The 71,575-nt window shown below is 40.1% G+C and overlaps 4 protein-coding genes across 9 annotated transcripts; 1 reads left to right on the forward strand and 3 right to left on the reverse strand.

Moving 5' to 3' along the window:
• Positions 1 to 13,027: 13,027 nt before the first annotated feature.
• LOC130997877 (uncharacterized) lies at positions 13,028 to 19,295 on the reverse strand. Of its 3 annotated transcripts, XR_009093238.1 has the most exons (3): positions 16,413 to 17,969; positions 15,498 to 15,552; positions 13,028 to 14,213 (listed from the first exon to the last, which is right to left on the reverse strand). XR_009093238.1 is itself a non-coding variant. In XM_057923306.1 (2 exons), exon 2 carries the CDS (start codon positions 14,210 to 14,212, stop codon positions 13,508 to 13,510), a length of 705 nt encoding a protein of 234 aa, XP_057779289.1. In that variant the 5' UTR covers position 14,213; positions 19,166 to 19,295; the 3' UTR covers positions 13,028 to 13,507. The 3 variants fall into 3 exon arrangements, 2 of the variants coding, with proteins under 2 accessions (XP_057779289.1, XP_057779290.1); XM_057923306.1 differs by lacking the exons at positions 15,498 to 15,552; positions 16,413 to 17,969 and adding an exon at positions 19,166 to 19,295; XM_057923307.1 differs by lacking the exon at positions 15,498 to 15,552 and having other exon boundaries at positions 16,413 to 17,962.
• A 976-nt stretch (positions 19,296 to 20,271) lies between these two features.
• Positions 20,272 to 24,791, forward strand: LOC130997878 (vacuolar protein-sorting-associated protein 37 homolog 1-like). 3 transcript variants are annotated; one of them, XM_057923308.1, is made up of 7 exons: positions 20,272 to 20,563; positions 21,224 to 21,448; positions 21,880 to 21,967; positions 23,727 to 23,766; positions 23,846 to 23,892; positions 24,006 to 24,126; positions 24,415 to 24,791. In XM_057923308.1, exons 1-7 carry the CDS (start codon positions 20,547 to 20,549, stop codon positions 24,576 to 24,578), a joined length of 702 nt encoding a protein of 233 aa, XP_057779291.1. In that variant the 5' UTR covers positions 20,272 to 20,546; the 3' UTR covers positions 24,579 to 24,791. The 3 variants fall into 3 exon arrangements, with proteins under 3 accessions (XP_057779291.1, XP_057779292.1, XP_057779293.1); XM_057923309.1 differs by lacking the exon at positions 20,272 to 20,563 and adding an exon at positions 20,605 to 20,760; XM_057923310.1 differs by lacking the exon at positions 20,272 to 20,563 and adding an exon at positions 20,616 to 20,738.
• A 497-nt stretch (positions 24,792 to 25,288) lies between these two features.
• LOC130997879 (pistil-specific extensin-like protein) lies at positions 25,289 to 26,212 on the reverse strand. The gene is made up of 2 exons (XM_057923311.1): positions 25,919 to 26,212; positions 25,289 to 25,851 (listed from the first exon to the last, which is right to left on the reverse strand). Exons 1-2 carry the CDS (start codon positions 26,067 to 26,069, stop codon positions 25,496 to 25,498), a joined length of 507 nt encoding a protein of 168 aa, XP_057779294.1. The 5' UTR covers positions 26,070 to 26,212; the 3' UTR covers positions 25,289 to 25,495.
• An 18,506-nt stretch (positions 26,213 to 44,718) lies between these two features.
• LOC130997880 (DEAD-box ATP-dependent RNA helicase 38) lies at positions 44,719 to 49,237 on the reverse strand. 2 transcript variants are annotated; one of them, XM_057923312.1, is made up of 8 exons: positions 48,859 to 49,237; positions 48,206 to 48,499; positions 47,579 to 47,806; positions 47,021 to 47,086; positions 45,945 to 46,361; positions 45,725 to 45,836; positions 45,146 to 45,231; positions 44,719 to 45,047 (listed from the first exon to the last, which is right to left on the reverse strand). In XM_057923312.1, the coding sequence occupies exons 1-8, from the start codon at positions 49,081 to 49,083 to the stop codon at positions 44,985 to 44,987; spliced, it is 1,491 nt and encodes a 496-aa protein (XP_057779295.1). In that variant the 5' UTR covers positions 49,084 to 49,237; the 3' UTR covers positions 44,719 to 44,984. The 2 variants fall into 2 exon arrangements, with proteins under 2 accessions (XP_057779295.1, XP_057779296.1); XM_057923313.1 differs by lacking the exons at positions 44,719 to 45,047; positions 45,146 to 45,231 and having other exon boundaries at positions 45,725 to 45,851; positions 48,859 to 49,162.
• Between the last annotated feature and the right edge of the window lie 22,338 nt (positions 49,238 to 71,575).

The following is a 71,575-nucleotide window of genomic DNA, read 5'->3' on the forward strand; positions in this document are numbered from 1 at the left end:
TCGTTTGGGGACAAACAACACTTTAAGTTTGGGGGTTCCCTCCACAGCCTTTAGATTTGGAGTTGGGTTGGGGTACAGTCTTCCCCCTCTATTACCTCGTTGCTTATTTGGGCATTGGTTCGAGAAATGCCCCGCTTGTCCACATGTATAGCAGCTATTACTACCAGCCTTACAAATTCTAGTATGCATTTTATTGCATTTGGAACACAGTGGAATTCCCTGTTGTCCCAAAGGTAGTTTGACATTTCCAGAGAATTGTTGCTGACCTGGTCCTTGCCACGTCCTCTTGTTGGGCTGATTTTGATATTCCCACTTTCTTTTTCCTTTTGGAGTTGAGTTTTGATTAGCAAAAGGTGGATTCATAGGTGCTCGCGGCTTCGCCTGGTACTGAGGTGGCTCTGGTGCTTGAGGTGTCTTCTCGGGCTGCATAGCTAGTTCCATGTCAAGTGCCCTATTCAGATCTTCAGCATAAGTTAAAGTATCTTGACTGACTCAACTAGAAACACCTCTAGTTTGACTTGCAATAGAACAAGGACATCCTAGTGATGGTAAGCTAACCCAATGTCATCTCTCAAGGAAGATCTTTAAGGGCTTTTAATTGTGTCACACGAAAACTGTAAACTATGATTATTAAACTAAAGCTTGGAAAGTAAATTTACGTGAAATTAAACTTAACTAGGCGAAAAGGAATTATTAACTAACGCATGTGAATTAAACTTAACTAAAAACTTAATCTTAAAATTATCTAGGCGAATTAAACTATTAAACCCTAGGCAAGAATTAAACCAACTTAAAGTAAAGAATTAACTAGGCAATTTAAATTTAAATAAATTTAATTAAAACTTCTAATCAAATCTAACTAGGCAGAAACTAAATTGCATAATTTAAAGTGCATAATTTAAATTGCAGAATTTAAAGGAAACAGAGGTAAAAGCAAATAAATAAACTTAATAAAAGAAATACTGTAAATCGTCTCGGGAAGTAATCTGTCACGTAATTACAACTCTAAACGGGAACTAATCTAAAACATGAATTAAAAGAACTATATTAAACTAACTAAGAACAGAAATCGAAACTAGCACTAGAAAAGCAATAAACCTAAGCTTTAGCTAACATGGCGGAAATTAGAGATTAAGGCAAAAGGGTTTTATCTAACTACACGCCTGGAGGCAGAAGGATTATTTTACAATGAATAACTAAGCCCTATTTATAGACTTCAAATCCCTCTTGATCACCATGGAAATTGCCATGCAAAGTAGAACTCTAAAGGCAATAAAATCGTGCAAGATAAGGCAACTCCAGCTGGATGCGCGCCATGGAAAACACTCCTTCTTTGGCCAACAATCGCAGCTCTGGCGGGAATAACTCTGCTCTGGAAAGGTCGGCTCTGGTCCGCTACAGCGCTATCTTCGCAGCTCTGCTCTGACGAGCGTCTCTGCTCTGGCGCACTTCTCTGCTCTGGTGCGCTTCTCTGCTCTGGCAGAGGACTTCTCTGCTCTGGCATAGGACTTCTCTGCTCTGGCAGCGGACTTCTCTTGGGAAGTTCAGCTCTTGTTGATTTCGGTTTTGACTCTGCAATTCAGCTCTGCCCTGCTCTGCAAAGTGTGCCTAAAAACGCCATTCTTAACCCCAAAATCTCCAAAATTGCACTCTTCCATCTATAAAACCTAAATCTCCTGCAAAGCATAAAACAACACATAAAATGCACCAATTTCCAGAAGATTATCTTTAAAATAAGCTCACTCGAACCCCAAAATTTAGAACAATTAAGCATCAATCAACCCCCCCACACTAAGCCTTTTGCTTGTCCTCAAGCAAAATCCATATGAATCCTAGGAAGAGATTGATTTCAACGATGCTTATTTCCAATCCAAACTTTCACAAAGTCAATTCAAGATTTTACAATCAACACACATCTCTCGATCATGCAAGTAACTCAAAGTTTAAGAAGCAACAGAACAGTAATGTAAGCAATTCGATCAGACCCAATTCTCCGCTAGAAGTGAATTCCCTAATGTGATCGCCTTTATAATCAATATCACCATTTTTCACACTTTGTGTGCTTGAGATTTCGACAGTTGAGCCATAATTCGTGAAATAAAAAACATTTGGATGTACTCCAAAGTCTTTTCACGTGGTTTCTCATGCTCATAGTTAGACTAGAGGAGCAGAGACCCAGAGCTGTCACGTTTTCAGAACAGGCCAGATGTTTCAGAGCTGGCAAAATTAGAGCTGATTTTCAGCATTTTTCACAGATAAGATACGATCGTAGGCAATCACAATGACAACACTCCTTCTAGCATCTACCGGACAAATCACATTTTACTAACTTACAAAAGTGTTGCAACAAAACTCATAATTCTTTGCACAATCAAGAAACATATATCAAAAGTAAAATAAGAATAACCACCAAACAAACACAAACCCGAAATTCACATCGAAAACCATCTCTTCTTCCACAAATTCATAAAAATTCGCACGATTCAAAGACCAAAAACTAAGCACAGAAAGACTAATCTCGCCCAATTGAAAATATAAGCACAACAAAACACCCCCCACACTTAAAGCATGCCATGTCCTCAGGGCAGAAAAGAAATACGAAGAGTGTAGAAAACGTCCCTGATTAGCGGCAATGAAAAATTGAAGCATCGTGAGAGGCGGTGAAGAGTGGAGTTTGTGGTCGATGCAGAAATTGCAGCGCTGAAAAAAAATTATTAGCACCCAAAAATCAAAGTATCCGCACAAGCAACCAAAACTTAGGAAAACACACAACAAAAACGGAAAAGAAAGAACAAGAAAAACAAAACCAAAAACAAAACCAAACCACGGTGGGTTGCCTCCCACCAAGCGCTAGTTTTAGAGTTGCCAGCCCGACGTAGAGGATCCCTTAACCAAAATCGCTATGAAACGTCAGCTGAATTAGTCCTCGTGAAAGCACATCATCCTCCAGTTCAGCTGCGGGTCCTCTTAATGAGCAAGCAGAGCTCATTGCTTCCATCATTCTCTCGAACCAAGAGCTATGTCGAGATCTTTCCTCTTTCTTCTCTTCCAAAGGTGGTACACTCTGCACTCTTAGCACGGTACCATCCTTGCATGGCAGCACATCAGCCCGTTCTTCATTAACGGTGTCATCCTCTTTCACGGTAGTTGGCACCTCATGAACGGCATTAACGTCGATTGGAAGCTTGGCCAAAAATTGATCTTCAATGGCTTCCTCATCCTGCAAATTATCAAGAAAATTTTGTATAATTTTGTCCTCTTCCGGGCTGGTGCACATCAGTTTCTCCTCAGCACAATTCTGGTACGTGCTGTTCTGAGCTGGGGCGCTGTTCAGAGCTGTTCGAAGAATTTCTGCTCTGTCCTCCAGCGGCAGGGCTGGAATAGTCAGCGCTAGCGGAATAGGCATAGCTGAAGTAGTCAGCACTGGCGGAATCGGCATAGATGGAGTAATCAACGCTGGCGGAATAGGCATAGATGGAGTAATCAGCGCTGGCGGAATAGGCATAGATGGAGTAATCAGCGCTGGCGGAATAGGCAGAGCTGGTGAAAGACAGTTAGCTCTGAAAATTTCTACTTCTTTCTCCTGGTCAGCAATCTCCACAAGAGAACAGATATGCATTGAAGAGTTAGAAATAATAGGCTTTTTATTAAAAACGGAGAATGTTACCGATCTACCAGACCCGACCATGCTCAAAGTTCCAGAACCCACATCAATACGCGTTTGGGTAGTAGCCATAAAAGGCCGACCAAGTAGAACAAGTTGCCCATTCTTTCCTATAATGCCATGCCCTGCCTCGAGCACCACAAAATCGGCTAGCACCGTGATTCCTCTCACCATGACTTCAACATCTTTTAAAATACCACGAGTGCTACAATTTGCCCCATCAGCTAGTTGAAGTCTTGTTTTCGTGCTTTTAAGCTCCTCTTCCTTCCTGCCCAATTTCTGAAAAATGGCATACGGCATCAAATTGACTGCCGCACCCAAGTCTAAGATGCCTGTGAATTCTCCAGCTCGACCCAAACCAATACCAATAATGAAACTCCCTGGATCTTCTTTCTTTGGCAATGGTTGGGTTGGATCAACAATTGATGGTGGCAGAGGCGGGCTGGGCTTCGGTGGTTGATATGGCGTACTTGATTTGTGAAGTTTCTGCTCTGGCCTTATCAACTCTGGTGCTCTCTTCTGCTCCGTCATCCTTCTCCTCTGCTCTGGCTGCCATTCCAGAGCTGGCTGCCTAGTCTGCTTTGGCATCCTTGCCAGAGCTAGCACTTGATGAGTTTGGCTCTGCTGCTGCTGTAGCTGGTCCAGCGCGCCTGACAGTTGCCCCACAGTTATCTCGAGGATTTTGATAGTGGCAGCTTGAGACTCCATACTTTGCTTGGTCATCTCAAAGTTTTGCTTACTAACCTCCATAAAAGCCTGCATAGTCTCCTCCAGGGACTGTTTTTGCAGAGGCATTGGCTGTTGTAGAGAATTCTGGAATTGTTGAGCAGGCTGAAAATTCCCTTAGTGCTGACCTCTCCATCCACCATTGCTTTGATTATAATTTATGCTCTTCGCAGGGACAGGTGCAGCTTCCGTATGGCTCATCTTGAGCTGTTGTACTTCGCGCATGATTGAGGCCAATTGTTTCTGCATCTCAAACTGGTTCGTCTCAGCGCTGGCCTCAACTTTCTTTGCATGGACCAACTTTTGTTGAGAGCTCTCCGCCAATGTTTTAAATATTTCCTTAAGCTCTGCCACAGTCTTCCGAGCTATGTTCCCTCCTGCAGTGCTGTCCACCATAAATTGGGCAGTTTGCACTAACCCGTCGTAGAAAAATTGCATCAACATCACGTTGAGAAATTGATGTTGCGGGCACTGGCAGAGAAGTTCTTGGAATCTTTCCCAAGCTTCATGAAAGGGCTCGTCCATTCCTTGGGTGAATTCCATGATTTGCGACCTTAGCTCCTGAGTCTTGTGGCTGGGATAGTATTTTAGCATGAATTTCTCACAAGCTTCTCCCCAAGTGGTGATAGAGTTGGGTGGCAGAGTTAGCATCCATGTTCTCGCCCGATCTTTAAGTGCATAGGGGAAGCACTTGAGCTTAAGTTGGTCCTCCGTGAGATTCAGCAATGGAATGGTTTGAACTTGTGTGCAAAAATCACGGATGAATTGTAGGGCATCTTCACTCGGCATCCCATGGAACAGAGGTAAAAGACTTGAATCATTCGGCTTTAGATTGTAATTTCTGACGGCGGTGGGAAGCACAATAGCCGATGTGTTGGTGTCTCCGATGACGGGCCGGGTGAAATCTCCCATGTACTCCATATTCTGCGCCATCTCTTCTTTGTTTGTGTCCTGCTCTACACGGTCAGAGCTGGCTTCAGAGTGCGCCTCAGAATCCGAGTCAGAGTATAACACGTCTGCTCTTATATGTGTGCGAGTGTTATCCAGCGGGGGAGTTAGTTTTCTTTTCAGACTACGGCGTCCCTGCATACACAACACTTAACACACGTATAAAACGCACCGGGTGGGGGGAAAAGAAAAGTAAAAACAAAAACGTAAAGTAAAGAAAACAAGAAAAACAGAAAGAAAAGTGACACAACTAAAACGCCTAAAACCTTCCCCGGCAACGGCGCCAAAATTTGACTCAACTATAAACACCTCTAGTTTGACTTGCAATAGAACAAGGACATCCTAGTGATGGTAAGCTAACCCAATGTCGTCTCTCAAGGAAGATCTTTAAGGGCTTTTAATTGTGTCACACGAACACTGTAAACTATGATTATTAAACTAAAGCTTGGAAAGTAAATTTACGTGAAATTAAACTTAACTAGGCGAAAAGGAATTATTAACTAACGCTTGTGAATTAAACTTAACTAAAAACTTAATCTTAAAATTATCTAGGCGAATTAAACTATTAAACCCTAGGCAAGAATTAAACCAACTTAAAGTAAAGAATTAACTAGGCAATTTAAGATGGTATAAAAAATAGGCTGAGAAAGCAGAAGACGGGTACTAGAAAATCTGATCACAAACAGCTGTCGCCTTCGGAGGATTATATTAATAAGAGGCTTGCTTCGGCAATGGAAGCGGGACAACAACCGCGTGCTTATATGGTCGATAATGGAGTTTCCTCTAGTACTCGGACTATGACTAACATTGTGAATAAGAGTTGGGATTCTGAAGTGGTTTCGGGGTTTCCCCCAACCACGAACCTCTAACTGTTTTTATGAATATGTTAGTTTGGAACGCCCGAGGGCTCTCGGACGAATTTAAACTCACTCTTAAGGAACATTGCCGTTCCTTTTCTCCTATGGTGGTTGGTATTCTAGGAACCGAAAGTCAGATTTCACAAGATTTTGGATGGTTTTTGGCGTTCCATTAATATGGTTCCTTGTCATCAAAATTCCCGGCTTCCTAAACGTTCGAACATTTGGGTTTTTACTCATCCAGATGTTGCTGCGGTGGTTGTTTTCTCTTCTGATCAAGCTGTTATTATTGATTGTGTCTGGAATTGTCAAAGATTTAAAGTTGCCATTATCCATGGTTCGAACTCGCATGTATTACGTCGTCAGCTTTGGATTGATCTTCTCAGTTTTGTCGGTGGTTCTACTATCTTTGCCGGGGATTTCAATGCTGTGAAAGGCGCCAATGAGCGTAGTAGTGACTGCATGCCTAGTGCTACTTCTTGTCGTGATTTTTGCGATTTTATTGATGCGACGGGATTAATTGAGTCTCCTACTGTGGGCCTTCAATTTACTTGGTCGGGTAGACGGTTTATGCCTACTCATGTTGAATCCAAATTGGACAGAGTGCTTTTTTCTTCGGAGTTTGCTGCTAATTGGAGTAATGTTTACACTCAGGTTCTTCCCCGGTTAACCTCTGATCATTCTCCTATCATTTTGCGCTGTTGTCCTGCTCTTCCTCCAGGGCCGCGGTTTTTTAAATTTCTTAGCATGTGGACTCTTCATGATTCGTTTTTGGATGTTGTGAAAAACTCTTGGTTTGAGGATGTCCAAAGTTACTGCCCGATCTTCACTGTAATGACAAAGATCAAGCGTTTGCGTGGTGTGCTCAAACAGTGGAACAAATCGGAGTTTGGGAATGTTGACGCAATGATTGCGGCTTCACAGGATCATTTGCTTCAGGTTCAATCGCAGATTGGGGTGCAAGGCTATACTTCGGTTTTGTTTGACGAGGAGGTGTCTGCTCAAGCTAAAATCAATAGTGCGTTGACTAGAAAAAACAATCTTCTTCAGCAAAAGAGCAGAGTGTCGTGGCTCACTGATGGCGACCGTAACACGGCCTTCTTCCATAATATGCTCAAATACAAAAAGAAACCGCATCTTATTTCTCATTTGACTATTGAGGGGGAAATTGTTTATAATCAAGATACTATTGGCGAACATATCATTGATCATTTTTCTTCTCTTTTCAAGGAGGACAACCAGGAGGCCTTGGATATCGTTAATATTGAGGGTGTGATTGATGAGGTGGTGGAAGATCAGTACAATGCGTTGCTTGTTAAGACCCCTGATGAGGATTAGATTAAAGCTGCGGTGTTCAGCATGGAGTCTAATAGCTCGCCTGGTCCGGATGGATTTTCAGGCAAATTCTTTCAAGTTTGCTGGGACATTATTAAGCACGACATTTGGAAAGCAGTTACTGCTTTTTTCGAGAGGTCTTACCTGCCGGTTGGCTGCAACTCTAGCGTTATGATTCTCTTGCCTAAGAAGGACATTGTGAACACGGTCGGTGATCTTCGGCCCATTGTTCTCTCTAACTTCTTTTTCAAGATTATTTCTAAAATCCTTGCTTCTCGTCTTGGAGTTGTCGCTGCTAAGTATGTGAGTAAGAACCAATTTGGCTTCATTAGTGGTAGATCGATACATGATTGTATCATGCTGGGTTCGGAAGGTATTAATTGCATGAGGAGGTCAGGTGGTGGTCTTAATATGGCTTGTAAAATTGACATTAGAAAAGCCTTCGACACGATTCGTTGGGATTTTCTTCTGGCGGTCCTTAGAGTTGGTGGGTATGACGCTAAATTCATTAATTGGATCAAGATCATTCTGGAGTATGCTCGTCTCTCCATTCTCTACAATGGTCGGCTGCATGGTTACTTTGCTTGCTCTCGTGGCGTCAGACAAGGAGATCCTCTTTCTCCCATTCTTTTTGGGATAGCTGAAGATGTCCTTAGTATGCTCTTCAATAACTGTGTTTCCTCTGGTCACATTACTCCGATGAATATGTGTAGAGCACGTCCTTTTCCTACACATCTCCTTTATGCTGATGATATTCTGGTTTTCTGCAAAGCCACGGAGCAGAATGCGCGTACTATTCGGAACATTCTCAGCTTTTATGGTTCTATCTCTGGCCAGTTCTATAGTCCTGAAAAATCTCATGTATATTACTCTGATCGGGTTCCTATTTCTTTGAAGAGAGCTATTGGGAGATGCATTGATTTTACTCATGGCTCTCTACCCTTCACTTATCTCGGGGTTCCTTTATTTGTTGGAAGGGTTAGAGCCTCTTTTCTCAGGCACATACATGATCGTATTGTTCAGAAGTTTGCTCGGTGGCGTGGCAGACTTCTATCTATGGCTGGCCGTGTTTGTTTGGTGAAGTCGGTTATTCAGAGCTCTCTCACTCATTCCATGATGATCTATCGTTGGCCACGCTCTCTTTTGAAGACTCTTGATGCTAAGTGTCGGAATTTTATTTGGTCTGGGAATACTGAAAAACACGCTACTTGTACTGTCGCTTGGGCTAGGGTTTGTGCCACCAAGGATGAAGGTGGTCTTGGCATTCGTTCTTTCTCTTTGATGAATAAGAGTTTTCTTATGAAGAGAGCTTGGAGCGTTATCTGTGGTGATGATTTTGGTATTGATATTATGAGACACAGATACCTTAAAACTTTCGGCCAGGTGAAATCCATTGCGGCGCCTTCTTCTGTCTGGCTTGGTCTTAGAGCGGAAATTGCGCCGTTAGTCAACAATTCTTACTGTTACATTGGCACGGGCGAATACACCAATTTCTGGAATGATGATTGGGTTGGCTATTCTATTGCTAGGAAGTGTGGCGTGCCTCATTATGTTCAGGATTTTCTCAATTTTTCGGTTGCCGACTATTTCTTTGATGGGATATGGTATTTTACTCAGGAGTTTGTGGATGTTTTTCCAGATGTGGTGTGTGACATTCTTCTTATCTCGGTTGGTGATGGCCATGACACTAGATTTTGGAAGCCTTCCTTACATGGGAATGTCACTTCTTCCCTTGCTTTTTCCCATCATTGACATCGGTTTCCGGCGGTTCGTTGGGGCACTTGGATTTGGGAAAAATACATTCCAACGCGTCGTTCTATCACTTGTTGGAGATTACTACATAGGCGTCTTCCTACGTATGACAATCTCATTTGTCATGGCCTTATTATGCCTAACTACTGTCCTTTTTGTTTTAAAGCTGATGAGACTATTGAGCACTTATTTTGGGATTGTAGTAGAGTTCGCTCGGTTTGGTTGGAATTTTTGGGTTGGTTTAATCATAGCATGGATTCTCAAATTTCGGATATTATGAGTATGTTGGTGGCTGCGTGGAACTCCTCTTTCAGTTCGCAACTGGCTTGTTTTTGGAAAGCGGGCATTATCACTTTGATTTGGAGTATTTGGAAACAGCGTAATTGCTGTATTTTTTATGATGGTAAATTCAATGATAAATGTTTGTTGCAATCGGTTAAGATTGCTTTTCGTGAGATGGAGCAGAACTTCAAGCTTGGTTCAATGAATAACACTTGGGAAGATCTCTCAATCCTCAGAAAAATTGGTGTTAAGGGGAGGGCGGCCCTTCCTCCGGATTTCATCAACGTTTATTGGTGGCCTCCTTCCAATCACTGGATTAAGGTAAATACGGATGGTTCAGCTGCGGGCGCGCCGGACGCTATAGCTGCAGGGGGTGTGTTCAGGGACAAATTTAGTTGGGCTTCGCGGCTGCTTTCACGTTAAAGGGGGGGTCGGTTATGCTTTTGAGGCGGAACTTTTGGCTGTCATTACTGCGATTCAGATTGCTAATACGAGACATTGGTTTTCTCTTTGGGTAGAATCTGATTCGACTTACATTGTGCATCTTCTCTCGGAGAGGTCTTTGCTCGTTCCCTGGCGTTTTCGCACCTCTTGGAACCAGATTCTTTCTTTGTTGACGAAGTTCAATTTGCAAGTAACTCATATCTATAGGGAAGGAAACAAGCCTGCTGATATTATGGCGAACAATAGTATGGAGGAAGGGTGGTGGCCGAGTGAAATTGAGGCTATCAAAGCGGTGGTCCGTCGTGATATGTCTTCCCACAGCCATATTCGTGTGGTGTCTTAGCTTGTGTTTTGATGTTGCAGGTGAATGGTGTTTTATCTTTCGGTTTGCTTCCTTTCCTCGCGGGTTTTTTGTCGATCTGTTGGTGGGTGTTAGGGCGGCTTCTGGTTTGGTCTGTTTTTAGAGAGTTGTTTTGGGTGACCTCCTGGCTTTTTTATAACTCTTGGGTGCGCTCAAAGTTAGAGTCAGGTGGGACGGGCCTTTTTGGTAGCTTGGCGATAATTTCTGATTATCGGCCTTGTGTTTCTTGGAGACGACAAGTTCTGGTCATTGATATGTCGTGCTCTGCTCCGGATGGAGTCAATTTTCTCGATCAAAGCTTGACGGAGGAGTGTTTTCTGGCTCTTAACACTATTTCTTCTCATCGGCTTTTTGGTAAGCACTTGGTGGGCAGCCCCTTGTGGGTGCCGTTTCTGGCGTGGTTACGGATTCCAGGTGCTGGGCGTCTGGTGTTAGGTTGGTTTTTGGTTTGGATTGCTTTTAGAGTGTTGTTTTGGGTGACCTCCTGGCGTTTTTATAGCTTTTGGGTGCGCTCAAAGTTAGGGTCAGGGGGGACGGGCCTTTTTGGTAGCTTGGCGATCTTCTTTGATTATCGGCCTTGTGTTTTTTGGAGACGACAAGTTCTGGTCATTGATATGTCGTGCTCCACTCCGGATGGAGTCACTTTTCACGATCATCGCTTCACGACGGCATGTTTTCTGGGTCTTAAAGCTATTTCACCTCTTCGGCTTTTTGGTAAACACTTGGTGGGCAATCCCTTTTGGAATTTTCAGGTGCAGTTTCTAGCGTGGACTATGCCCGCCGATGCGTGGAGCTGTTGGTTGCTCTGGTTTTCGGTTTTTCCTAGTTTTTTTATGCTTGTTCTTGTGTTAGGCAGTGTTGGCATGAGCGATGTGGTTCTGCGTTGTTTTTCAGTTTTTTTCGTTGCTTTCTTTCCGTGTTAGTGAGCCGAGAATATTTAGGGACGATGGTTCGGCTGGAGTTTCTGAAGTATTCTCAACTCAGCTCGCTAACTTTTTCTCTTAGACGGGTACTCTTTTTCCTTGCTATGTTTTTCCCTTTCGGGTTTTCCTAGCAAGGTTTTAATGAGGCTCGGCCCTTAGTCTGCTTTTCTGTGCATTCATGGGTTCTTTAGGTTTTCTTTTTCTAATAAAATTTATTTTTAATTAACTAGGCAATTTAAATTTAATTAAAACTTCTAATCTAATCTAACTACGCAGAAACTAAATTGCATAATTTAAAGTGCATAATTTAAATTGCAGAATTTAAAGGAAACGCAGGTAAAAGCAAATAAATAAACTTAATAAAAGAAATACCGTAAATCGTCTCGGGAAGTAATCTGTCATGTAATTACAACTCTAAACGGGAACTAATCTAAAACATGAATTAAAAGAACTATATTAAACTAACTAAGAACAGAAATCGAAACTAGCACTAGAAAAGCAATAAACCTAAGCTTTAGCTAACTTGGCGGAAACTAGAGATTAAGGCAAAAGGGTTTTATCTAACTACACGCCTGGAGGCAGAAGGATTATTTTACAATGAATAACTAAGCCCTATTTATAGACTTCAAATCCCTCTTGATCACCATGGAAATTGCCATGCAAAGTAGAACTCTAAAGGCAATAAAATCGTGCAAGATAAGGCAACTCCAGCTGGATGCGCGCCATGGAAAACACTCATTCTTTGGCCAACAATCGCAGTTATGGCGGGAATAACTCTGCTCTGGAAAGGTCGGCTCTGGTCCGCTACAGCGCTATCTTCGCAGCTCTGCTCTGACGAGCGTCTCTGCTCTAGCGGACTTCTCTAGGGAAGTTCAGCTCTTGTTGATTTCGGTTTTGACTCTGCAATTCAGCTCTGCTCTGCTCTGCAAAGTGTGCCTAAAAACGCCATTCTTAACCCCAAAATCTCCAAAATTGCACTCTTCCATCTATAAAACCTAAATCTCCTGCAAAGCATAAAACAACACATAAAATGCACCAATTTCCAGAAGATTATCTTTAAAATAAGCTCACTCGAACCCCAAAATTTAGAACAATTAAGCATCAATCATTGACTTGCCAATATCACTCGGATATCTTATCTCAGACCAACACAGAAAAGTTCAGACATCTTTTCATCTGTGTCTACTTTATATGGAGCATAACGAGCTAAGTCGTAGAATTCACAGTCATACTCTGCAACAGTCTGCTTTCCTTGTTTCAAATTAGTAAATTCCATTTCCTTTTGCTTACGATAACTTCGGGGAACATATTTGTCAACAAGAGCATTTTTGAATTGCTCCCAAGTCAAATTCTCAATTTGTTCCGGAGTGTAGGTCCTTTGCCTAGCCTTCCACCAGTAGTCAGCTGAACCTTTTAGCTGAAACGATGTGCATAAAAGACGTTCTTGATCATTACACCTTAGGAAACGAAAGATTCGCTCCATAGATCGGATCCATTCCTCAGCCTCTGTTGGATTTCCAGTCCCACTAAAAGTAGGTGGGTTCTGACGAAGAAAAAGTTCTTCTATTCTCCTTTCAGGTGGTGGAGATGGAGGTGGTGTAGGTTCCTGATCATATATACAAAGTCTATATTAAATATATCATCATTGCAAAGTCTATATTAAATACATCATCATTGCAAAATAACTCATACTTAAGCAATTCACATTTAACTCAACAAATAGTAACTCATGAAATTTGCTAAATGACCGCGTAGGTCATCATCATATATCATCAGGTAAAAGCTGCCTCCTCGGAGGACTTTTACAAAATAGCAGGGATATGTACAGCAAAAATCCCTAGTACTAATCCTGATGTTCTACTATATAAACATCACAACTAGTACTATACCACGGTGCGGTCTGCTAGACTCCGCATTCGTATCATCAAAACATATATATACATCTACACACCACACATAGCTATATACATCTATGTACATACATAAAGTTACTACACCTTCTATCTAACCATCATCAAGGAGTAGCTAACATCTGCTCATGCTGCACTGGACTCACTAGGCTCCGTCTCTATCTCGCCCTCATGTCATGGAACCTCGTGAACTCTCACATCGTTACCTGCAGAATCCCTCCTCAAGAAAACATGCATCATCTGACCGTGTGTCTCTGCCTCGTGTTTATCATCCGAGTCGACTACCACATCCGCTTAATTTAGATCTATCGGCTCTCGACGTATAGTTCCAACAGTCGGCTGCATCCCGGGAGAATCCATATGGTCTCGAGGTACACCAGGCAGTCTGGAAGGTCCAGCTTCAAACTTGTTGCAGGTGCGGGTTTTGAGGATGGTACAGTCGGAAGTGTTTGTTGAGGAGTTGTCTCACTATCAGAGGAAACCACTATGTAAATCGGTGTAGGAGAACGAAGTAGGGCAGCTATCTCGTCATCAGTGTCAGACTCAAGGAGTGGGGCCACCTGAACTGGCTCGGACGGCACATACGGAGCAGGGTCATCTCGTGGTAAGAAATCGGCAATTCCTCCTCCAGCTTGGATGTAGTCTCCTGGTAACGTGTATGGTCCATAAGGAGCTGCCCCATAGCAGAAATACTGATAACTAACCGCGGCTACGAAACCTGGAAAATCTACATACAGGTCGTACTCCTCACCATAATAGTATAAGTAGTCTGTGGCAATGGAGGTCGCCCAACCCTTCCAGTCGGATGGAAGTAGAGTCAGTCGAATAATGCCATCATACGAGGAGATCCCATACATGCTAGCTGCCAACCAGTGCTCGTGGAAGTGGGCAAGAAATTCCCCCAATGTGTCTCTCCAGCACATGCCATAGTGGAGGTACTCCCAACGAATCTCATCCCGTGTCGCTCTAGTACTAACCCTCTTCCTTGCGGTACGTAGGGTACGAGCCATCCTGCCCAATATAACTTTACAACTTAGTTTAACATAATACCCATAAAAACTAACTCCTAATAAATCTCCCAAATCATGAAATAGTTCACTTAAATAACACATACTTGAATAATTAAATATTCATCTAAACCACTTACAAAATCATAACAAGTTTAAAATGAACAATAATCCAAAACAATCTCATAAATAGCATCATCCATCATTTCATTTATCAGAAACTCAAACTCTATAAATCACATCATAATTTTTTTTTATTTTTTTTAGAACAAAAATAATTTAAACTCATACCTGATTAAGCTGGATGAGATGGTGTGCTGAGCATTCATCATTAATATCCTAGTAGTCTAGAGATACAATATAGACTAAACTCAAAATAAATTAGGCTTAGAGCAAAGGGCCTTCTCTGATACCACTTTGTCGCAGCCCGGCCTAGGAGAACGATAGCTAGACCAGGTATCGTACGACTAACGTGGAGAAACGAGAGATGAAAAGTAATTGAAAGGAAACTAAGACAAATAAAAAATTAACAACTCACATATATAATCAATGAATTTCAAGAGGTTCGTCACCATCAAACTTTCACAAAAGAAGTTTAAACGAAATAAACATCATAACCAAGATTTGTCAAGCTCATATACAGGTTAAGGTTTTAAAACATTCTACAACACGCAAAAGTGATAAGAGAAATAAAGTGTTGCAGCGGAGTACATCATTGGACATTATGTATGAAGACACAACATCCTGAGCCTATTACTATTAATTTACAAAAACAAAAAGCTCCAGCTCAGCACACTTCCATCTTCATCCCAACTTAACATGCACATTTAGAAAGATATGCAGGGCTGAGTACCAAAAGCACTCAGTGAACATGTGCCGAAAATATTTGAAACTTTGCATGATAATGCTATATATTGAACTTGCCACTTTAAGCAATACACAAGGGATTTTCTGAAGCAACCTGTGTTTGATGTACTATTTTTACATAGTAATTGAAAGTGTATGCGCAGACTAAGTTCCCATATAAGTAAGTATCATATCTACTAATCTCAATAAACACGTTGAGAAGTAGGCCTCCTTCCCAAACGTAACGACAAGCTAACTCAAGGTTAACCGTCACCTTGTGTACACAAATCCCGACTCGCTCAGGACCCGAATTCGTTCTTCTATGTAGATGGTATCATACAAATGTCAAATATTGGCAAGTCAACAATTTGAAAATAAATGCATACACTTAAACTTTATATAATAAAGTATGCATCTTTGTTTCTTGAGTTAGTAAGCCCACCTGATATGTTTCTCTTACTTCGTACTCTAGTGTCAGGCTCGTTCCTAGCCGGAGCCTTTAGATAGATAAAGATTTTTTTTTGTAAGAAAAATAAGTAAGGAAATATATATATAAATATAATATTACAACAATAACTCATATTTGCTATTCACTTATCATCCTAACATTTCCTCACATCATATCATCAATACAATAACACCGCTCACTCCTCTTAACTCAATAAGAAAAAAGAATAAGCTCAAAGATGTTTGTCAATTCTCAATTAATATATACATATTTAGTTTAATAAACTAATATCTTTAATCATCTCAATCTCCTTAAAAGAAACCTCAATTAATGAGCTAAAATTAAACTCCACCAATGCTACTACTCTCAACTATATGCATAAACATAGCAACTTTATCACTTCTCTGCTCTTTATACAATAGAGCTTTATAAAAGAATTGGGTAGTAGGGTTGTTCTAATCTCAATAATTAATAAAATCACATCATAATATACATATCTCCATCAAACAATAGCATGTGAACCTTCTTAACTCAAAGCCATAATTTTCACTAAACTAACAAAATCAATCTCCCAAACTATGTGGTGTAAACTCATAATAAACTCATATATGACATAGTTCCAGCTCAAGAACACATATATGAACTCAATTACTCAAGAACATAATCAAAATTTTCGAACTCAAACCTAGGGTTTATACTAACTTGAGTAAAATCAAAATTAAGTAACAATTAACACAATTAATCACCACAATCCGGCTTAGGAACATCAAAAACATAATATATCTCAATATTTATACCATACTTCAACTCCAACATTAAATCCCCAAATTTTTCGAAAACCCTAGATTTTAAAACATAAATTTTCTTCATGCTATACTTGTAGGAAAACAGAGAATCGAAGAAATTCACCTTTTCTTTTAAAGTAGTGCAGCTTCTGCTTGAGATTTCTCTACGAATTCAACTTGAAAGAGGAAGATGATGGTTCTGTTTTCTTTTGGGAGAAAAGTCAAGAGTCCAGGAACAAGGGAAAATGAGATTTCTCAATTCTAATACACTTATTTAACTATCCCCTTTTTTGGGGGGGACTTGTGCCCTAAGAATTAAAATATTTGATGCAATGTAATTTAGAATCCAATTTGGTGCCCTCTACTGATCAGCCCACTTAGGAAATAATAATAAATAAAATGTAACTTTAATATCTCATATATTGGAAAGGTAGTTAACACACTAGCTAATTGTTTATTGAAATTAATAAATTAAAAACAAACTTAAAGAAATATTTTCCAACTACTAAATTAATAGAGCTAATCACCCACTATTCTATCAAAACTATTCACATCCATGAAGAAACAAGTAAATAAATATTCACCTATTATTCTCACTATTGATTTAATAATTGATATTGATTACTTAAATTAATAAACTCATTAGTAACTAATACTCAATTAATTAAATAACATCTCAAGCTATTTAATTCCTTTAACAAATATATATACTAATAAAAATATTATAAAATATACGGGGTATTACAGGTTGTACCATCGGGAGTCCTTCTCAGGGCTGTACCATCGGGAGTCCTCATTAGGGTGTGATATGTTCATTCTTAAAGCTATCCCCGTGTGATATGCTTGGGTTCTAAATCACCCAACGGTGAATAAAGCCACCTCTATGGTGTGTTCCTAAATCGTCCAACGATGATATTTCTCGTCTGCTATCTTTACTCTTTGGAACTCAATAAAGGACACTCTCAATCAAGTATCGGTACTCTCACGCACTAGTCTTCTCACGCACCCAATAACAGAGTATGTCGGTCAGATTTGATAATTATCTATGTTGGTCTTTCTCACACTATCAAAATATTATGTCTCTCTGCCTTGACGAGGTTACATATAATATCGGTATCTTCTTGTGACGACCTTCTTATTCGCCCAACACAAAGTATTCATATTGCTCACCTATTCAAGTGTTGGTTTTCTTATGCGCTCAAAGAAATGAAAGTTGATCACCTTTGACGATGTTCAAAAATCAAAAGAGAAATCAAGCCTGCAACGACGACTCTAAAATCAAGGAAAAATTCTTATCTTTGTTGATTTACAGAGCTAAAATTTCTTATGTGATTGACAATTTGCAGGGCTAGAATATTTTGTCTTTGATTGTTTTGCAAAGCTAAAATATTTAATCTTTGATGAGTTACGGGGTTGCAGGGCCGAAGTATTTTGACTTTGCTACTGTGCAAAGTGAAAACATCTCGTCTTAAGTGAGTGGCGGAGCTAAAATATCATGGTTGTTAGGTAGACTTGGGAGAGCAGCACAACATTGGCTCTAGCAATAACTTCACTGGTTGAACACGAAGGAGACACAGTTCAACCAAACTGGGGGAGAAGTAGCTGATGAGGAGTAAAATACGCACCAACGATGTGCTTAACAGGGTTGAAATATTTCTCTTTATTATTATTATTATTATTATTATTATTATTATTATTATTATTATTATTATTATTATTATTATTATTATTATTATTATTATTATTATTTGATGCAGCGCTGACTTGACAAAGCTGACTTTATCAATCGAGAGTTATCGTGGCAGCTTAACCTGGCTCTCGCCTTGGAAAAGCTTAGCTCTGTCTTCCAGCTATGTCTCGTGCCAGCTCAATTCCAGGACGAAGATTAGTGTAATAAGGCTTGGGCCTAATTGTTTGAGTTAATGAACCCAAGTATTAATGAATGGGCTTTAGGGGTCAAGTTTACTTTATAGCTTATAAATAGGGCTCTTATAAGTATTTTTAGGCTATGCTCTATTCATCTCTCAATTATGTAAATGTAATCACACACAAACTATAGTAAAATACTGGGGCAACCTCCGTGAACGTAGATCAATATGATCGAACCATGTATATTCTTATGTCGTCTTATATTTTTATATTTTTATTATTGGAATTATTTCTGAACTCGTCACACATGATACAGTCAGGGGAAGAAGAAAGAATGTAAGACATCATGGAAGACTTGGGCTATGAACATCACGGTCAACTCACTTTAATGAAAGCCTAGATTTAAACTCTTTTGTAATGCATCAAATGTGGCTGACTTAGTCTATAGTTTAGAATCCTTTGGTACATTTTGAAAAATCTTAGTTGTAAAAAACCAAAGGCCTTAGTCACTCCTTTTTGTAAGGACTGAGGCCTATTTTTTGTAACATTACATGCTCAATCAATGTAAAAAATGATGCAACATTTTGTAAAATAACAAGGCAGCAATTCAAAGCCAACAACAAGCAATTCAAAGAGTCAGGGAAAGAACAGTGCAGACAACAACAAGCTCAAAACATAGCAACCCATCACAAAACATCAAGTTGAGAACAAAGCAACTCATCACAGAATACACAAGGCAGAAGCAAAAACACATGAAGGCTTAACGAAACGGGGCTACATAAGATGACAGCCTTAAACACATCTCCTCGTATGGAATCATCGATGTGGTTTTATGGCCAAAATGGCAACACAAATTAGGGTTCACGAATGCAAAATCAGGAGCCAACATAACATCATCATAGCCACAACTAGATTTCAACCTCAAATCCACATCATGCTCTTTCTCATTACACATGCAACAAAAAACAACAATTTCTAGAGGCTTACAAGTAAAAGGAATTTCCTCACCCGTTTGTAGAAGGGAAAATAGATTCCCAACATTAGATCTAGCACCCTCTAGAATCCATACACGAGTTTCCCCGCAATTTTTGCCTCTTCCTCTTTACCAACCACCGCCTTTTCTTCTTTAGCAACCACCGGCTCCGGCAGATCGGTTTCAGGAACCACGGTCTCTGGTACATCGATTTCCGGAACCAGTGTATTTGGCATCAAACCCCTCTCGAACCACCTCCTATCTGCCCTCTCGAAGAGAATGGGAAAGTAGCCACCAAGATCTAGCAAATTTTCAGATCCATCGGAATATTGCAAATCGGAGTCGTAGCCATCGCTTAGAGGATCGATTTCGACGGAATCGATCATTAAATGGTCAGATTCCGTACAAATCGAAGTGGGGTTTGGAGTATACATCACGGCGAGCTTTCACAGAGGTGGGTTGCGGTTGAGGGGTGGAGAGTCGGCGACAGAGGTAGAAGACAATGGGTGGAGAGAAGTTGACTAGGGTTTGCGCCGCTAGAGAGAGAAGAATGAGAGGAATGGCCGATGTGAAATACAATAAGGCATATTAAGATTTATTTAGAGGGTATATCTCTCTTAATTAATTGTCAAAGTTTAATTAATAAACCCCTAAATATTTCTAAAATTAAGATTGGGCATATTCTAGTAGGACGTTTTAAAAAGAAAAACGAGTCTATTTGAATGGAACAAAAAGAGTAATATTCATCATCTTCTTAAAATTCATATCATTAATAAAGTGGAAATTGTATCGTGGACCAAGGAAATAAATTATTTAATTTCAATGCTGATGGTACATAAGTGTGTGGTAATATAAATAATACTCCCTCCGTCCGCCAAAAGTGGACCACTTATACTATATCGGGCGTCCGCAAAGAGTATACCACTTTCCTTTTATAGAAATGGTCCCATCATTCACTTTAATCTTTTATCCTTACACACTCTTTATTTACAAAAAAACCACCCCAAATTCAATCTCAACCATACATCTCATAAAGTGGTGGGACCCTTTCTCCACTACATCAAAATTATCATCAATTTTATTAATTCCTGTGCCTAGCCAAAGTGATCCACTTTTGGCGGACGGAGGGAGTACTTGAGAAGTAGAGAAGAAAGTGGTTAGGGAGAAAACCAACACGCTTAAGTAATTTAGTTTGAACTTGTGTAAACAAAACCACGTATACATTTTATCCCAAAAATACGTTTGTTTATAGAAAACGTAGAAGAAGAAAAGGGGAACCTAATCCAATCAAAATCCAATCTTGATGTAATTGGAATTTCCTGCTGATAAATCGATTGGGTGTTATTGGAAATTTTGATTCCCCTTCTTGTTTTATATTTTGATCAGACCACCGACGACTGAGACCTCTTCAAAGTCATGTTCAAAAATTTCTGGTAATCAGTCTTTTTCCAATCTCTCTCTCTCTCTCTCTCTGTCTTCTTTTGCTGAAATGAATTGGGTGACCTACCAACGAGTGAAGCATGTTAGATACCATGATTGTTGGACAATTCCCAAGTTGTTGAAATTTATCTGCCTCTATCGGTGAAAAGAACGGCTTCGAGTCGAATCGTTAAGGAATTTTTAGTCTCTGGTGTGATAGAATTTTCGATTTTCTAACGCTGAGTTGATTTTGTTTTGTGGTATTGCTTGTATTCGATTTTGTAGATTCTCAAAGCAGAAGTATTAGGGTAGACAATCGATTTTTTTTCAGTTCTGATTTTTTTTCTTTTTTCTTTTTGGGCAGTTACAAACTTACAGTGTTCGTAATGTGTGCAGTATATCAGTTGAATGGTTTTTAATTGTTGCCTAATAGTCGACTTGAATATTTTCAAATAAACGTGTGGAGATCTTTTTGATTTGGCTCTGTTCGGTTAAACATATTTGATATGGATTAATGATGTGAATATTTATCATCGTTTCTGTTAAGCTTTTTCAGTAATGTGTTAAGTAATAATGAAGGAGATGGAGCGATCAAAGCACACTGTTCTCTCTTCTTGCTTGATTCTTATCTATCTAGTAATGTGTTTATTTATGCGGGTTGCATCTCTCCACAGGGGCTCTCAGGAGCCGCAACCTCAGACCCGTCCTCAGGAAATGCCCACAGACTCATGGTACCCACCTTCTGTCATTAGTTCATCCAGCTCCTCTCGCCCTACTACACCTGGATCGAGTACATCTAGCAGCTTTGGCATATCAAGACCAACAGACCGACCAAATTCTTTGTCAAACGTTTCACCTGCAGAGGCTGCGGGCATCATTGCTATGTTGAAAGATAAGAGGTGATCGCCAGTTTATTTTTATTAGATGTTTATGACTGCCCTAGTTTATGAGCTTATCGGTTAGGATGCTACTTTGAAGGAGCACCCAATTGTTTGATCATTATGTTCCTTTTCCAATTTGGCAAGTGTATGAACTACTTGCAAAAGAATAATCTTTTCTGCACTGACTGGTAAATGTGTTTTCACATTTGCAATTAACAGCCTGTTGTCTTTATGTCTTGCACTGAGGTTCCAGCAAATGAATAAGATGATCTTCACTAAATCAATTTCCTTATCTTATGTCCCCAGTAAAAGGATCATAGATAGAAATGTAGAAGAACACACATACAAAATTACAAATGTATCTGTAATATACGGATGTTAATGAATGGTTTAAGTTCATAGCCTGGGACAGTTTCTCATTATCATCTTTGTTGACTAACATTGTTCAGTGTTGATGAGCTGAGGAAGCTTCTATCAGACAAGGATGCTTATCAGAATCTATTGTATTCACTGGAACCTGTCAAAACACAAAATAGGGTGAGTTTCAGTTCAGATTGTTTTCTAATACCAAATTTCATATGTATCATACCATGTTTTACTTTTATCTGCTGCTCAAATTTTCATTTCATTTAAAAGAGTATTAGAAGGTTTAAATTATATAGGCCATCAGAAAGGGTATCCAAGGTAGTATCTGAAGCAGTTGAAGCATCACATCTGGTGCATAGACTTTACTCCTTGTGTATGCTGTTATAACCTTGGAACATAATAAACATAAAAATGATACTGTGTTGCTATATTGCACTTAATCATGTGTATCTTCTCATGATACTTGATAGATTGTGTAGTTGTTTGTAAAATCTCTTTAACTTGTAGTTGGTTTAGAGCCCATTTATTTCTGTTTCCTGATTTCCTTTGATGATTTCAGTTTCCTCCTGATCTTGGAAAGTGGTAGATATTTTTGTCCCCTTTTTTGTATGACTGTATTATATTAATGTAAATGAGAATCTGGATTCTTACGCTCCTCTCTATTGTGTTTATCCATAATTATTCTTGTAAGTTTGTTTTCATAGCATGTACACAGTCTACTTATTTGGATGTATACCATTTTTTTTTAAATCGTACATCTGCCAAATTGATTTGTCCCTTAAGTATTACTCCCTCCGTCCCAATATACATGGCTCAAAACTTTTGGGCACGAGTATTTAGGAGACAAAAATTAGGGGATTAATGTTGATTTGGATTAAGACGCACCGTTCTAATCTTCTCTCCCACCCCCTAATCTCTCCTCTCACAGATCCCTGCTCTCTCTCTCTCTCTCTCTCTCTCTCTCTCTCCCTCGCCTAATCTCTCCTCTCACAGTTCCAAATTTCCCACCTCTGCCTCTCCTGTGGCAAGTTTCATGGCCAAGTCAAAGAGGTTTCCAACTCTTCATCCTCTTCACTGACAGCAACAAAACCACCATTTCTCACCCATGGAGTAACCTCCCAAAATCAGACGATTTTCCCTAAATCCCTGCAAATCCCTAAGTTATTCGAGGAGATCGGCCCGCGGTTTGAGGATTGCGAGGAGATCTTCCCGTGGTTGGAGGCGGACAAAAGAGAGAAATTTAGGGGAGACAGAGGACGGGGCGGAGGCGGTGGACGCGGGGGAGGGTGTAGGGTAGAGGCGGTGGAGGCGGACAAGGGAGAGAAATTTAGGGGAGGCAGAGGACACGGCGGAGGATGGAGGCGGAGGTAGAACACGTGGCGGAGGCGGAGGGCGCGGCGGAGGCGGTGGACGCGGTGGAGGGTGGAGGCGGACAAGAGAGAGAAATTTAGGGGCAGATGAGAGAGGCTGTAGATGGATGAGAACTTTAGAATTTAGAAATTAGGTTACTTTTTGACTTCTATAGTGTAGTTAATTAAGTTATTAATTTACTCCTAAATCCTAATTATAGCTAAAAAAAGAAACGAGCCAAGTAACGTGGGACGGCTCAAAAAGGAATACAAGCCATGAATATTGGGACGGAGGGAGTATTATTTAGAAGAGATGCATCTACACGATTTTTTTTTATTTTTTATTATTATTATTATTATTATTATTATTTTTTAATGTCTTTCTAGTTTCTCCTGAACTTGGAAAGAGGGTACATCTTTCTTTTGCTCACTTTGTGGTTGTGTGTTGCATGTAGTCTTGCAATTGTCAATTCTCACTTTCCGACATTAATATGCGATCCGTGCTTGTTCTGTTAAGATGGTTTTCTAGCACTATTTTGCTAGTAACCATAATGATCTCCATCTTGTATTTTCTCAATCAGGTCAGAGATGAACTCAGGAATGAAACACTGCAGCTAGCAAGTAAGTTAACTGTTCTCCACAATTTTCAGTAGCATTGTTCGAGTTATATACTAAACAAAATTTATTTTCCTGAGTCCAGGAGAGAATCTGGAAAAAGAACCACGCATAATGGAGCTAAGGAACCAGGTAAACTTTATAGCCTTACATTGTGGTCACCATCATTTATTCCTTAACAGTTTAACTCTTAGCTTCCTAGTTGCAAAGGTGACAATTTTTATCTATTTGGTTTGCGACTTTAGTGCAGAATAATCCGAACTACAGAGTTGGCTGCTGCTCAAGAAAAATTGCATGACCTAGAAAGAAAAAAGGACGAAACTCTAAAGTACTATTCTCCGTCATCACTCATCCATCGGCTTCAAGGTACTCTAGGCAATTGAATTTCATCTGCCTTTGTTTTTTGCTTTATGCCTATGACATTGATATTTCGTATATTGGTTGCCGATAGTAGTGTTTGGACATTATCCATGCCGGTGTTATCAATGTTTTGCTTCACATGTCATGACTTCCTGTCAGGTCCTTACTCTTAAGTTTCTTACAACAGGACACTAATTGGCTTTCTAAAGCAGAAGAGTAGATTTTATTCTTTTCTTACCACTTTCAAATAATGATATTAGCTCATTAAATCAAGTTATTGTTGTACTATCCCAGATGCAATGAGTAAAACAGAAGAGGAGTCTGAAGCCCTGCACCAGCAGCTCCTTGATAGAGAAATCGATCTTTCAGCCTTTGTACAGAAATACAAGAAGATGCGACATACTTATCATAAACGTGCTCTTACCCACCTTGCCGCCAAGACTTCTGCAACCAGCTAAGAAAATGCTGTACTTTTGGAAGCTGTCCGCTTCTCGCCCGGCCCTCTTTGTACAATTGTTCTATTAGTGTAATACAATTGTTGTTTTCCTGTTGAACTTCAAACGTGAAATAGTTAAAAGATTTTGGAAATTTCTCTATCGAAGCTGATAGTTTGTGCTGAAGCGTTCTGTCAAATTCTGTCTTCTATAATAATACTATTATGTATTTGGGTATTGAACTTTGTCAGCTGCTTTTTCTGCTTGTATAACACACTATTTCGTGCTGTATTAACACACACACACACACACACACTTGCGTGTATGTTCTCCAAAAGGCCCGCTTGACTCGTTTGTCGTCGTTTATTATGAGCCAAATCATGAATGGAAGCTGTATTATTATCTAGCCTGAACATTATTAAGCTGTTTAACATGTATCAAGAGCTTGTCGTTTCGTATCCTTTAGTGTTGTTTGGACAAGGGTTGCGTTTAAATACACCAATTTTAGGGGTAGTTCGATTTTGCGCATAAATTTTAGAAGTCAAAATTTTTTAATGTAGTAATTTTACCACAAATTAATTTTTTATTCAAATTAAAGTTGACGTAGCAAGTTGGAATGTCAATATGTATTCATCACACATTTTTTAAAAAATAAATTCGTTTAGAAATGTCACTGTTTTTTAAAACATTCAATAAGTACATCAACATTCTAACTTAATAATTTGAGAAAAAAATTAAATCAATAATAAATTTACTGCAATATTAAAGTTCATATAGTATTTTTTTTTTTCCCTAACAAAACGAACATGATTAAGCACATTAGGAACCCGTAATTTTTTTTGGACTTGGGGGAGTTGGGGAGGGGGAAAACATTGTATAGTAATGAATTTCAAATTATATGAATGGGCAATGAACAATGAGGAAATGAAAATGCAAAAAATCTAATAGTTGTTCTGCTTGGAATCATCGGAAGTTTGTTGATCGGTGGTATCAGGTTCATCGCACATGGGAGTGGTGTAGTAGAAGGGGCCCAGCGCGTACTTTATTATGTCTCTGTAGACGACGTTTGGGCGGTGGAGATTGACCCCGCTCTTGCCGCCGGCGAAGTTGGTGGCCACGTTGCAGACGGGGTGCGGCGACGACACCAGCCTCAAGTAGCAGTTGTGCGGATTCAGCTTCTTGCCATTCACGTATTTCTTACAAGCCACCTCGAAGTTTCCGGCCTCGTCGGTCAAGTCGCTGGTGTACTGCACCACTCTGCTCCTCTCGTCCAAGCACGTCACCGACACTTTGCACCCTGCACGCACCAACACCATTTTATTATTAATTCTCGATTTCTCTTAATTAATTAATTAATGTGTTACCTTGGATAGGGTTGGCGCCATTGACCCATTCATTCCAGCCTTCGCCGCATTCCTGGCAGAGCACGCTGCCGGTCACGTGGAAGACGTCGGACTCCGCGGTGGCGCCGCACAGGAGTAGCAGTGCTGCGACTGTGAAGAGAAAAGTTCTCATTTTGTTTACAAATAGAATGTGCAAATGCTGCGTATATATATAGACGACGAAGTAGAAGAAGCGTCGCAGAATGTGGGTGGGAGGCCACTAATCCAACTCCAACCGTGACGTGCTGCGCATCAACTAATTAATTAATCATATGCATCCCATCCAATGGTCAAACCTCCTCTCTATTTACATTAATCGTTCTTCTAACTCCATATTGTAAATAATACTCCCACCAATTCTTTATATATGTCGTTTTGTGCTTATGCACACTTATTAATAAAAAAATATTTTATCTAAATTAACCTTATTAAATGATTATTTATTCTTAATCGCAATCATGATTTTGGTGTAAAATTTTAAAAAAATCTCCTCGTATGAAATAAAATAACCTCATTTAACTGCTGGAATACTGGAGCCATTAATAATCCTCCCCTAAATTAATTTGAACCAAAAAAAAAATCAAATCTATATAATATATAAAAGAGGAGTTTTTCCCTCCATCTTTTCCCTCTCTTTTTCTCTCTCTCTTCTTCCATCAATTTTTTCATTCTTTTTTTCTTTTAGTTTTTCATAATTTAATTCTTTTGTAAATATTGTCAAATTTAATTCATGATTTTTTAATATGCGTCTTAAATTTAATACTATTGTATAAAAACATCAAAAATAAATTTAAAATGAATAAAGTTATGAAAATTTTAAAATATTTTATTTTCTCTCTTTTCATTAAAATTTTATAACTTTTTATTTATGTTTGTATATGAAAATATTTATGATGACGTGTAACTCTATAATAATAATGTGTAAATGCTAATTTTTGTTATTGAATAATTTTTATTACACTTTATACAAAGTTGTTAATATAATTTTTAAATTCAAGATTTTATTGAATAATTGACGTGAATTATTTTATTTTATTTTTAAAATATATTTTATATTTATTTATATTTATTTAAATATATCGTTAATTTTTATTTTCGTCGTGCATCGCACGAATGGACGTTCTAGTATAGAAGAAATGAGAGTCATCAAATATTAATTGAGAATGATCGAAAATGGGAACACACATTTAAGTAAAATAGGGGTATATGTGGAATGAAATGACACAACGTCAAATAAATTGTAAAAAATATAAAATCACATAACGACATATATAAAGAATGGCTCGAGTATTCCAGCAGTTAAATGAGGTTATTAATTTAGGGGAGGATATATATATATATATATAGAGGGAGAGGTTCAAATAAGAACCATTAATAAAATAAGAACGGAGAACCATTTTAAGCCATTCGATCATCAAGACTACGGTGGATGCATCATTTTGGTGGATGGATGTAGATGCTGGGTTCGAATCCTGAAGGGAGCAAAAAATTATTTTTTTCGGATACATTAAATTTAATAGCGGATGCATTAATTTGTATAGGAGATGCAGTAATTTTATTGGTTCTTATGTTCTCACGATAATTGTGGTTCTCACTATAACCGCACCCTATATATATATATATATATATATATATATATATAGGAATGGGATCATATAGATCCCAATGCTTATAATAGATCCCTAGATCCAAATCTTGACCACACATTTATGACATGTGGCGCATCAAGATGGTGACACGTGGCAAGGATTCCAAGGCAAAATCTGGAGGGGTAAAATTGGAATGTAATTTTCGGATTTAATAATTAAAAAAATATATATTTTTTTTTTAGATTTTCTCAAAATAGATATATTTTAGATGCATATAGTTTCACACAAAGATGCATAAAGTTTTCACATGAAATGCATAAGTTTGAACAGAAAAATGCATTTAATTTTTCCAATTTTGGTATTTTCACCACCCCACCCCATACCACCCCCCAATCCAGCCCACACCACCCCCAACTCTCCCCATTACCACCCCCCAAAAATAGGCATGTTTCATATGCATATAAAATCAAACAAAAATGCATAAAGTTTTCACATAAAAATGCATTAAATTATACAAAAAATGCATTTCATTTTAATAAATCTGGTAGTTTTGCCACCCCACCCCTGCCCATGCGCCCCCCCCCCACCCCACGCACCCCCCACCCCCCCCAAAATTTTTTTTTTTTCAAAAACTGATTTTCTGATTGCTGGCCGACCCCCACCCCCACCCCCCACCCACCCCCCACCCCCCCAATTTTTTTTTTTATTTTTTTCAAAACTGATTTTCAAAAAAAAAATGGGGGGTTGGGTGGGGGGTGGGTGGGGGGGTCAGTGGTCAGAAAATCAGTTTTTGAGAAAATAAAAAATAAAAAAAAATTGTTGGGGGGTGGGTGGGGGGGGTGGGGGTAGGGGTGGGTCAGTGGTCAGAAAATCAGTTTTTAAAAAAGTAAAAAAAAAAATTTTTTTTGGGGGGGTGGTTGGGGGGTAGGGGGTGGGTGGGGTGGGGTTCTGGGGTGGGGTGGGGTGGGGTTCAGGGGTGTGGGGGTGGGGTTGGGGTGGGGTGAAATCTTATGCATTTTTATATGAAACTTTATGCATTTTTATATGAAAGTTCATGCATTCTCGTATGAAACTTTATGCATCTAAAATATACCTATTTTGAGAAAATCTAATTTTTTTTTATTTTTTTTTTTCGAAAATTAAATTCCAATTTTACCCCTCTCCAGATTTTGCCTTGAAATGCCTTGCCACGTGTCACCAACCCTCTAGATTTGGATCTACGGATCTATTATAAGCATAGGGATCCACCGGAACCCAACCCTATATATATATATATAGGGAGAGGTTCAGGAAAGAACCATAAATAAAAGAAGACCGGAGAACCATTTTCAGCCATTCGATCATCAAGATCTACGGTGGATGCATCATCTTGTTGGATGAATGCAGATCCTGGGTTCGAATCCTGAAGGGAGCATTTTTTTTTTATTTTTTTGAGTGCATTAATTTTAACCGCGGATGCATTAATTTTTACAGTGAATGCATTAGATTTAATGGTTCTTCCGTTCTCACAAATAATGTAGTTCTCTCTAGAACCACACCCTATATATATATATATATATATATATATATATATATATATATATATATATATATGATGGAACAGAGATTCTACGGTTATAAAAATACATAATATTGTTCTCTCTTCTCTTTCTCTCCTTCTCTTATCTTCTCTCTGAATCTTTTGTACTTTAAGGATTATTTGAAGAAGGAGATATTACAACACGTTATTAGCATGAGTTTCTAGCCAATTGAGTGAATACGGAGATAGATCATAAGAAAAAATCGTATTTTTCTTGCAAGGTAATTTCTTTCGATTCCCAAATTATATAAATCGAAACATCTGAAATCTTTATGGGTAATTTTTCATTGATCAATGGAAATTGTAATTATTACTTTAAAGAAAGTATGTTTTTAAAGAGATTGCTTCCGTGAGTTTCGAAAAATTTTGACGGCGGTAACATGTGGTAACTCATATGATTTTGTTGTTACTGAATTCGTGTGTTAATTCGTTTTTGCTATGATATCTTAGATGGGTTTTGTTAATTGTTAATTTAGTACTGATATTCTGTGTGGTGTGTTTCCGAAATTTTATTTGAATCGACATTGTGAAATTTGCTTAATCTTTTTATTTAGGGTTTTAAAATACTGGTTACTTATTTTGATGGACTCTGCCGTCATTCTCGAATGAATAACAATAATGTAAAGTTTCAGATTCTAAAGAATCCATGGTGATATTATGTCAAAACTTCTAGAACACTTATTTCATTTACATTTATCTTTTCAAAATTCAAAGTTCTTAGGAAACGCATCTCATAAAAAATAAATAAAGAATGAAAAGTAAAATTAGATCAAATATATCTTATATATTTTCAGCGACTTGGTAATTTCTTGCGAGTTTGAATATGTCTGATATCAACAAAAGAGAATTCACCGAATTTGCTTTTAATGATGGTAACTATTTGACTTGAACTTTGGATGTTGAAATATATCTTGTCTCCTATGATCTGAGCGATACTATAGTTCAAATTCCTCATGTAGCTCCGCCCAGAAGGCGAAAGCTTTGATTTTCCTACGTCATCATCTGAATAAGGACTTAAAAAATGAGTACCTATGGCAATCCCTGAAGGATCGCTTTGATATAAAAAAAAAGGCCATTGTTCTCCCTCAGGCACAATATGATTGGCTTAATTTACGCTTTCAGGATTTCAAGTCCGTAATTGAGTATAATTCTACCTTGCACCGTATTGTGTCACAGCTTAAACTTTGTAAGTAGGAAGTTACAGAGATTGATTTGATAGAGAAGACTCTGTCTACTTTTCATGCCAGTAACTTTGTACTTCAGCAGCAGTACATGGCCAAAAATTATACTAGGCATAGCTCATTTCTGCTTTATTTGTAGCAGAAAAACATAATCAGCTTTTGATCAGAAACCACGATTGGTTCACAAGCAGTGCCTGAAGCACATGCTACCACTTATAGAGGTGGTCGAGGGAAAGGCCGAGGAAAAGCAAATTGGTCCCGACGTGGTGGACGAGGTTGGTCCCATAGAGGAGGTCGAGGACGTGGATACAAGCATGTTGCTAGATTCTAAAGTCGTGAAAAAGGATTTCATAAGACATCTCATCCACCAAAAGCCAGTACATCTCAACAAACTACCGAAACGCTATAAACTTGTCATAGGTGTGGGTGCGAGGGTCATTGGACTCGTACATGTCGCACTGCAAAGCACCTCGTTGAAACATATCAAATGTTGCAAAAGGACAAGAAAGGCAATAAAATTCGATAAGTGAAATACCCCATGCCAGTTTGCCTGAAGCAAATTTGGAGTTTAATGCTGATGATGATGATTTAATGCAACTTGATCTTGAAGATTATGGAGATCAAAAGTAATTTGATTTGTTGGACTATTTAGACATTTTAGGATTTAGGATTTTATTTATGGTTTCATGTTTTTATTTCCAAACTCTTAGTACTTTAGTTTATTATTGTGTGTTTTGTTAGACTTTTGGATATTTTTAGTATTTGCAGTACTTAAAATTTTAAAATAACACCTTGAAGGTGTATACATTAAAAAAATAACAAATATAAATAGCAAATAGTTTACGGTAATAATAAAAATTTAAGTACTGCAAATACTAAAAATATCCAAAAGAAGTCCAACAAAATACACAATAAACTAAAGTACTAAGAGTTTGGAAATAAAACATGAAACCATAAATAAAATCCTAAAATGTCTGAATAGTCTAACAATTCAAATTATTTTGATCTACATAATCTTCAAGATCAAGTTGCATTAAATCATCATCATCAGCATTAAACTCCAAATTTGCTTCAGGCAAACTGGCATGGTGTATTTCACTTTGAATTTTATTGTCTTTCTTGTCCTTTTGCAACATTTGATATGTTTCAACGAGGTGCTTTGCAGTGCGACATGTACGAGTCCAATGACCCTCGCACCCACACCTATGACAAGTTTATAGCGTTTCGGTAGTTTGTTGAGATGTACTGACTTTTTGTGGATGAGATGTCTTATGAAATCCTTTTTCACGACTTTAGAATCTAGCAACATGCTTGTATCCATGTCCTCGACCTCCTCTATGGGACCAACCTCGTCCACCACGTCGGGACCAATTTGCTTTTCCTCGGCCTCTCCCTCGACCACCTCTATAAGTGGTAGCATGTGCTTCAGGCACTGCTTGTGAACCAATCGGCCTTGCATTGTGGTTTCTGATCAAAAGCTGATTATGTTTTTCTGCTACAAATAAAGCAGAAATGAGCTATGCCTAGTATAATTTTTGGCCATGTACTGCTGCTGGAGTACAAAGTTACTGGCATGAAAAGTAGATAGAGTCTTCTCTATCAAATCAATCTCTGTAACTTCCTGCTTACAAAGTTTCAGTTGTGACACAATACGGTGCAAGGTAGAATTATACTCAATCACGAACTTGAAATCCTGAAAGCGTAAATTAAGACAATCATATTGTGCCTGAAGGAGAACAATGTCCTTTTTTTTTTTTATCAAAGCGATCCTTCAGAGATTTTCATATGACAACAGGGTCCTTTTCAGTATGGTACTCATATTTTAAGTCCTTATTCAGATGATGAGGCAAGAAAATCAAAGCTTTCGCCTTCTGGGCAGAGCTACATGAGGAATCTGAAACTATAGAATCGCTCAAATCACATGAGGCAAGATATATTTCAACATTCAAAGCCCAAGTCAAATAGTTACCACCATCAAGAGCAAGCTCGATGAATTCTCTTTTGTTGATATATGACATATTCAAACTATAACTAGCAATGAGAAAAAAAATTCAATTATCAAGATGAAAATAGAGAATTATACACAATTTTTTTGACACGCAGTATTTGAATTTTTTTGAGGAGGAGATGGACGTTTTTCTCTCTAGGGTTTCTCTAAAACCCTAGCTCTGCCGCCTACGTTCCCGGCGCCGGATCCCGCTCCGGCGATGGCGGGCCTCTCAGATCGATTAGCTCTCAACCTTCCTCCAATCTCCAACAACTTTCGACGTCCACTGCTGCTGGATCTCCACTTTTGCAAGATAAAAACCCTACTGGTATTCCTTCATCTACATCTTCTGCTGGTATTGCTGATATCCCACAGAAACTTGCTGCTTCTGCTTCGACTTCTGCTGCTGTTAACGAGCAGTGGAAAAGTATTTCTTCTCTGACTAATACTACTGCCAACGCTAGGCATTCCTATGCTAATATTGCTAACCCGTGCACAACACGCAAACCTGATGTTTTGGCTAATAAATTCGTCTCTCTACAATCTGAAAAGATTGGTGATTCTTATAACCTAGATATTCCTGTGGATTTCTACATGAAACAGGTCGACGACTTCAGCCATGCCCTTATTGGGAGGCTCCTGCTTCATAAGGGTGATAAACCTCGAACTACTGGTGATCTTAAAGCGGAATTACAACATACATGGCAGATTAAGGAGAACTGGACTCTCACGCCTATGGCCAAAGGTTTCTACATTCTTAATTTTACTTGTGCCGAGGATAAAGCTTTGGTGAAATAGCGAACAGGATGGGAGCTGTCAAAAGGATCTCTCAGAATCAGAGAGTGGGTCAATTTCTTCGACCCTTATAAAGAGATCTCTTCCCTATGCCATGTTTGGGTCCGGATATATTATCTACCAATTGAACTCTGGCACTCGGAAGTTTTTGCTGCTATTGGACGCACCATTGGTCTGCCGATTCGATTTGACAGCCCCTCGGTGCATAGAGAAGTTGGGCATTTTGCCCGGATTTTGGTGGAAGTTGATCTAGCACAGCCGCTGCAAGAATCCATGACTCTTGGATGTGGTAACCACTCTTTCTATATTGAATTTTATTATGAACAGTTACCGCTCTATTGTTCACACTGTAGGCTTACGGGACACAGTAGAGATAAATGCAATAAAAATAAAAGGGCAACGAACGAAAAGAAGACTGATCCGAAGCCGCCTTTGATGGACGCCACGAAAGGGCCTGACGTCGAATAGCTGGTGGGGGATGGGTTTGTGGTTCTGAGAGCTAAAGGAAAAAACTGGCAGCCTATTGCCCATGCTACTAAGGTAACAAATCCTCTCGTTATTTTGGCAAACCAGCCAACTGAATTTCCCGTCAAGGGGTCTGTTCGTAAAGAGCTGACTGCCCTGGTTGCACAGCAGGTGCCTGTAGTTTTGGATTCTGATTTTGATCATAACAAAGTTCTTGAGGTCACGGAGGAGGGACAGATTGAGGGCACTCCTCCGGCAGGTGCGCAGGCCAACAAGAAACAGGGTGCTCACGAGAGAGGCAACCCCTCTGTGGACTCTCAAGCAGTTGGCGGGCAAAGCTCTCAACGGCTCTCGCATTCTCCTAGGCATGCCCATGATGGCAGGGTTTTAGCTGGGCCTGATTTGTTGGAGACATTGATTTCGGGGGGGATAAGGAAGTGATTATCAAGGAAAGGGTTCTTGACGAGGAGGTCTCGGATGTGGATGAAACCTTGGAGATGGAGGCTCCGGATGGAGCGGGATTGAGCACGAGCGATATGGCTTTGGCTCATGAGAATTATGCATTTCAATCGGGATTGGGTTTGGGGGAGGCTGTGGTCTCTACCGATAACAGGGGGTGGGGATTTATCCACTACGGTCCCGGAGGATATTGTTAAACGTATTAGTCGGTTAGAGGAGCAAGTTAATCAGGGAATGTAAATGCTCACAGAAGTGCCGGCCAAGAGAGGACGGGGCCGTCCAAAGGGCACGGGAAAAGGTATGGAAAGGGAGCATATGCAAGAAGCTCCGGAAGGTAGCATAAAAAATCGCCTCAGGAATGCAGTGGATATAGGTTACAAACCGAGGGATTTTGTGGTGGATGATAGCAATAGCGCTAGTATGCGTGCAATGAACAATGTAGTCCATGGACGCTGGTCGGAAATGGATGACTATCCTATCTTGTAGAGCTTGCAAATGTTTCTGGTTTAGGTTTCTTTGTTTAACGATCTCTTTTTGAGTTTCGTGCCCTTAGTCTGCGTCCTTGTGCCTTCAAGGGTTATTATTTTTTCCTTTTCTTTTCCAATAAACCTTAATTTCATCATACACAATTATTTTTCAACCAATTCACTTAATAAAAAACAAACAATAAACATTATAATTGGGAGACGATCCTTAAAATGTAATAATTTATATTCCGTAGGGAGAAGATCTTTAAGAAATTAATACATCTATTCCAATATATTAAATATATTTTTTTATTAAAAATTATATAAGAAGAATTTATCGAAATAAACTCAAATAATTAAAAAATATATAAATGAAAACAGAAGCTAAAATTTTTATGTTCTCGTATCAAGGTCCAAAAGCAAACATTAATTCGCACATATCTGAAGATTTCGTACATTGATAAAAGCATCAAATTCCCTCTTAAAAATGTAAATCGATATATACATATTCTATTGTTAATTAAAATCTGAATTCAATTTAACAATTAAAATCGAATTCCAATACTCAATTTAGTACCAGAAGTCAATCCATTAATTAAGAGACTACCCATTCTGACTATTACTCATGGGATTAACTTCAAAACTCCATTCACTATATTTTACTAATTGATTACTACAAAAGAATGGATATATAGATATGAAGATATCATTGACAAAAACGAGGCAGCGCACATTTTTTTTTAATAAGAATAATCCCAAATCAAACTTTTTTAAATTTGCAGATGAATAGAAAAGAGTCAAAAGACTTCATCCTACTAATACAGATACCTTATGGTCTATCTCCATGTTCACTCAATTGACTAGAAACTTGTGCTGACATAAATAGAAGCAAGTATATATTTATAGTGGGTATATAAAAATCAAAATTTGACCTTTTGTAGTTATTACTTATTAGTAATTGATTGTTTAAATATTTGTTAACAAATTAAATTATTTTATTTTTATAAGATATATGCTTCAATACCTACAAAGCATGAAGTACTCTGTTTTTCAAGAGCACTTATTTAAATAGAATATGAATATATAGGCATATAAGATAAATGATTTTAGTTAGAAACATTTTCTTTAGTATCAAAGTTCTTAACAAATCTTGAGAGTGGATTGTAACTAAAACATCTATAATCTAACATAGTTGTTAATAAAACTATTATACAAAATTTTAACAATATAAATAAATAAAAGAGAAACATTATGAGATGATTGTGTTTAAAAATTATTTTTTTAAAATATTTTGATACAAATGGTATTACATCTATATTGATTTTTATTTTTTAAACTTTATTGTTGATTCTTTAAATTTATGTTGACCCTGAACATAACTTCTGGCTCACCGTTGATCTCATTAAGGGCTTTAGCATTGGTTGAGCTTTTAGTTGGCTCATCAATGCTCTGTGCCCTCTAATAAGTTTACTGTTGTATTGACTTAGCTCATTGTGCCGATTCATATGAATTAGTTTTAATTTTTTTAAATTCAACTTAAATAAGAAAATTACATTAAAGCAATTACATAAATTTAGAAAAGGAAATTACATTATTGAATATGATTATGGAACTCAAATAAAGTTATACAACTTATAATAATAATGTAGGGGTGAGCAAAACTGAACCGGATCCAAATAACCAAACTAAACCATTGATGTTTGGTCGGTTTGGTTTGGTTTTGAATTGCTTTGGTTTCGGATAGGTTCTAATTTAAAAAAAAAAAAAAAAATTTGACCGGATCGGTTTTATATTAAAAAAATTCGGATGGAACCGAACCGATCAAAGTTTTTTAATTTAATAATTTATTATATATATATATATATATATATTATACATACAATTTGATCATAATTGAACTTGGTCAATGGATTGGTAAATTTTATATTTATGGTAATATTTGAGTTGAGATTATACAAAAGGAACTAGACACAGACAAGCTTAATGAATTGCTCATCACCAAGGAGAGAGAGCTGTTGAAAGAGCTTGAAAAGTGGAGCAATATTGAGGAAATGGTATGGCAACAGAAAGCTAGAGTTGATTGGATCAAGCTGGGAGACAAAAATACTTTTTCTTTCATGCATATGTCAAGGCCAGACAAAATGCTAATACAATTAAGATGTTGATCCGAGCTTATCTAGATGCACCACACAAAAGCACATTCAGAATGAGATTAGGGAGTTTTATATGAAGTTGATAGGAAGTGCTGCAGAAAGATTACAAATGATTAATAAAAATATAGTGGCAAGGGGGCCTATATTAAATCATAGTCATCAAATGCTACTATGTGCACTTTTTACAGGACAAGAGATCAAGGATGCCATTTTCAGTATGAACCCAACTAAAGCACCAGGATTGGATGGATATAATGTCTATTTCTTTCAACATACATGGTAGTGGATTGGACAAGATATCATTGAAGCTGTTCAAGAGTTCTTCAATACAGGCTTTCTACCTAAAGCTCTCAACAATACTTTGATAACTCTGTTACCTAAAGTCAGTTCAGCTTCTTCAGTTAAAGAGTTCAGGCCTATTGCGTGTTGTAGTGTAATCTATAAGATAATCTCTAAGGCACTAACTACTAGAATGCAGAGTGTATTGAGTTATCTTATTAGTGCCAATCAGTCTGCTTTTGTTTTGTGAAGGGTAGAGTAATACTCCCTCTGTCCGCCAAGATTATGTCACAATTACTATATCGGGCGTCCGCCAAGATTATGTCACTTTCCTTTTATGGCAATGGTCTCACCATCCTCTTTAATATTTTATCCTTACTAACACTCTTTATTTACAAAAAAACCACTCAAAATTCAATCTCAATCACTCATCTCATAAAGTGGTGGGACCCTTTCTCCACTACATCAAAATCATCACCAATTTTATTAAATCTCGTGCCCAAGCAAATTGCCATAATCTTGGCGGACGGATGGAGTATTTGACAATATAGAGCTAAGTCATGAATTGATTAAAGGCTATGGCAGAAAGAATATCTCCCCCCGGTGTATGATAAAGATAGATATTCAAAAGGCGTATGACTAAATTGAATGGTCTTTCATGAAGTACTTAATGCTGGAGATGAGATTTTCTTATCAATTTGTGCACTGGATCATGGCTTGTATGCAGACTGTTACATATTCTATTAATGTTAATGGTGTCATTTCTGAACCATTTCAAGCCAGGAGAGGGCTTAGGCAGGGCGACCCTATTTCACCATATCTATTTGTGATAGCAATGGAATATCTCAACAGGTGTTTGGTTGAACTCAAAGAGGATAGAGCTTTTCACTTTCACCCTAAATGCAAGAGATTAGGTCTGGTGCATGTATGCTTTGCCAATGACTTACTTTTGCTTACTAGAGGTGATCAAAGTTCAGTCGGGAAGTTATTACATGCCTTCTCTAAATTCTCAAAAGTGTCTGGTCTGAAAGCAAATGAGAATAAAATCTCCATTTATTTTGGAGGAGTTAGAGAAGAAGTTCAGCAAGAAATCATAGAGGAAACTGGAATGACAAAAGCTATATTGCCTTTTAAGTATCTTGGTGTCCCTTTATCATCAAAGAAGTTAAGTGTAGTACAATGCCAACCACTGATCCAGAAAATCTTGGCTAGAATTGATTGTTGGTCTGCGAAGTTACTATCTTATGCTGGAAGGGTTCAGTTGATTAAGTCAGTGCTCTTTGGAATACAAGCTTATTGGTGTCAGATATTCCTTCTTCCTCAGAAAGTTATAAAACTGATACAGGCTGCTTGTAGAAACTTCATCTGGACTAGAAAATCAGGCGCAACAAAGAGAGTATTGGTAGCATGGGAGCAGATGTGCCTCCCTAAAACAGCTGGAGGTTGGAACCTCCATGATATAAAAATATGGAATAAAGCTGCAGTGAGTAAGCTTCTTTGGAACCTAGCTAAGAAGAAGGATTGTATGTGGATAAAATGGGTCCATGAATACTACATCAAAGGCCAGAACATCAATACAATGCAGATTCCAAGTCAAGCTTCATGGATAATTCAAAAAATCCTGAGTTCTAGAGCTCATTTCTTTAATAAAACTATTGGCTCTAATATTTTGTTTCAGGCTAAATTCTCCATCAGGAAGCTATATCTGGAAATGCAAGGAGAAGCTTCAAGAGTGGCATGGCACATGATGATTACAAGAAACATTGTTCCTCTCAAGTTCATGTTTATAACTTGGTTGGCTATTATGAAAAGATTGTCTACATGTGATGGTTGTGAGCAAGAATGTTGTCTCTGTCTACAAGAAAATGAGTCCCATAACCATTTGTTTTTTAAGTGTTCTTTCTCTTCGATGGTGTGGAGGCAGATTGCTGATTGGTGTGGGTTGCATGCGCATGTCTATGATTGGCAGGATGAGCTGGAATATATGAAGTCCCAATGCACAACTAAATCTGGTAAATAGTTCATTTACAGATTGGTTGTGTCCACAGTGGTGTATTGGCTTTGGAAAGAGAGAAATAGAAGAAAGTTTTGTGATGAGAATAGTACAGTGGAAAGAGTGGTAAGGCAATGTCAATTATCCTTGCCACAGTAGGGGATCAATATAGCAAAGTGATGCAGTATTTGAAGTCATAGAAGTTAGAGTAGATGATAGAATTGAGTAGTTTGTTGGATTGTTGGTTGTAAAGTTTTACTTACACTGCTTCATTTGGTAATAAAAGTCATTCTAATTACAAAAAAAAAAAAAAAATACCCCCTCTGTCCACGAAAAAGTGCCCTACTTACCCCTTTTTTTGTCCACGAAAAAGTGTCCTGTTTACCTTTTTGTACATTCATACCCTTTACTTTTCAATTTATTTACAACTTATGCCATTAATAAATCCACACTTTTATTTAATCTATGCAATTAACCCACACAATTAACTCATTAATTAAAACTACGAAACCAACTCCCCCACGCCTAATCAATCCTATTTTCCCCAAAATTAAATTACTCTTTCTTTGAACTCAAACAAGTGGAAGAAATACACACAAACCCTCCAAATTGTATCTCCAATTGTATCTACAACCCGATTTAATGTAAGAAACGTGGGAAAATATTTTTAGCTACATTTATATTTTGGCTTTAATTAATTATTTATGTAAATCTTAATTGATGTTTTACCCACACATAATTACCCACACATATTTTGAAAAATGTGTAGGTGAAACAATTTGAAACTTTCAATTAATTATTGACATTTAAAATGTGTAGCAGAAAATTTATTTGTACAATTATTATATGGCGGTAATTCTTTTTTAAGTTTTATTTTATTTAATAAAGTTTATTTTTATATTTGGTGTGCACCTCTATTATTTTTTTTAAACCACACATAATATATGTGTGGATAATAATTTTTATATTTATATTTTGACAATTAAAGTAAATTTAATTTTATTTTTATATATTAGTGCCAACTAATCAATTGATTTCTCTACAATTATACAATAAAATAAAAATTAAATAGTCTTTAACATTAAAATAGGCATAAAAAAACAAGAATGAATATGTTAAAAAAACACAAGAATTAAAATAGGCATAAAAATTAAATACTAGTCTTTAACATTAAAATCGAACTCAATAAAAAATATGATTGTTTAAACTCTCAACAACTAAAAGACAAGAAAATATTAACAAACTAATCAATGTCATTAGAACTACTCCTATTGTAATTTTTACCCCACTCAAAACAACTTTATCAGCTTTCTTAGTATCCGTGCCGGCACCCAAATGGGGCACTTTTTCGTGGACGGAGGGAGTAGTAGGTATTGTTGTGATTGGAATTTGTGAATTCTATCACTATAAATGAAAGTGGAACTAATATTATGGAAGAACCTAAATGACAAGTGAAAACAATATTATAATCGAAGAAAGTATAATATAAGCGTTTGTAGTTTTTTAAAATTTTATTTTATTTAATACAATATAAGCACGTGCAAGCACGAACGTAAGTATTCGTGCGAGCAGTAAAGGGCTCATTTTTCTTTTTTCGATTGTTATTTACACTTCTCTATCCTTTTTTCAATTGTTAATATCCCGATTGAAAAAAAGTAGCAAAGAGGCGTTACCTATTTTGTAAATTTTTATTTTATTTAATATAATATAGGCATGTGCAAGCACGAACTAAAGTATTTGAAAGAGCCAAGCTCATCCCATCATGATGCGCCTCAAATATCCCTTGTTTGTATCAGTCGGCTCATCACCAAGGCCGGCTCGAGCCGGACAATAAGCCTCACCAATGTGGATGCTATAAACCTTGAAAATTTGTAAGTCATTATTAAAAGTAGGCCTCGCCATAGAGGAATAAGAAGCCTATATACTGTTTGCGTGTGTTGGCCTCTCAAGTTGCCCTTGTCTGTATCGGTCGGCTCATCACCAAGGCCGACTCGAGTTGAACAATGAACCTCACCGATGTGGATGTTATAAATCTTGGAAATTTAAGTTATTATTAAAAGTAGCCACAAAGAAATAAGAAGCCTATATACTGTGTGCGTGTGTTGACCTGGCGATAGGTGGTTATTGTTCAAGGTCTGAGGTCCTAAGTTTAAGTCTATCACCGTGCAGTCTTTAATTTTTTTATTTAATTTTTATTTACTTACGTAATTTATCAAAAAAACATGCCTATCTATTTATTATATGAAAACACAGTTTGTGGCAAAATTGTAATTAAAGAATCAATTAAAGGGTATTTATAAAACTCAACAAATCCCATATCCCATATATTTTCTCTCTCCTCTCTCTTCGAATAATCACCGTAACAACGGAATGTGATTTTTAAAAGGAAGAGCCGGATTGTTTTTTTCTCTCTAGGGTTTGCACCCTAGTGCACCGCTGCCGTCCTTTTTCTGGTCCCAGCCGCCGCCGCTCCGGCGATGGCTGGCTTGCCTGACCGCTCTGCTCTCAACCTCCCACCAGTCTTCCGTCCATCTCTGCAAAACGGGTCTTCCGCTCTTCGAACTTCGGCGTCGAAGTTGTCTGATCCGTCTTTGGATGCGGTTTCTGCTGCGAGGAAGGCTTCTATGCAATCTGGATTGAGCCATAATCCAACTTTACTTCAAGGTCCAACGTCGGCTTCACAAAACCCTAGTTTGGTTGATTTTCAAAACCCTATCCAACATGAGGGTTCGGTTGCTGCTGTTACTATGTTGGATAGGTCTCCGCCTAAATCTTACGCGGACATGACGATGACTCGTCGCCCTGATGTTGCTGCCCACCACTTCCACGCGTTAAGGCCAACGAAAGATGGCGACCTTTTCTTCTTCAAGATACCGCAGGAGCTACATGAGAAAGAAGTGACGTCAGAGTTCTCCTTTGCCATTACGGGTCGTTTACTTCTTCAGAAGGGAGATCGTCCTAAGCCTGCCTTGGCGATTAAAGCGGAGCTACAAAGGCTGTGGAAAGTTGCCGATAGTTGGAAATTGATCCCTCTCGGTAAAGGGTATTACACGTTGGCTTTTGGCAGTGCCGAGGATAAAGCGAAGGCGAAGGCAAAGCCGGTTTGGGAACTATCTGGTGGCCATTTACGCTTAAGAGAATGGACTAAGTATTTTGATCCGTTCAAAGAGCATTCTTCGCTGGCGAATGTTTGGGTTCGGATTCATTATCTTCCCATCGATTATTGGAATCCGAAGATTCTGGCAGGAATTGGAAGATTTATTGGCCACACGCTGAAGATTGATGGTGCCTCTACTCGAAGGGATTTTGGCCAATTTGCTAGGCTTTTGATCGAATTGGACATGTCCAAACCTCTTCCGAACACTCTTCTAATTGATGATGATGCTTTATCTTTTCATGTTGAGTTTTCCTATGAAAATCTCCCTCTGTTTTGTTCTAGGTGCAAAATAACAGGTCACTCGCCTGATAAATGCTATAAGAAAGTTCCGGGGGAGGGAACTGGATTTAAGGGGAATTTGATGGTTAATCAAGATGTGCCGGGAAAGGGAACTGGATTTAAGGGGAATTTGATGGATAATCAAGATGTGCCGGGAAGGAAGAAGGATGGGACTGATGCTGTGAGCTTAGAGCAGCCTTCTGTTCAGGCGACGAACAAGCTTTAGCAGTCGGTTTCGAAGGTGTTGGGCAAAGCTAGGGAGAACTGTGAGGGTGGATTGAATAAAGAGGAACATGCGAATGGGGATGAGACGCGGCAACAGCAACTGCTTCATAGTCCGGTTCGATCTGATCCGGGAAGGAGGATTTCACAGCAGAAGTTTCCTGATCGCCGGCTCGATTCTAGAGTTAGCTCGACTAGAGAGGCTCAGGCGAGAACTATGGGGGATGAGATGCTGTTACAGCAGCGGCCACATAGCCCAGCGCACTCTGATCCAGGAAGGTCGCGCTCACCGCTTGATCAAGGCCGACCTTCTCCGATCACTAGTAATAGATTTAAGATATTAAGTTCGACGAATGATGAAGCTTATAAGCTTCCTGAGCAGCAGCAGTTTTCTCCAAAAGGGGCGATCCCTTTTGATTATAATCATGGAAGGAATGAAACAAGTGAGGTTAGAATGAATTATGGGCCAGATTTGTTGGCTTCTTGTTTACTTCCGGTGGAGAACTCTATCTATGATCAGGTGACTCTGGAAGAGGTGTCTGATGATGATTCAGATTGTGAGGAAGATTTGGATGTTATGGATAGAGTTGGCGATACCCAAAAGCAGATTGATCAAGAGGAAATTGCTTTGGAAAATGCTATGAAGGCGCAACGCTTGGAGCAAATCTTGGCTATTGCTAAGGCGCCTATGCCGGTTGAGGCGCCTACTGTCAAACGTGGTCGGGGTCGCCCGACTAAGCAAGAGCAGGCGGCCAGGGCGGCTGAGAAGGCTGCCCAACACACGGAGGACAGCATCAAAAACAGGCTTCGGGGGTCGGGGGCTTCGGGCGTCAAGTCGGGTGAGGTGGTCACGATTGGTCAAGTCCCCACGGATTTCCTTGAGAAGGTCAATGCAGCACAAGCTAGAGGGGTTGCTCTTCAGAATTTTGTGGTCTCTAATTCTTCCTCACAAGCGGCTAAAGTCATGTCCGGTGTTTCTACTCAGAAATGGGGTGATATGATTGATGAAGATTAATTGTTCTTACTTGGAACATTAGAGCTTGTTGCTGGTTTTGCGGTGTTGTCGAAGGTGTTGAGCCCTTCTTTTGATGTTCTTTGGTCTGCCTTTTCTTTTTTGGCGTTGTTTTTTTGTGTTGCAGTGGTATGAGCTGGCCCTCCTAGGGGCAATGGTTCGCCCGGAGCCTTTGAGGAGGTCCTCTCCGCTCACCGCCAGTTTTTTTCTTTTTCAAGACGGGCATTCTTTTTCCTCTTTAAGGTTTTCCCCTTAAGGAGGTTTTAACGAGGCCCGGCCCTCAGCTGCGTCTGTGCTCTCTTGGGTGTAGGTTTCTTTTTTTCTTCATTTTAATAAAATTTCTATTTCAGCAGCAGCCTCTCTCTTCTCTCCTCTCTTTCATTCTACGCATTCTTCAATTTTCTATTCTCTTTCTCTCTTTCTCTCATATTCTCTTTTTCATATTTTGATGATTTTTTCAAAAAATAAAATTTTATTTATAAAAAAATATTCTATATATATATCTTAAATTAAAGATGAGTGCAAGATCTTTGATTTGGTATCAAATAATTATTCAACTCTTTTATTAGTATTCTAATAAATTCTAATAATATAATTTATTTTCCTACTTATCAATTGAAGCTTTTCTAATAAGATGACATAGGTAATGAGCTAACTTAGAAAAAATTAATTTTATGCATGATTAGCTTATGTTTTAAAACTATATATTGTGATGTGAAAACTCTTTTTATTGTTTCTTCGTTTCTTTTAATTTGAATGATGTGTTTATTCTATAATTTTAAGGAAGAAAATAAAGTTTTCCATCAAATAGATGGAAAATTAAAAATGGTACTTTTCAAAATTATAAAATAAAATTAAAGATCTTTACTGAGTAATTGATGTATATTATTTTATTTTTTAAGAAAAAATAATTTACATTTACTTATATTCTAACTATATTTAATTTATTTATTTTTTATAAATGAACATAATTAAATAAAGAAATTTAAAGGCCGCGTCACATGGGCTCGAACCCAAGACCTTCGATTTTAGACATTAACCCCTAATCGCTTAACCGATACACACGCTACATCGTTTAATTTTGATGCAAAACTATATTCGCCGTGCATCGCACGGGCGGAAGTACTAAGTATACTTGAAAAACAAGAAGAATAAAAAACCAAAATCAAGAAGAATAAGGAATTGATTTCCACCATGCTTTGAGCTTTTGGCAAATTCGTGGACACACCAGTAACGGAGAGCGTCGGAACAACCTCAGTGCAATACACTGTTTTGAATACGAATAGACAGACTCAACACAAATTTCATTCACTATTTCCCAATGTCTTATGAGGTAAGTGGCAAAACTATTCAAAATGAAAAATGAGAAACAAAAACTCTCCTCGATAATCATTAGATAATCTACAGCGACATCTCCTGCTCAACTCATAATCACAAAAGCCCAGCATTCCGTAGAGCAGCCTCGAATTCTGCCTGACTATTCCAAGGACCCACCTGCATTTATGAAAAATATCACTCATGAAACTGTTAACCTATAAAAAAGTGCTAAACAAGACTATGAGAGCAGCCAAATTATGTGGATTTTTTTTTACCTCACTAATCTGAGAGTTGAAGTATTTCTCGATCTTGCCAATAATCATGTCATCGTCATCAATGCAAAGCAAGTTGAATACAGCACCTGTCCAATACAAGATAACCGTTTTATCCAGTGGGTTTATGGAAAACAAGATCACAAAGTCATGCTACAAACTCAAATAATTAGTAGGCTAATACACAATTAGTGGGTTTTTGAATAAAAGATTTCAGATCATGAATATGAAGTCTTCCTTGAGTTTCAGATCTTCATACACTCAGTTATTTGAATCTCCCATGCAAAATACACACTGATTAATCAATTTGAAATTCTTCCATAAATCCAAACCAAGGATTTGAAGAATGGGTTACAAATTCCAAGCAAATGCCCATTTCAAATGATTCAAATGGGTAAACAAGCAAATATTGACCCTAGACAACCACAACAGTCCTCCCTTCCAATGACAACTATACGAGCAGCATACAAGATCTAATTAGCCCTTCACAACTACTAGGATATACACTGCATGATTGAAGTCAAAGGGCGCGCCAAATCAACCATAACGAGAAAACAATGAGCATAATCAACCACAAAGTACCTTTGCGGCCAAAGCGCCCAGCTCTACCAACTCGGTGCAAGTAAACTTCATAGTCAGGCTCAGAACGATGATCGTATTGCACAGGCAGATCAAAATTGATAACCAAATTAACCTACATAAAGAAATGCTATGGAACTATTATAAGAGGTTAAGATCCAAGTTAAGGAAAAAAACGGCTAATATAATCCACGCTGACAGTATAAGAGATTAGCAGCAGCACCTGGCTCTGGTCAAAACCCCGAGCGAGAATATCAGTTGAGATTAGAACTTGGGTCAGACCCTCTTTGAACTCTTTTATGATTTTGTCCCTATCCTCTTGCTTCAGAGCACCTTGAATCGTAGTGACCTCATAGCCAAGTTTGACCAGAGATTGGTGCAACATGGATGCAGTATTCTTGGTTTTGACAAACACGATAGTCTGCCCTACCTTATCTCCAAGATTAAGTATTTGGTCTTTAATCACCATAATCTTTGAAAGCTCGTCAGGACAATGAACCTTGTATTGTTTTACAGACTCCAGCGATAGTTCTTCCTTTTTGACAAACATTTGGTTATAACCTTTTACAAAGATCTCCTCAACTATTTTTGATGCAAAGGCCTTCACAGCATCATTAAAGGTGGCTGAGAACAAAAGGACCTGACCATAGTATTCCACAACAGCACAAAGTTAAACTTATGATCCAATCACCTATGAAGATTGAAACAGAGATTGAATCACATTCTTGGAGATATGTTAAGTGACAATGAATGATAACATACGTTTGCAGAAAAATCCAAAGATACAAAAAAAACAATAAGAAGGATGTGTTGTGAATGTAATGCCATAGCGACAAATTTTTGTTCCATATGTACTTAGTTATATTTCATTGGATTAGCACAAGAGTTGTAGACACATCAGCTGTCAATATTTACATTTTCTGAAACATATAGCTTCTAGATATACCTTCACTTTTGTATCATATCTCTCATACCAAACATGACCAACATAAGGTAGTATATGACCAGATTGTATAGTGGGTTAGAAATTAAAAGATTAGCTACGATAAGTGCCAGCAATGAAATATAACTAGTAAATGAAGTAAAAGATTCATACTGGCATAGAGACAAGGATAAAATTGATAAGAAACAACTTCGGGTCACTTGCATTATGTATTTTCACCATATAACTGTAATTCCTAATCCAGTAAGCAATGTCCGTACTAATTAGAAGCAAAGTGACTAAAACACATCATCTATGTAGCAAACAGAGAAGTTCATTCATAAAAATCATGAACCGTTTTGTACTTAACAACCAACCTGGCAATTGGAATTGGATCTAGTAATAGCCTTCATTATCCTGACTGATTCATCTCGGAAGCCACCCTGGTTATGTCAATCAATCCACCAAATAAGCTTAATGCATGAGATATTATATGCTTCACAATTACAAATCAAAATTTAAGCAATGCAGTGAACTTAACTTTGCCGGGCACCATAACACAAAATATGTTAATGCATAAAAGATTATTTTTCAGGTTATGATCCATTTATTTGGAATGCATTGTAAAAGGCTCCACAAGTACACATACAATTAATTTGCATGGGATGTAATCAGACAGATAATTACCATCTTCCGCGGACCAACCTAGTGAAACCAAGCATTGACATGGAATAATTGATCCTTATCAAGATAGTCAATCGGACGGAAGAATTTAAGCCAGAATGGAGGATACATATATGGGTCAACCAAAAAAAAGAAAAAAAAGCATGAGGCTAGACATACATAACATACACCCAAATAAAAGCTAATCATGCAATTAACACCATAAGGAAAAAAGCTCGATAAGAACAGGCAAATGAAGTTGCAAAACTCACCATTGCCAACATGTGGTCTGCCTCATCAAACACAAGAATCTTCATTTGACTCAAACCCAATTTCTTGTGTTGCAACCACTTAGATATTGTGCCTGGTGTACCAATGATTACTTGTGCTGTAACAGGCCCCATCTTACTTATCGGGATGTAGTTTGCTTCAGCAGGCGGTATAGCTAATTCCGAGGTTATCCCAGTGAACTTCCCCATCTTCAGAAGCACTTCCATATTCTATACAATTTAATCAGTGTTGCTCAGACTCAGAGACCATAGCATAAACATAGAAACAAGGCACAAGTGCAAAAGTTGCATAGTTATAAGCAATTGATGGAATTAATTAAGTAGGAAGACACAACTACGCAGATACAGAAAAGGCTCAGTTGTTCTACAAGTTACAACATCATCTATCATTTACAATACTCATTAATAACATGAAATCAATTAATAGTCATTAGTGACAAGTGCACCTCAGACTTGCGAGGATTTTTTACCCCCTTTAGCTTTTCCCCAAACAAAACATAGACCTATATAAATCCCCCAACCAAACAAAAAACCTATGATGATAGATTAGCAAATATTCTTCAAAGCTATAAAGGATGAAACAACTGATAACAAGCAAGTAAAACAAACCTGAATGGCTAACTCCCTCGTGGGGCAAATACAGAGAGCCTGAGGACCAAGGATTTTCGGATCAACACGGCTCAACATACCAAGCACGAAACAAGTGGTCTTCCCGGATCCATTATGAGCTTGAGCTATTAAATTCTTGTGAGGAGGAGTTAGGATCATGGGCAAACTAATTGCTTGAATCTTGCTAGGTTGCTCGAACTTCATCTCAACATAAAGGCCCTTCAACAGTTCAGGTGACAAATTCAAGTCCTCGAATCGTTTAGCTGATGTATATGGAGTGTCCCCCGATGTAACCTATGTTTCAACTCAAAAGAAACAAATAAGAATACTCATCCAGCAGAAAGAACACTTTCAGCAAAACGCTAAGCAAACTAGCAAAAAGCATCATAAGTATTCCACCGCAAGACCTGGTTCGAGGATAAACTCTACATACTTAACTCCAATCAAAACCCAACAAATTATCAATTAACGTGAAATTTTAAATCCATCCCCAAATCACAAACAAAACCCTTCCAAAAATCTCGGAGACGGAAAACACTGCAAGACATAATTAAAGCCCTAAAACTTTGCGCAAAAATAAACGACGGATCGACAACATTTTATACACACAAAAAAAGCTAAAAAGAAATCTGTCGCTAGGTTGAGAGCATTACAGCTTCAATGGTGGAGTCATCGGGATCAGTAAGGCCGACAGAAGGTTGTTTGGACTCATCGATAGCCAAGGAATCCAATTTGACATCTGCCAACGAAGATTCGGCTTGCTGCTCCGCATCCGCCTCATCAGCGACATCCGCCCACCGCTTCGTCTCCAGCGGATTCGAGGACGCCGGGGTGATAGTGGCGGTGGTAGACGAATCAGTGCTCTCGTTGTCGGCCATTGGAGAAGAGAGAGTTATAGAGAGAAAGAGCAAATAATTTTTAAATAGCGATGGCCAAATACTGATTTACACACAGTGTGACCTGTGAGTCAAAAAGTCAAAACCCCGTAAGAATTAAGCAACTCATAGCTATCCGGGTAAGGTTAAAAAAAAACAACATTTTTTCCGTTTTCATTTTTTTTCCAAAAAAGGAAGTCGCCTTATAAATATTTAAATGTCTACAAAAATAAATAAGTACGCATATGTTTACTGTTTAGAGATGAGAAGTCGTGTGTTTATCAATATAATCCCTCCATGGGATACTCCATCTATCTCTCAATAGAATAGACTCAATTTTCTTAAACACGAAAATAAAAAAATTTACTTTCGAATAAATGAGTGGTGTTGTTCATAAGAATTAAGTATTTTGAGTACATTATTAATCTTTTAAATGAAAAACGAATTTATTATAATAAGATATTTCAAAATGAAAATGAACTTATTCTTATGGGACGAAAGGAGTATTATTTACTTAGATAGCTTGAAATCAAAATAAAAAAAATTCACAAAAATAGGATCACATTCTTTATAGTTAAATAAGTACTCCATAAAATTGATATTGATAGAGATCAGCCGAAAATAAAATCTGTGTATAAAACAAATTAACAAACCATCGCCATCTCGCGGTGGGCTTTCGATAAAAGCATTTTTTATTTTGAATTTACCCATTTTTTTATGGGCCTATAAGATTGCCCATATGATAGTGAGTTAAGAAGATTGGGCTAGTTAGGACTTATAAAATGGATTGATCGCCTGAGATTTGTACCAATTTCTTTAGGGTGAATTGGGTTGTACACTGAGTTTGTGTACAGGTGTAATTTGTTTTTATTTTGTTTTCAATATTTATAACTTCTTAAAGAGTGTGGTTGCATAATCGATCATGTATGACTTGAAGAAGTAGTCAACTAGGTGTTTTGTTGCGCACTTATTAATAGCAGCACCGCACCCGGCTATAATAAACTAAAAATAGACATGTACTATAAATTGTGCAATTTTTTGCAGGATTGGTCTTCCCATGTGGTCAAGGACATGGTAAGAATCACTCATTAATACTTTTAGTGCTCGTTCGGTTGAAGTAGAGGAATAGAAAGAGAATGGAATCAAATAAATGAATGGAATGATAGCAATAATCATTATTTTTATTGAGTATTTGGATTATCAATGAAAATGAATCATTAGTAAGAGATTCCCTTTCTTTTGTTTCCCCTCTATTTTGAGGGGTAACAAATTGGATGATTGGGTTTCCCCTCAAGTAAGGATAATGGTTAAGTCATTACCCAAACCAAACAACAAGTAATGGATTCAATTAATTGAATTCCTTTCCAACCTCTAAAAACACCCAGCCAAACGTGGGCTTAGTTAGTATATATACTATACGAAACTTACGTGGAGCACTTTTAATTTCTAGCGCCTGCTATATTGGGCAAGTAGCCATTTTTTATAATTGTTGTTTTTTTTTTTTTTTTTGTCTAAGTCCTTCTTGACCACATTAAAAAAAACATCATTTGCGTATATTAAAAGTATCATTTGCATGCATTAAAAATATCATTTATAATATTTCATTTATTTTTATACAAAGTATTATTTGATTTTTTAAAAAATATCATTTACGAAGTATTATTTGCATATATTAAAAGTGTAATTTGTAATGCGTCATTTGTGAAGTATCATCTCTTGTCCATTCGAAAGTATCATTTACATACATTCAAAGTGTCATTTTCTATTATTAAAAGTGTCATTTGTAATCGCTATCATTTATTTTTACACAAAATATCATTAGATTATATAAAAAAATATCATTTTACGAAGTATCACTCTTATATATATATATATATATATATATATATATATATATATATATATATTAAAAGTATCATTTATATTTTTAAAAGTGTCATTTATAATGTATCATTTGCAAATTATCATTTTTCGGCTCATTCAAAAGTATCATTTGCATGGATTAAAAGTATCATTTTATTTTATTAAAAGTGTCATTTGTAATGTATCATTTGTGAAATACTATTTATTTTCATTCTAAAGTATCATTTGCATGCATTAAATATGTCACTTTCGTGCATTAAAAATGTCATTTATAATACAAAAATTATATTATAAATAATTAGTCATGAGGCCCAAAAATACATGAAACATTGGTTCTGGAATGAAATATAAAATCAAAATAATTAAACTATAATGTTTACAATATTCTTCAAGAATATCCTAACGATTCACTTAAATCATTTTAAAATTTCTCCTGCTTCTAATAAGTGCTTTTGAAACGACAACTCGTGAGGTGCAATTCTACTAATTTGTCGTCCAACACTTTGATTCTTTTGTTACAAATTTACCATTTTTTTCGTAATAAATTAACATTATTTCATAAAAAAATTAAATAAATAAAATTCGCGTCACAGTGAACTCGAAGACAAGATCTTTAACCTTAGTCATTAAGCACTTACCGTTTGACCAATGTACGCACACAAACATTAACCACTCTGCCATTTTATTATATTAAAGTCTATTGCAATAAGGTGCGGTATATAAATATTAATAATAATTTCGAATAAGGCATAACATCAAATAGAAAATGAAAAAAATTCCATCTGTCTCACAATTTAGTATTCATTTCAAAATAATAGTATGAGTTTTAGTAAAGTGATTAAGTGTGTTGTGAGTGAATTAACCGTCTCAATATTTACGAGGGTGTTAAAATGGAATAAGAAGTCTATATTTTATATAATTGTATAGAGTAACGTTAAAAATAAAAATTGATTTTAAATTAAAAATAAATAAAAATATGAATACTAAATTGTGAGACCAACGTGGGACGAATGGACTGCGATTTAATATGAATACTAATTGTGTGCACTATGAACATTTCTGCACTCTATTTACATCCTCATTTTTATTTTTATTTGAAATAAAAGAAAAGAGTGTGACTGAAACAATAAAGAAAAAAAGTACTGTGAAAAAAAAAACTGAAAATATTAAAAATTCACGAATCAAGGCCACTCTATCAAATTGTGTCACATGGATTGAAAAATAAGGGTAAACATCATAAAATTATGGCTAGAGATGGCTTGTAGCATATGTTTTGTTAAATTACATAAATAAATTAAAAAAAAAAAAAAATCGTGCGACGAAGCACTTGAATGCAGGACCTCAAGTCTTGAGCATTAATATCTTATTACTAGGCTCATTCAAAGTATCATTTACATACATTTAAAAGTGTCATTTGTAATCGCTATCATTTATTTTTACACAAAATCTCATTAGATTATATAAAAAAGGGGTATTGGCCAATAAATACATCAACTTTCCCAATTTTCTAGAATATAACATCACCTTTAGTTTTTGCTCCATAATACACCACCTTTATGATTCTTCTAGTTTCTCCCATGACTATTTTCTGAAAATTCTAAAACTACCCCAAAATAATCAAAATTGCAGAATAACCCCAACAATTACAAAACCAAGACAATATACCCCCATTATGAATTCTAAAACAGTTTAACAAATAAACAGGCCCAACATGCTTCCATAACACTTCGAAATTGATGAGGAGTAATATGTGCAGAGTAGGGAAAGAATACAAATCAGAGGAATCGACCCCACTGGCGGGACGAATATGGCAGAAGAGATACACTCACCAAAGAAGTCATCCCCCTCAGAGAAGTCATCCACGTCAGAGAAGTCCTTCATGCCAGAGAAGTCATCCACGTCAGAGAAGTCCTTCATGCCAGAGAAGTCATCCGTGTCAGAGAAGTCCTCCACGCCAGAGAAGTCATCCACGTCAGAGAAGTCCTTCATGCCAGAGAAGTCATCCGTGCCAGAAAGATCGCCTCTTTCAGAAGGATCGCCAAAGACGCGGAGGATTTTCCCGCGTGAAGATGAAATTCCTGATATACCCTTCAATCACGTCAAACGCATGCACTAGCATCGGTTTTACCTTTTTACCCTCAATTGTAATCTATAAATAGGCCTCGTGCTCGTGTATTACATTTTTTACGCTATCATTTGCTCTTGAATACTACAGTTATATTTTGCTCTCGATTCTCCGATTGTTACTTCATCATTTCCGATCAACTTTACTAGGTATAGTTTACGCCTTTCATTCCGTAGTTTAGGTGTTGGTTTCGTTAAACACCAACTGGCGCCGTCTATGGGAAAGTTACTGGGCTAGGACGTGAGATCACGGTCGCCGGCGTACGCAGATCTGAGATTCCAATCGGATCTGCGGGCGCTGGCACCAATCGAGCCGATAATTCGGACACCCAGCTGTTTTTAATCGGTTAATTGCGTCTTCTGGTTCAATATACTGATAATCTGCTGTGATGTGCGTTGATTTATGTTTTTGGTGCATGGGGAAAGGTGGCGACGGGCACAAATCATGAATCGGGGAATTCTACGTTTATTCACCGTTTGTTTGGGTTAATTGTTTACGCACGAAGGGTTTCCTGGTGGAATTGATGTTTTCTTCACTGATCTAATGTTTTATATGGGAAAATTGTGGTATGAGGCTCTGTTTTGATTATGTTGGGTGCTTTTTTCTTACGGATCTAGTGTTTTGCGTCGATGAACTGTGGATTGACCTCGTATCTCCGGTATCTTAGGTTTATGCTGTTAGTATACGGATGTTTCACGTATAAACGGGATAATTGTGGGTGATCTTCATGTTTTCTCCGATAATCTTTAAATTATGCTTGTGGGTTGTTGAGTATTATTCTGTTTTTGGGAGGATGTGAGGTTTTGTTGTTAATTAGGGGCTTTGCACTGAAGAAAGATTATTTCGCACTTTGTCTCTTTTTTCATGAACTTCTTTACTGTTAATTTACGGGTTTCGCACCGATTAATACGTCAATTAGTGTTTTAGTGTTGTTATCAGGAGGTTTGTGTTGCTGATGGGTGGATAATTTGCGTTTAAAAGAATAATTATAGACGTCCTTCATGCTTGCTTAAACTAATTCTCGTCCTATGCGTTGAATACTGCTTTACGCTAATAATTTGGGGGACGGTCGTGATAATCCTGTTGTTTATAGGCTTTGTGATTATTATAAGACAGGATCATGTTAATCTTGGGTTGATTGCCGTGCTAATCTTGTTCGTTTCCTTACATAGCTCTCGTTTATCTATCGTTTCTAACGTATTACACTAATAAGTTTGTTGGTGGTTGCCCTGTTTTTGCTTGTCTTTGGATTTCCTATTTTGGTTCTCTGGGTGCTCTGTTTTCTCCGCCGGACTTTGGTGGGGGTTCACGGGGGAAACCACCGTTATGCGGGCTCTGTTTTCTTAATCTATGCCCTGGGTTTATTTCCCAGGGTATAGAGTTACGGCGTGGGGAATTTTTTAACGGTCTCTGTACCGGTAGCCGGGATTTCTTATTGGATTTCTTATATCGGGACTCCAATCGGTAATAAGGGGTTTATTCTTTCGTCGTTAGAATGGTTTCTCACTTTGTTTATGTGTAGGTACCATGGGATCCTCTGATGCACACCGCAACCTAGAAAAGGAGTTCGACTCCGCTGCGCTTACCACTGAGGTGCCTACCTCATTGTTCAACAACTTGCAGGGCAACACAACCTTCGCTACGCCACCGGGATTCCCCGCTGTTTCGGTTACTCCGCTGATGGGATTGAATGGTAACTTCCAGAGGTCTGCTCTGGTGACGCCAGGATCAGAGGTGCCGAGCTTGGCCCTCACATCCGGTGGGGGATCGATTAACTTCGGGATAGCAGAGCAGATGATGGCCTTGCTCAGTTACGCTAACATGCGCCAGGCAATGGGAACGCCGATGCTGTCTATCATGCCTACTGTAGCGCCCCTGGTTGGAGCAGCAAACCCGCAGGGCACTGAGGCCCCACCTCCAACTGCCCAGGAGGTAAACACTTTAGCAATCAACAAACAGGCTGCGATGCCTCTGGAAATGCAAGGGGACCCGGCTGACAGGGAAATGGAAAAAAGACCAGAGGGGAGCCGGGTCAGACTCAACAGTGTGGTCAGAAGAGAGCGGGTTGACGAGTCTGATAGTCAATCCGTCTCCCTGGTGTTTGAAGAGGGGAGACCGAAGGAAAAAGCAAGGTTGAAAAACCAAGTGTCCCAGCTGAAACATCAACTCCAGGATCTGGAGGAATCACTGAGGGAGAAATCCCGAAGGGAGGATAGGGAACAAAGGTCAGGAAAATCGCACCGGGTAGAGAAGTCCCATCGATCAGAAAAATCGCGCTACACAGAGAGATCAGAGGAACGGGAACCGGAGTACTCCTCTGGTAGACCTGAATATAGAATCCACAAGCGCCACGCTCGTGATGCGCCCAGAGACAGAAGGGAGCAGGGGAGGCATACAGGGAACAAGAGGGCCAAGACTTCGCGATTTCACCCCATCAGCAACCGTAGTCCTTTCTCTGAGGATATTCTGGCAGATACCCTACCTAGAAGCTACAAGCCTATCTCGCTGGATTATGATGGCACTACCGATCCAGAGGTGCACCTCAATCGGTTTGAAGGGTTAGTCACGTTGCATATGTACACGGAGGGCATCAAGTGCCGCATCTTTTCAACTACGCTTACTGGCCCGGCTCAGTTGTGGTTTGGGATGCTTCCCCCGAACTCTATTCATTCCTTTGAGGATCTACAAACTCGTTTTTTACGTCAGTTCGCGAGTTCGCGGAGGGTAGGGAAATCGGCTCTTTCGCTAATGGATATCAAGCAAGATCAGGGTGAAACGTTGCGGGAATATACAACAAGATTTAATCTCGCTGCTCTGGAGGTACCAGAGGCAGAATCGCAAATCAAGAATTGCGCCTATGTCAGAGGACTCAGGCCAGGAATCTTTTTTGACGAATTGCAAATTCGGCCAGTAAGGGATTTTGATGACATTATGGCAAGGTTGCCAGGTTATTTGCAGTTGGAAGATGCCAAGATGGCAAGAAAAGTGGAGAATGATAAGCATAGGGTCAAGAAAGCTGAGGAAGCACCCGAAAGACAGAGACATCAGGAAAGGGCTCCGTTCAGAGGGTTGCCTCCCAGGGTATTGCCACCCCAAGGAGGAATGCCGTCTCAACAGCAGCGCACAGTGAATGAAGTTACGCGGTTTACCGAGTACACACCCCTGAATAAACCACAAGAAGAAATTTTTCATTTGATAAAGGATCAGCCGTTCTTTCGGGCGCCGGGAACCTATCGGACGGGGCCGCCACAGGAGGGGCCTAATAATAAGTTGTGCGAATATCACAATTCCTTCGGGCATTACACGAAATATTGTGGACATCTTAAACACCAATTGGAATTACTGGTGCGTCAGGGATATCTCGACCACTTCATTGACAGAGGAAATGAGGGCCAGAGGAGGAGTGATCAGAGAGATCAGCGGGATCAGAGGGATCAGAGGGATCAGCGAGATCAGAGGGATCAAAGAAATAACCGGGATCAGCGACAAGAGCAGGGGAACAACAGAGATCGCAGGCTTGATGACAATCGCGATAATCGCAGAGAGGGGGCAGACAGGCAAGCTCCTCCTCCCCCCCATACAGGAGGGAAGTTCACATGATTTGCGGAGAGAACGGGATGCCCACATCGAATCGGGCCAAAAAAAAGTCGTCAGAGCAGTAAAAACAGGGTACTATCCTAAAAGCTTGGAAATTACGAATGCAGCAGAAGAGCCTGCGATCACTTTTGGAGCAGAAGATATACGCACATTGATGTACCCGCATGATGATGCGCTGGTCATTACGGCAGACATTGCCGGTTGCATTATTCACCGAATTTTCGTAGATTCGGGCAGCGCTGTAAACATCTTGTATAAGGAGTGTCTTCAAAATATGGGAATCAACGCTCATATTGAGCCGACAAATGCCCCTCTGTTTGGGTTCGGGGGAGAAATGGTCATGCCTCTAGGATATGTAGAGCTGCCATTGATTCTTGGCAGTACAGTTGCGGGCAACAAAACAAGGATGGTACGTTTCTTAGTGGTGGATATGCCTAAACCCTTGTACAATGTCATACTCGGCCGGCCCGCCTTGACGGCGTTCAGGGCGGTTATCTCTTTGTTTCACCTAAAAATGAAGTTTCCAATCGAGGGTGGAAGAGTGGGAGAAGTTTGTGGCGATCAAACGACATCAAAAGCATGCCACGTGCAAATGCTCACACAGTCAGCGGGGCAGAAAAGGGAAAGACGGACAGAGGGGTCAAACGCCCGGAAGAAGGGGAAAGTGGGCGAGGTGCATGCCCCAGCAGAGGAGCGCCAAGAGTTGGCGGATTTATTAAAAGACAGAGACTCCACAGAGAAAACCGCGCTGGTGTCCACCAGCGATGTTTGCAACATGATTGAATTATTTCCAGGAAAAGAGGGTTTCCAGACAAAGGTTGGGTCTACCATGAGTGATCAAGTCAGAGAAGAGCTCATTAGCTGTCTTCGGAGAAATGCGGATGTATTCGCATTCAGCACCGCAGATCTAAAAGGAATTGATAGAGAATTAGCAGAACATTGCCTCAATGTGGACCCCAAGGTTAAGCCGGTGAAACAGCGGACAAGGAATTTTGGGGCTGAAAAGGACGCTGCAATCAGAGAGCAGGTCTATGAGTTACTAAAAGCCGGGCATATTGAGGAGGTACAATATCCAGAGTGGATCTCAAACGCGGTGATGGTACCCAAGAAAACAAACACTTGGAGGATGTGTGTGGATTTCAGAGATTTAAATGCCGCTTGTCCGAAGGACCACTATCCTCTGCCGAGGATTGATCAATTGGTGGACTCTACTTCAGGATGTGCCTTATTATCCATGATGGATGCATACCAAGGGTATCATCAGGTAAAGATGAACAGGGGAGACATCGCCAAAACGGCCTTTGCCGTCTGTTGTGGAGTATATGGGTGGAAGAGTATGCCGTTTGGTCTGAAGAATGCGGGAGCCACGTATCAGCGAATGATGGAAAAAATTTTCAAAGACCAACTTGCTAAGAATATCTCAGTATACGTGGATGATATGCTTGTTCGGAGTGTGAGGGCAGAGGATCATGTTTCTGACCTGGAGGAGATCTTCACGGTGGTCAGAGACCATCGGCTTATGTTAAATCCAGCAAAATGCACCTTCGGGGTCACAACAGGGAAGTTCTTGGGATATAAAGTCACGCCTGCAGGAATTGAGGTTAACGCCGAAAAGGTCAAAGCTATCATGGAAATGACACCGCCCAGAGGAATCAAGGAGGTGCAGACTCTGAATGGGCGCATCACTGCTCTGAGCAGGTTCATCTCGCGATCAGCAGAGCGGAGCATGCCATTTTTTAAAGTATTGAGGAAGGGCAGTAAGTTTCTGTGGACAGAGGAATGCCGAGCGGCATTTGAGGATCTTAAAGTGTACCTAGCGAAACTTCCTACTCTGACCAAGCCGGTCCCGGGAGAAACGTTGTATCTATATATAGCGGTGGGAGAAGATGCGATCAGCTCTGTGCTTATCAGGGAAGAAGGAAGCCATCAGAAGCCCATCTATTTCATCAGCCGAATTATTCAAGGTTCTGAATTGAATTATACAGAGATTGAGAAGGCTGCTCTGGTAGTCATGATTACGGCAAGAAAACTGAGACCTTATTTCTTGTCACATCGGGTGGTGGTGCGCACTGCTTTACCTTTCAAACAAGTTTTGGGACGTCCGGATTTGTCAGGGAGAATGGTTAAGTGGGCTGTGGAGTTGGGGGAGTATGACGTGGATTATGAACCGAGAACGGCGATCAAGGCGCAAGCGCTGGCAGATTTCCTACAAGAAACAACTCGGCGTCCCGTGCCAGAGTTCTGGGTTGCTTTCGTGGATGGATCAGTAACAAAAGAAGGGTGTGGAATCGGGGTTTATATCACTTCGCCAGGTTATGGGACATACCAGTTCGCCATCAAATTCACTTGTCGGTTATCCAACAATGAAGCGGAATATGGGGCCGTGGTCAGAGGGGCTCATATCTTGTCAGAGCTTAAAGCCGAGTGTGTCATCATAAAGACAGACTCCCAGTTGGTTGCACAACAGTTCTCGGGAAGTTATAATATCAAGGATCAGAGGATGAAGGCGTACCATACCAAAATTAGCGAAATGAAAGAAAAGTTCATGGAATTTAAGCTCGAACAGATTTCTCGGGAGGAGAATACGAAGGCCGACCTACTGGCGCGCATGGCTAGCGCAGTAGAGCAAACTTGGAGCGACGAGATTATTCTACTCTGTGATACCAGAGAGATGGAAACTTCGCAGGTATTCTCAGTAGAGATCAGAGATGATTGGCGGGCTCCGATTATACACTTTCTGAAGACAGGGGAGCGGCTGAGCAGAGAATCTAATCAGAGGGCTCGCTATGAGAACTACTGCTTAATCAACGATCAACTCTTCAAATGATCTTTCACTCAACCTTTGCTAAAATGTTTATCTCCAGAGGAAGCTAATTTTGCTTTGCAAGAAATTCATGCAGGTTGTTGTGGTGGGCATACGGGATTTCGGGATCTTGTGCGCAAAATTATCCGGGCCGGGTTCTATTGGCCTCACATCAACAAGGAGGCCAGAGAGTTCGTCCGCAAGTGCGAAGCTTGCCAGAGACATGCAGGGCGAATCAATGTACCAGGGGAGCCTATGGGTGTCATGTACGCGGCATGTCCGTTTGACAAATGGGGCATTGATATAGTCGGGAAGTTGCCTACAGCACCGGGAGGGAAATGCTTTCTCATCGTGGCAGTAGATTATTTTTCTAAATGGGTCGAGGCCGAGGCTGTGGGCAAGATTGATGAAGTTACAGTAGGAGCGCTTTATTTGGAGAAACATCTGTTGCAGATTCGGGGTACCGAGAATCATTGTATCTGATAACGGGACTCAGTTCACGGGGCAAAGGATCGCGGATTTCTGCGACCGAATGGATATCACACAGCGTTTCGTCTCGGTGGCCCACCCACAAGCCAATGGCCAGGTGGAGCTGGCTAACAGAACTATTTGTGAAGGGATCAAGAAGAGACTGAATCAGAGCAGAGGGAAGTGGGTTGAAGAATTGGATACCGTCCTCTGGGCTTATCGCACCAGCCCAAAGACGGCGACAGGGGAGGCTCCTTTCACGCTGGTATATGGATCCAATGCAGTGGTACCAGCAGAAGCCAGATTGGAATCATACCGCATTATCACTTATGATACGGAACACAACGCCGATCTTCGAAGAACTGAGCTCGACCTTGTGGAAGCACAGCGAGAGGAAGCTCAAATCAGAGCAGCAAAATATAAAAGTGTCATCAAAGCAGGGTACGACAAAAGGATCAGAGCAAGAAAACTGGTCAAGGGCGATCTAGTATTGAAAAGAGCAGACGCGTTAAAGGTGGTGGGCAAGTTTGAAGCAAACTGGGAAGGACCGTTCATAATCACAGAGGTCTTGGGTGGGGGAGCGTACATATTGTCGGATTCAGACGGCAGAGCTCTCCCCAGACCATGGAATATAAACACACTCAAAAAGTTCTATGTATAACTGCTTCTTAGCAGGAGTAATCACTTGTAGACCGGATACTCTTTTTCCCCACAGGGGTTTTAACGAGGTCCGGGGCCATAATATCAATAAAACAGATATGTGGTTCTAGGGAATTCCCTTGTGTTGTTTCATTTATTTCAATTCTTGCTTTCTTACATTACATATGCTACTTAACATGTTTGTGCAGAGCACTGCACATGTCACCAGAGGGGGGAGTAGGGTGTATACCCGTAATCCCTAATTTTTAAAATTCAAAATGCAAACTGCTTCTTAGCAGGACAAGGGAGAAACAAATACAAAAACTGCTTCTTAGCAGGTCAAAGGGAAAGCAAGCATAAGGGATGGACGTCTCTTCTTCCACGATCCAACACTTCGAGTTCTCTTTCGCTGCCGGGACATGCTCATTTCTCAGATCTACTTCAGGTCCACCACACGTCTGCAGAATATCCAGAAAAATAACAAGTCAAAATGCTACAAAGAAGGAATACAGAAAAGGAGCAAACCAACGCCCAGATCTGGGGAATCAACGCCCGGATCCGGAGAATCAACGTCCAGATCTGAGAAACATGGCAATAATGCTCTCAAGTACGGGAAGTCCGCTCATTACAACCACAAAGTTAGAGATCCGCACCAGAAATACAGAGGAAAAGACGGAGCCTTTAGGGATGTGAGTGTTCAGAGGGGAACTTCCCTTACCTGAGTGCTTTACAACCAAGATGGGGAAAGATACATAACAAGAGAGGCAAAAGGTTGGCAGATCTAGGGTTGGAAAGGAGAGCAGTTCGGGACGGAGGAAAAGAAATGAGGAATTATAACCTAGATCGTGAAGGGGGAAGGGTATATATAGAGGCGATACTGGGCTTAAGAAATGGGCTAAGAGATAATGGGCCCACGCGAGTTTATGGGCTGAAAACGGAGTAAGGAATAATCGGGCCAACATGTTCATAACAGAGTATTGCACATGTCACCAGAGGGGGGAGTAGGGTGTATACCCGTAGTCCCCAATTTTCAAATTCAAAAATGACTTCTCAACAAGTAAAGGGAAAAACAGAGGGATCACGCTCCAGCAGAGCAGAGGGAAGCGCTCGTAAGCCGCGAAAGTTGGTTGCGCCATCCGGGCCTTCCATGCTCCGCGCAGAGGGAGGGAAGCGCTCGTAAGCCGCGAAAGTTGGTTGTGCCATCCGGGCCTTCCATGCTCCGTGCAGAGGGAGGGATACTATTTAATCGTAAGCCGCGAAAGTTGGTCGTGCCATTCAGGCCTTCCATGCTCCGCGTAGAGGTGGCACATAATCGTAAGCCGCGAAAGTTGGTTACACCCCCCGGGTCTTCCATGCTCCGCACAGAGGTTGTCCTTAACCGTACGTCACGAAAGCTGGTCACACCCCCCGGGTTTTCCACGCTCCGTGCAGGGTGTTCTCTCAATCGTAAGCCGCGAAAGTTGGTCGTGCCATCCGGGCCTTCCATGCTCCGCGCAGAGGTGGCACATAATCGTAAGCCGCGAAAGTTGGTTACACCCCCCGGGTCCTCCATGCTCCGCGCAGAGGTTGTCCTTAACCGTAAGTCACGAAAGCTGGTCGCACCCCCCGGGTTTTCCATGCTCCGTGCAGGTTGTTCTTTCAATCGTAAGCCGCGAAAGTTGGTCGTGCCATCCGGGCCTTCCATGCTCCGCGCAGAGGTTGCACATAATCGTAAGCCACGAAAGTTGATTGCACCCCTCCTGGGTCCTCCATGCTCCGTGCAGAGGTTGCACTTAACCGTAAGCCACGGAAGTTGGTCGCACCCCCCGGGTTTTCCATGCTCCGTGCAGGGGGTTACTATTTAATCGTAAGCCGTGAAAGTTGGTCGTGCCACCCGGGCCTTCCATGCTCCACGCAGAGGGTTACTATTTAATCGTAAGCCGTGAAAGTTGGTCGTGCCACCCGGGCCTTCCATGCTCCACGCAGAGGGTTACTATTTAATCGTAAGCCGTGAAAGTTGGTCGTGCTACCCGGGCCTTCCATGCTCCACGCAGAGGGTTACTATTTAATCGTAAGCCGCGAAAGTTGGTTGCACCCCCCGGGTCTTCCATGCTCCGCGCAGAGTGCTCAAGCTTGGATGGGAAGCAGCTTAGATGGGAAGCACGAAATCGCTAACAAAGAAATTAACCAAATCCTCGTCAAAGGAGGCGGTGAAATCCCTGCCGGGGGAAATCAACCAAATCCTCGTCAGAGGAGGCGGTAAAATCCTTTCCAGAGGAATCAACCAAATCCTCGGCAGAGGAGGCGGTAAAATCCTTTCCAGAGGAATCAACCAAATCCTCGGCAGAGGAGGCGGTAAAATCCTTTCCAGAAGAACCAACCAAATCCTCGTCAGAGGAGGCGATAAAATCCTTTCCAGAAGAATCAACCAAATCCTCGTCAGAGGAAGAGGTGAAATCCTTTCCAGAAGAGTCAACCGAAGTTCCTGCCAGAAGAATCAACAGAACCCCCACAGCGGAAATCAGAGAAATCTCGAAGGAGAAAGTCAAAGAAACACTGACAACAAGCATGATGAGCCAAACCAAGCCAAGCACAGATTCAACATGAACGTGAAAGCAACAAAAATAACACAAGTAATGAAAGGGAAAAAGCAATACAAGCAGGGAAGAAATTTCATATAAACAGGCCGAGAAGGTGTAGTTGCATATCAAAAACGGGAGGTAAATGTTAAGTTCATACAGACCAAAAAATTGCAAAAAATATTATTAACTCAGGCAGGAGGAACGGAAGCATCTCTATCAATGACAGAAGGGGCAGGAGCAGAGGCAGATGAAACCGGGGGAGGAACACCACTCGTAGAGACTTGGCCAGAAACGGCCCCCTCTGCGAACACGGGCAACATGCCAGCTTCCTTCACCGCGGGAAGACGGACCCCCAAGTCCACCAACTTCACAGCTTCTTGTACAAACGTTTTTTCATCTCGATACAGGGAAAAAAGCTGATCCATCGTAGAGGAGGAGGAAGCGGAATCTTCAGAAATGGAGGCCGCCAAATCAGAGGGCAGAGGAGGCACCACACCATACTGGGAAAAACTCCGGGTACTTTTGTTGGTGAGATCCCGCAGCCGGTTCACAAAGCCCGCCAGGGAAGCAGAGACAACAGGCGCATACAATGGAGCGGAGGGCACTGAAGCAGACCCAACCCCAAAGGCGAAATAGGGAATGGCCCTCTCCAGCACTGGATACCACCATTCTGGTTTCTTCGGGGAATTCGCAGGGATCCCCATCAGCCTATTTATTTCCTCATCATTGAGGTTATCCATCAGGGCATGCAAATCCAGGGTAGCGAGCTGCTCCGAGGTCGCCCCTGCCATTTCTAACGCCTTGGAGGCGGACTGCTGTATCACATAGGCAAAGAGGGGTCCGAAATCCTCCAGGTATTCTTGAGTCCGCTTGAAGGCCGCCAGGGTGCCTTCCAGCATCAATCCCAGAAAGTGTTGACCCTGCGGAGACAAGAAATACTCCAGGCGTTGATCTCGCGCCCCCAGGACGTAGGCACGATTCTGCGCTTCCACGAGCGTTTTCTTCCAATCACGCCGAGTCGCCTTGTAGGCTTCCTCATATCCAGCCTTGAACCTAGCCAGGTTCTCATGACTTTCCTTGGTTACCCTTGTTAGTTCAGAAACCAGGGAAGACTTCTCCACATCTGCTTGGGCCAGCTGAGCCTTCAACTCAGCTATCTCTGCTTCAGCCTCACTCAGACGTTCCACCACTCCAGCGACATCATCATCACGCTTGGCGATGTTCGCCTGCTCCTTCTCTCTTTCTTTTTCTGACATATCATAGTCATGAATACACTTAACAGCTCTCCACATCCGAGCCTCCACCTGCAAGAAGACAAAAAGGATTCCGACAGAACAATAAAGAGGTTAGTAATTTCGTTTTTACTATGATAAAAGGTATAAAAAGTAAGGTACCTGAAGAGCCAACTGGCACAACTGAGTAACTAAAACCCCCCGGGTTAGCTTCTCCACTTTTTCCTGGTCCTTGGAATGGACACGGGCTATCAAGGCATCGACTAACGCCTGCCCCGACAGACTCGAAATCGGCCCAGGAACAACATCCTCTGGTTCTTCGGCAGAGGCCACAGCTTTGCCCTTGCCTTTTCCACCTGCAGAGGGGAGGGTCTTTAATCCACCGGCAGGCTTCTTCGCTGGTTCCTTACCCTTTCCCCCGGTGGAAGGGAGGACCTTCGAACCACCAGTGGACTTCTTCGCTGGCTCCTTAAACTGACCGGCCTTCTTCAGGCCTTCTTGTTTCTCCTTCTCCCCCACGGAGATCAGGGAACCCCTCTTCCTTTTCTTTGAAAGTTCAGCCAGGGTGACACCGGGGACCGAGTCAGGTGAAGGAACTTCATCAGTAATATCCACAATCTGGATATCCCTTTCACAGGTGCCAGAAGCACCATCAGTACTGGGACGCATGCTCCTAGGAACAAGGGCGCCTGCATCAACCTCTTCTACACCAAAGGGGGGGGAGGCTTTCACATTCCCCTCTGGGACTTCTACCGCTAGGAGGGAGGGCTACCAGCTCGGCCCCAATTGGCTGTTCTGAGGGGCCTGTTCCAGAAGCAGAACCCCCGGTACCATGCTCCCCGCTACGAGCGGGAGAAGCAATGGCAGGCAAATTGTCCCCACATTTCTTTCTCCAAGACATGTCTGCAATTTAAAACGCTACATCATTAGCATCCGGGTAACAAAAGTTAATATATTTTTCTAAGTTATATTTTTTACCTATCGTTTTCTTTGGATATAGGGGAAATAGATCATTGTATGCCAGTGCCGAATTGTTCTCAACAAGATATTTACAGTCTAAGGGCTGGGCCTCGTTCATAGCATTAAGATGAGCTATAATACTCAGATCACGGGTTGAAGGGGCGTCGGAAGAGGCTGGTTTATAAGTAGTGCGAGGGTTATGCCACTCCAGCTCCGAAACGTGATACTCGCGCCAAGTGCCGAAGAGGGTGCACACATAATAGTAATGGCTCAGAAAGCCCTTATCAAGGGAATTTAGAGAGGAGAGAAAGGTAGTAGGATATTTGGGAAGACTAGCAAAACTATATAGGGGACTGCCCTGCATGCGAAGAGATTGGGTTTGACAGAACAGTTTGGCGGTATCCCCAACACCGTGAGCCCGACATAGGATATGGAAGGCATATAACCTTCGAATAGCAGAGGGGGTGACTTGAAAGAAAGGGATGCGAAAATGGTTACAAACATCAACCAGAAGGGTAGGAGGAGGGAGCCTTAGGCCAGCGTCTATTTGGGCTTTCCAGATGACTATCACCTTGGGATGGCGAAGGCTTTCGGGAGGTGTTGAATCTTTAGAGAAGGCTTTGAATTTTAAACCTTCGGGGTGTCGGCACTTACTCTTCAGTTTCTCCACCGCTGCGACACCAAGACGGGATTCAGGAACACGCTTGGGAGGATGAGGTGTCTTTCTGGTTCTCTTTTTAGATGGAGAGGGACTCGGAGTAGCTTGGGAATTGTGAGAGAAAGAGGAGGAATGAAGGTTTTCGAGTTCCTGGGGTTGGGGAGAAGAAGATGAAGAATTTTGAGGAGAAGGCGAGCGCGAGGGTTGGGGAGCGGAAGTAGAGGCCATTATCAAAATACCTAAAACCTAGGGTTTCTAAGCACGCTTAATCAGAGCACCAACAAACTTCAAAACTACTTACACTGATCACAAATAATGGGGAAGAAAAAGGATATGTAAATTACCTAGGGCAGAGAAAAATTGACGGTAAAAACCGAAGCGGATGTATCGCGGGAAATACGCCGGAACAGGGAGAGAATCGCCGGAATTTGCAGATAGAAGAATTTGAGAAAACCGGAGAAGAAGAATAGTGAAAAATGGGAGTTCGAATCGACTAAGTAAAAATACACGCGGGCAACTACCAACATGCGGGATGAACGACATGTGGCATACAGAAATAAATCGACAGCTAAAAATCCCTACGGAAAGGCGAAAAGACGCAAAGGCTAAAAGGTAACCTCGGGGTACGGGAAAAAGCACTGTAGATCGGGCAGGCATTTAGTGCAGGTGACGTCATCCATGCGGGCGAATCCTCTGACTAGTTGCACTATTCCAGAAGTGAACTAGCCAGACCAGGGGGGGGGAGTGGCAAAAACACTAGAGAGCAACTTACAGGACTTACCTTTATTTTCGTAAAATATTAGAGTGTTTATATCTTCATGACTTGCAGGGATCAGGGAAAACATCATAGCACCAGCTTTAACAATACTACAATGGTTGAACACGAAGAATACCCGGTTCAACCAGACTAGAGGGGGGAGTGGTTGATGAGGAGTAATATGTGCAGAGTAGGGAAAGAATACAAATCAGAGGAATCGACCCCACTGGCGGGACGAATATGGCAGAAGAGATACACTCACCAAAGAAGTCATCCCCCTCAGAGAAGTCATCCACGTCAGAGAAGTCCTTCATGCCAGAGAAGTCATCCACGTCAGAGAAGTCCTTCATGCCAGAGAAGTCATCCGTGTCAGAGAAGTCCTCCACGCCAGAGAAGTCATCCACGTCAGAGAAGTCCTTCATGCCAGAGAAGTCATCCGTGCCAGAAAGATCGCCTCTTTCAGAAGGATCGCCAAAGACGCGGAGGATTTTCCCGCGTGAAGATGAAATTCCTGATATACCCTTCAATCACGTCAAACGCATGCACTAGCATCGGTTTTACCTTTTTACCCTCAATTGTAATCTATAAATAGGCCTCGTGCTCGTGTATTACATTTTTTACGCTATCATTTGCTCTCGAATACTACAGTTATATTTTGCTCTCGATTCTCCGATTGTTACTTCATTCTTTCCGATCAACTTTACTAGGTATAGTTTACGCCTTTCATTCCGTAGTTTAGGTGTTGGTTTCGTTAAACACCAGAAATAAATCTTAAATTAAACCAACATTATACCTTTGTCGACTGGTCTTCTTCAGGAGTCGGTCTTGTTGCGTTTTACGGCTCGTCTGCCCACCCGGCACGCACCAACCACACACTCGCAAGAGATGGTTGCAACCCTTTTCCTTCACTAAGTGCCGACTAAATAATATGTTGGAAAAATAAATAAAATATTTTTACTCAACCCGGAATAGTTGGACAAAAACTAAGCGTTTATAGAGGAATTATATAATAATTAATTTATTTCATAAAATACTCCCTAAGGGAGGAGACTAACTTGTTTAGCTACCCATAGTAGCCAATACTTGTGTACATAAAAAAGGAAACTAAACTAAAACGAAAAAACTTTGAAAACAAAATTTAAAATTACAAAGATAATTTTCTAGAGAGAGGAAGTGGTGTGTGAAAAGTGTTCTGATTTTTCGATACCCTTCTTCTCTCCAGCACTTGGGTTTATATAGAGGTTTGATCCCCTCTATAATTGCTTGGTTGTTGGCCTCGGATTCCATCCTTGTGGCCAGCTTGCTTGAATATGACATCCACCTTCTTTTGTCGGCCTTGATTGCCGACTTTAGTGGCATCACATAGTGCTGGACCCTTGCTTTATCGCCTTGTGATAATGCTGGTAGGGGCCAGGTGACTTTTCTTTCCACTCACTTTTGTCCTGGAGCGTTTGGTGAGTGGTCCTCCTGTTCTTCCACCCACTTTTGTCGTTTCTTTTGTGGGTGCGATCCTTGCTGTGAATCACATGATTCACTTAACTTTGTCGGCCACCTTCCTTTTTTGGTGCCCGAGGTGTTCTTCCCTTTGGAATCTGATGTTTGTCGTGTTCATCAGACCGGAACCTCCTTTTATCCGGCTTTGGAAAGAATCCTTTGCCGAATTCTGGCTCCTTCTGCGATGAGCATTGATCGCAGATTTTCTCGATCCAATGGCCTAGATGAGCCATATTGCAAAACTTGCGACGAATCTCCTGGCTCCCCGCAATTTTATTCTTCCAAATCATTTGCCGTTTCTTCTCGAAGGATTCTTCGGCAAAAGGAGTTGTTGTTCCTGTCATGGTATTAACTAGGAACGTTCCTAGATCCGAGCTTTGATAGAACTTGAATCTGGACTTCATTTTGTCCATCTCTGTGAGACAGACCCATAGACCCCATGCTCGTCTAGTGGAGATTTGTTCCTCCGTGAATGTTGAGACGATTGCGGCCTGGAAGTCGGGAACTTTGATCCTGTTAAGGGCTCCCGTATCAGGTCTCCGAAGCTTAATGAAGTGAAAAGCTTCACGGATTCCTTTTCCGACTGGCTCTGGCGCTGCACTAAAACAGTACAATTCCAAAACATCTCCCCTTTTGAGGGACTCGTTGTTCTCCCATGTGTCGAACACCGTTTTCTGGATCCATTTTGGTAGACCCTTGATTTCGGTGAAGGCTGGGGCGGTGGTATAAACTGAGGCCAAAGCCCCAAATTCATACCATTCCTTGACATCGTTTGGATTGGCTCCTGGAGTCGTCCAAACCCTTGGATACTTTCCGGCAACATCAACCCGGCAATTTCCCGGATTAATACCCTTCCTTATGAGAAGTTTCTCCCACCTGTCCTGGTACATCTGCCAAGAAGGAGAAATTTCAAAAAAGTCAGTATCAACCTTAACTTGGCCTGTCATGGGCCTAAGATTGATCTCTCCCTCTTTTACCCCAGAGGTGGAGGGTTGACATGTTGATACAGGGTGTGATCCCTTAACAACATCTTTTCCTCGAGAGTCTGGCTGTGAAACCATTGTCTCAGGACTTGTGCTAGGGGTACTTGAATCCCCTGCTACAGGTAATCCGCCCTGTACGGAAAGCATTGCTTTAGCCCGATTTTCACGGACAGCGCGCAAGAGCGGCTTGTTGGTTGCTTCCTGAAGATTGAACATCTTCATGAAACAGGCATCGATTTGGCTAGATACTTTGGCTTCGTCAGCCGCTTGTATCTTTCCTGCTTGTTTAGTGTGTAGGACACACTTTTGCCATTCTTGTTGTAGCAGCTCTAGACTTTCAAAGAGCTGCGCCTGTTTTGCCTCGATGGCCTCCACCTCAGGAGGCTCCATCCCTTGTAAGGAAATCTGCAAGAACATTCTGATCAGATTTCAAAACGACAATATCATAATCATAATATTGGCATTCTGCTTGCCATCTAATTAATCTAGCCTTTTCAGGTTTAGACTCAATCTTTTTAGTTAAGAAAGCTTTAACGTTGGTGTTATCCACTTTCAAAACAAATTTTTTAGCAAGTAAGAATAGCGGCCATTTTTTGAACGCCTTTCTGACTGCAAAAAACTCTTTCTCGTTTATGTACCATCGCACAGCCTCGTCGTTGGAAAAAAGACCGCTACAATATCTGCAAGGTTCTTCTCCAAAAGGGGTGATCTTTGTGAGCACTGCTGCCCACCACGAATCACTTGCGTCGGTGTAGAGGACCAAGTCATCCTCGTCTTGTGGTATCGAAAGTTTCGGGAGATTTTTGCAAATTTCTTTCAACTTCTTCATACCCTCTCGATGTTCCTCCTTCCATATGAATGGAACATCTTTCTTCAGTAGTGGACTGAAGACCTTTCTGTGTTCTGCAAGGTTTTTGATAAACATCTCTGCAAAATTGACAACTCCGAGAAAACTTTGGAGCTGCTTCTTCTCCTTGAGATCTTCCGGAAAATTCTGGACCTTCTCCACAATATGATCTTGTAGAATGATTCCAGATTCATCGATCTCAATCCCCAGAAACTCCATCTTCTGGGTAGCAATGACTGCCTTCTTTTCAGACAGCACTAGTCCTTCATGTTGACAAACATCCGCAAAGATCTCCAGATGCCTAACATGTTCATGAATGTTTTTTGATGCAATAAGAATGTCATCAATATAAACAAACATAAACGAAGAATAATCTTTGAAGAGATTATCCATCTTCCTTTGGAATATCTGAGGCGCGTTGGCTAACCCCATTGGCATGACATTCCAGACATAATGTCCTTGTGGAGTTGAGAAGGCTGTGAACTTCTTACTCCCTTCCTCCATGCGAATCTGGTAAAACCCCGATTTGCAATCGAATTTTGAGAATACCTGTGCACTTCTGATGCAGTTGATAAGGTGTTCTCTGCTTGGGATGAAATATCCATCGAACTCAAGAATGTCATTAATCCCTTTATAATTAATGACCAATCTTGGCTTTCCTCGCTTGATCTCCCCATGATTTCTCACCAGAAATCCAGGACTGCTGTAGGGCGATCTTCCTTCTTCAATTAGTTTTAAATCAAGGTGTTCCTTGATTATACTCATCATATCCTGTTGATCTCTAGGGTTCATCAGGATAGGTCTGAATCTTACGAACTCATGCTCCTTTCCAGTTTTGACTTTCAAGGTTGCTCTGAGCTGATTCTTGTCCCACCATGCCAAAGGATCCTCGTGGTAACACTTCTGGATTCTCCTTTTGACGTCGGCAATGGACACCTGTTCTTCTTCCTTGATATCTTTGTGTGATATCAGAGAGACTTTGAGGATCTGTATTTCCTCCTCGGAGAGATCTGGAAATCCCTCAGTTCTGCATTTGAGCAAAACTTCTCTGAATCTCCTTTGAAAGGCTCCATTGAGCCTTTGCACAATGATCTTGTGATCACAATTGGTTGTGAACACTAGCCTCCTGGCTTCATTGTCCTGAATGTACCTCTTGAAGCTTTGCAGAAAATTATTTCCAAATAATATATCTGCTCCGGTATCATGGAAATAAATTGGTGGAGTCTTGACCTTGTACCAAGGTGTCTGTCCTGCTCCACCGATCAATATTTCCGTTTGTTTTACTCCCTTTGATAGAAGCAAAATCTTTTTAGAGAAATCCCTTCCTGCAATTCGAGGTAGATCTTCTTCCACTTCTGCTGGAAAGACTCCTCGTTTTGCTGTACAGATTCCTGCTCCCGAATCCACATAAGCAGCAAAATATTCTACTTTGTATTTCTCATATAACATCCCTACAGAGATGTATATCGAAAATGGGCTGGTCATTGGATCATCACTCTTTGGCGTCC

This window comes from Salvia miltiorrhiza, chromosome 8 (assembly GCF_028751815.1).
Source record: "Salvia miltiorrhiza cultivar Shanhuang (shh) chromosome 8, IMPLAD_Smil_shh, whole genome shotgun sequence".
Taxonomy (NCBI): Eukaryota; Viridiplantae; Streptophyta; class Magnoliopsida; order Lamiales; family Lamiaceae; genus Salvia; species Salvia miltiorrhiza.

Coding starts and splice junctions, on each gene's coding strand:
- LOC130997879 (XM_057923311.1), bottom strand. CDS start 26,069: ATGAGAACTTTTCTCTTCACAGTCGCAGCACTGCTACTCCTGTGCGGC. Junction 25,852..25,918: donor TGGCGCCAACCCTATCCAAG/GTAACACATTAA, acceptor TGGTGCGTGCAG/GGTGCAAAGTGTCGGTGACG.
- LOC130997877 (XM_057923306.1), bottom strand. CDS start 14,212: ATGGCTCGTACCCTACGTACCGCAAGGAAGAGGGTTAGTACTAGAGCG.
- LOC130997880 (XM_057923312.1), bottom strand. CDS start 49,083: ATGGCCGACAACGAGAGCACTGATTCGTCTACCACCGCCACTATCACC. Junction 45,837..45,944: donor GGGGTTTTGACCAGAGCCAG/GTGCTGCTGCTA, acceptor TTCTTTATGTAG/GTTAATTTGGTTATCAATTT. Junction 45,048..45,145: donor TCAACTCTCAGATTAGTGAG/GTAAAAAAAAAT, acceptor TCATAAATGCAG/GTGGGTCCTTGGAATAGTCA.
- LOC130997878 (XM_057923308.1), top strand. Junction 21,449..21,879: donor GCTATGTTGAAAGATAAGAG/GTGATCGCCAGT, acceptor AACATTGTTCAG/TGTTGATGAGCTGAGGAAGC. Junction 23,893..24,005: donor TAATGGAGCTAAGGAACCAG/GTAAACTTTATA, acceptor TTGCGACTTTAG/TGCAGAATAATCCGAACTAC.